The sequence below is a fragment of the Crassostrea angulata genome, chromosome 7 (genome assembly GCF_025612915.1).
Source record: "Crassostrea angulata isolate pt1a10 chromosome 7, ASM2561291v2, whole genome shotgun sequence".
Taxonomy (NCBI): Eukaryota; Metazoa; Mollusca; class Bivalvia; order Ostreida; family Ostreidae; genus Magallana; species Magallana angulata.
In genome coordinates, this window is record NC_069117.1 from 41662013 (window position 1) to 41734101 (window position 72089).

Below are 72089 nucleotides of genomic sequence, written 5' to 3' on the forward strand. Positions count from 1 at the left end.
ATAATCGCATTTTGCTGCTCCAGCCCTGAACAATGAATACACTGCAATAGTATTCTAATAAACGGCACATGTGATTTATGAAAAAAAAAATTAAATAAAATTGAAAAAAAAAAACAACTGTTTTTCATTATGAAGACGACGAACGCCGCTGCTCGTGACAATTTGTTGATTGATTATTATGATATTTTAAAAAACGAAATAACAGCAAAACAGATAGTATCGTGCATTAGCTCCCCCAATTAAATGTTCGGATTTTAGTCAACACCTGTCGTAGTCTTTTAAGCGCTTACTGTTACGTTATTATTAGTCTGGAAAGAACGATCTGAAACAAACACGATGCAATCCTCTGACACACTGTTTGGACTGAATCATGCATTTGTAAATTGTTTCTCGTGTTGATGATTTTCCGAGAATTTAATTTTCGATGTCGTGAATCAGTTCTCTAAACATCGCCAAATATAACTCATTTGCTGTAAGTATTTTGGATCTTTGGTATTGTAAATGTAAGACACCTGTGTGCTGCTGTGTACTGAATAATTTGCAAACTTTGCTTGAAGGATTGGAGAAACTTGGTTTCGTAGTTCATTCTCATAATATCATGGGTTCATCATCTTGATGGACAGAAAATCTCAGACACTATGAGTAATTCCGAAATATCTGTTGTTTACCTGGCCTTTTTGACGAAGTTGAAATTTACTTTCCAGGTATTCCTGACTATTGAAATAAAAAAGCCAGGAAAATGTAAGATATTTCGGACTAACTACTAGTATCTGACTATGGGTATGCTGTAGTTGAACATTGCATAATTGACCCAGTTTCTTTTAGGATTAAAAAAAAGTGTTTTCCTTTAGAAATATTGTCTTCTTTATTTAATTGCCAGCATACTTTTTTATTGCAACACTACAGACTACATTTAGACAAAAACTTCAATGAGATATATAAATTGTCCAATTTAGGACTAAGTCATGCTAAGGATGTATAAATTAACCATGTACATCGTTGGCTAGTATAATAATTCCTATAGGAATTTTTAATTTCCTAAGGGAGAATTTACTCCTACAGGATAATATTTTTCCTATGGGAGAAAAAAAATCCCTTAGGAGAAAATAAAATTCCTAGAGGAAATTATTTTCCTACAGGAATATTTTAATATCCTATAGGAAATTATTTTTTTTAAACTTCCTATAGGATTTAATATTTTCCTACAGGAGAAATATTTCCTACAGGATAACTTAAAAATCCTGTAGAAAATGTCTTTATCCTATAGGATTTTGTAAAATTCCCACAGGAACATGATTTCTCCTAGGGGAATTTTTTTTTTCCTATGGGATATTTATGTTTAAAGGTAAATATCTCACCTGTCAGGTGAGATATACCTGAGTCAAAGGTGGTTATTAACTCTCTAGGCTATGGTCTATCATATGACATAAATGAAATTTTAGAGAAATGCGCCTTAAGCGGGCGCAAAAATGCCACCTTGGCACTGGCATAATTATCCGGCACAGTGTTAATTATTCGAAAAGGTTCACGCCAATTTTATGTATATTCGCCGTTTAGACGCCCAACTTCAATAAAACGTCTCAGATTGATCTTTACCCGTGTTTGTGATAAATGTTCGCAACGATTTGGCTCTCGCGAACATCGCGAAAATCTATGGCACACGAATAAAAGTTGATTTACAGTGATTTGGAATTCAATCATTGCTGCTGTCGCAATGTGACTTGTTTCTTTATCAATAATATTGCTCAGAGATGCGTAGAAAACGTCTGTTTTATTAAATTAAGATTGGAAATGCTTATAATAAATACAAGATATAAGATTGTAAATAAGTTGTGAAAATCAGACCCCTGGGGTAGAGTTGGGCCGTAATAGGGGGTCGAATTTTTTACATAAAAATATATAGAGTAAATCTTTAAAAATCTTGTTCTCAGAAACTAATAAGCCAGGAAAGCTGAAACTAGTGTTGAAGCATCCTCAGGTAATGTAAATTTAGAGTTGTGAAAATCATGACCCCCAGGTGTAGGGTTGAGCCACAATGGGGTCAAATTTTTTACAAAGGATTAATATATAGATTAAATCTTTAAAAAATTTCTCAGAAAATTATCAGCCGGATGATTCTTTTAAATTGTGTAGAGACTTTGGCCCATGGACAATTCTTGGGCTTCACAAGGGGATCTGAGTTTGATAAAGGTTTACATCCCATATACAATGTACATGTACATAGACAATTGTTTAGATTCTTTTTGAGAACTGCAATGCTCAACATGTGTTATGATTATAAAATTATCCTATTAGAAAAGGCCTTTACATTCCAAAAAAACATTTGTCGAGATCATTGAATCTTAGGCTATTATGCATCGGATACCTTAAGATTGCTTTCCTCTATAATGTCGGAAGAAAATCATTATGCTCTTGAATCTGATTCTGCGATAGAGTTTCCCCTAAATATGCTCAAGTAGACTCTAACTCAGCTTTCAATCGCTTTGCTTTCAAATTCCCGACCTCTCTGCGACTTCATTCATATTTTTTTGAAATGGGATAAATATATTTTAATGACTATTTTTCAAGAAAACACAGTAGATATTATATGGATAAATAACCTTAAAAGTTACACATCAGATCAAACTATAACTGATGTTTTCAATACACAGGATATCCCTTAATTATGTTAAGTCTTGTGACCATCAGATTTGACGTGTGTTGATGAAATATAAACATAGCAGATTTAAAGCAAACAGAAAGGAAATGTACAATCATTTAATATTTATTCGTTTGATGAGATATTGGCGCTTCTGATTGGTCGAAAAATTTCTTTGATACCTGCATCATTAAACTTTTGCCGGATCTACTTTTCTCAACTGTTCTGATCTAACACTATTTATGGAACGGAAATTTCCAAAATAAACACTGTCAACTAAATGTAAAGTTGTGTCTGTTTAATTGTCAGCAAACGAAATACAACTTAATTAATCTGAACAAAAATGAAAGTTTTACCTTCTAAAATAAACAAAACACGTTTTTTAAAGCACGGAATAAAAAATTAGGCGTCTTTTTACGACTCCGTCTGCTTGGGATCAACGATCAACATTTACGGCAAGGTTGGCTGTTCCAATTCCAGGAATAATTATCATAACGAACATAGGCTGTAGGCCTATACACTTTCACGGTAACACTGCTGTTACCAAGCGGCATATCATTTCAGTACATCACTGGCTAACATTAGTTACCACAACATTTACAATAGTCGCACATGCATTGTACAATCATAATATCGTTTGTCGACACATCAACTATTTTCGTCCACGATTGTGTCCCCTTGCACGGTTATGCCAAGTTGCATATTCCAGCGATCTAACTTACATTAAAGCCATAATATCACAAGCCATCGCATGAATTCCCCTCCGTTTTCAATTCATCCGGTTCGGATTTCAACTCTCCATTTGTGTTTTATTTATTTATTTATTAAATTCTGCTCAATAGCTCTGCATCAGCTGAAGGCGCATCCATTTTGAATGTTGTTGCTGTTGTTGTTTGTATTCATACGTGCCGTTTTTACATGTTTGACCAATGACACTTCACATTTTATGATATGGGGATTTAATGATTAAAAATGCGCTACGCGCATTGATGAAGTTTTCCGGTCAATTTTTTTCTTTGATACGTCGATCAATAGAAAAATTACTAAATTCATTTCTTAATTCAATGTAAATAATTTAGCGTTATAAAGAGCGTGAACGAATCGAAAAAATCCGTCTCACAAATTTGAACTGAATCATTTTGAAAACTGAACAATTATCTACGAACAAAAAGAGCAAGCTACAATTTTTGATACGATATTTGTTGTCAGATATAATGAAACACTTGAGAATCATTGTTTGCGGTCACGAAAATAAGTCGCCAAGCGAAGTATTATGTGCATTTAAAATCGAGTCTAGTAATCGAACACTCTTTTTTAGTCCAAGAAATTTTTAATATGATATGCTAACAAGTTTATTTAGGCATATCTATTTTGTCTAAATTTTGCAAGGGTTGAAAATGCAAAACTGCACTGCATCAAAGTTGTGTAAAAATGTCCGTCTTTTAAACTCAATTACCTATTTTATTTTAATTGATGATTTCCACAGGGGCCAAGCCCGTTTTAACATTAATTTCAATGTAACCATAAATGGTTACATTGAAATTATTGTTAAACGGGCTTGGCCCCTGTGATGATTTCTAAGGTGAAAAATGATTCCTTAATTCTAAATTAGGACCTGTTTACTATGTATATTAGTAATCAATACTAACTATTTAAAACATGACTGCCCTCATCGATTCTCGATATTGCAACTCAAATTATCATTGATTATGTTGCAGCAAGGATTAAGATAACAATTGTATTGCGTAGTTGCAAAACTGATTTCATGATACTGATCTTTGATTTACAATAAATGATACCTCAACTTTAGCAGGTTAAACCCATGTTAAGAAGAAAAAAATCCATAAATCAATCTTGCATGTTTACAAACGATACTTTTGTTCAGAGAAGACAAACCGAGTCTTCAGTATATGGCTAACGATTTGATATAAGATTATTCGCTCTGAAATCAATACCTTATGTAGTCAAGCAGGCCTTAAAGAATTCAAGTCTTGATTGGAAAACGATTCTTTTACTAGTATTCTTAGCCATTTTTTAAAAAGTTATATGTTATAGATTCAATAATAATCGTTAACAATCAATTTCGTGGACCAATAAATTTCACAGTTTTGAAGACATCAGCACGTAAATTCTTGAACATTAAAAGTAATGTAAAGTCTTTCACTTCAGCAAAAATTTAAAGCAATATGAGCTAATGTTAATTTTTTTTATTTTAGAGTTGTAACCACTTATTTCAATGACCAACAAAATGAGAGTTGACAAACTTCTGCAAGTCATATTTTTTTGTTTTGAAAGCAATTTTGAGGCTCATTGAAGCAAAATCACATTATATTAATATCGTCCTGTACAAAAACTTATTTGTCATATATTCCAATGTACAGATATCTTGGTCACGATAAAATTCAAAGACTTTTTTTTCAACCTATTTATCAAACAGGTTTAAGTACACACAGAATTATCATATAAGCATGATTAGGTAGCAATATAACAGTATCAAAAATACAGGCAATATTGCTTTAAATTCGTAAATTGACTCATGATCAACAACAAAATTCTTTCACGAAAATTTGAGTGCAACGAATGATGATGTAATGACAGTCAATCGGTGTCATTGACTGGTTTGACCAATGAAATATATGTATTATTCAGTCTATCGTGTAAGTTTTATCAAATGCAAAACTTTCATTTTTGTTAATTTGAAATAAAAACGTTTCATTTTCACCTGTTTTAGAATTATGGATTTGATGGCTATTAAAGTAAACTTTATGAAATTATGTTTTATTATTTATATGTAAAACACATTGCTTAATGTTCATTCGAAGTTATGTAGAGATTTTTTTTCTTGGACCATGCCTTATCTTTTTGAAAATACCTAAAGAAAAAAAAATTGGAAAAATTGGTCAGACCAAGTTCTCTGGCAACCATGTTTACTGCTTTCGTGTGTATCTCGATGTATCATTTTCATCAATACCCAATGAGTTGATCAAAGTAACAAAATACTCAAAATCCAAAACAAAAAAGATAAATAAATATATAAAGACATGGATATACCCTCAAGGGTATTCGATCCTTTGTTATTCCTATTTCCCGAATCAGCTAGCCGAGTCTGCATGAAATTGGACTACATTAAAACAAAAAGACTTCGTATTTTAAGAAAGCTAATATCAAATTCAGTGGGTAATGTTGCACGCATCCACCTAAAATACAATTAAAGCTTCGGGTTCACGCCTCATTTAATTTACAAATAGGGTTTTAAAAGAATGTTTCTTGCTACCCTAAGTTTGTGTTTACTTCGTCAAGCACAACACAATTAAGTTTCATGCAATGTGAACCGATATATTTAAAACATTGCGTATAGAAAACTATCAAACCATGTCCAGAACTATAAATCCGGTTTCTCTACATCATCTCATTAAAATGTACATATTTTTATGCAACGCCTTTCTATTTTATTGAAAGCAACATGACGTTTAGTTTTGATATTAATTGCAACTCGTTTGAAATTGCTGTAATGAAAATCTAAAGGAATTCTGTAATGAAAGAAAGTCTCATAATTTACTATATAACAAATATGGTCAATGTAATACAACTGGTACCGTAGGAATTAAAAAAAACTACAACAAAAAACCTTGTGAATATAAAAGGAAACCCCAAAAAATTAACAATATTTTGTATGGAACAAATATGGTCGAAGTATCAATATAAATGATAAGAATAAAAAACAACATGTGTCAGTGTGGATTTTTAAGCATATGGAAAGCCCAAAGTGAACAATATGTTACATGGAACATAATAAAAATACAACCTCTGATCTAAATATATATATATCAAAGTGATCTATATATACATGTATATCATATAATTATCATAATTTTTAGGATGGCAAGTTATAAAATTTCTTTCTAGTCTATGCGAAAATTTAATGTGAATCCTACACGAAAAACAGACATGGAAAAAAGTTTAATTAGAACAATTTAAACAAGTTCTTGGTCTTTCGCAAGAGTCCATGGTCTTGTCAGAACCTCATAAATCAGTTTGGCCCAGTCTGCATTCACATACCATAAAGTCTACAAGGCTCGAAATTTCCACCATGAGGTCTGTTTTACCTCGATTGGAAGAATTCGAAACTTGATTATCACGAGTGCATAATAAACATAGTTATAATAGTTTATATATGGACTTACAAAAAGCATCACTTGAAATTTGCGAAATGAAAATCAATAGCCACATGAGATCAGGAGCCTAAAATGGCGGCAAGTTGTTGAGTATATGTACTATACTCTGCCCCGAGTTTTTGCTTCCACCACTTTTTGCTTGATATTTCAATAATAGTAAATACCTTTGTGTTCAAACTACGTTCACCCACTATTATGAAAAATGTCCAGATTATCTGTTTGAAACGCCCCATCTACCGCTTCAGGTTTCAATACACATCCCAAAACTGAAAGTCTACGAAGATTTTGAATTGCATCAGCCCGGATGATAACGTTAAAAAATTGCGCGAGGTATCCCGAATACTTCCGAATGGAGAAAAGATGTAAACATTTCCAATTATAAATCTCCGGAAGAAAATTGTTTTCGTTCCTGTGAAATTCTATGAGTGAAAAAAGATAATTGTTCAATGAAGATATCTTGGATATATTCCCTTTCATCGATTTCAATTGTATTTCTTTCACAGGTATGTGTATTTTTATTCAAAAATCATCGAAAATTGATGGAAGCAATAACTTGGGACAGACTATACATATTGTGCAAAGGAGTGCAAGATGTTTTTACAAAATTGATAATCTTATAGTCTCTCTCTCTCTCTCTCTCTCTTTCTCTCTCTCTCTCTCTCTCGTGAGACACTGGAATTCATAGAAGTTCCTGAGAAACAAACTTTTTAGCAATTGTGCGATACATTTTCAAGGCTGCAAACCACATTGACTCCATGTAGCCCTGTTTTTCGGCGTAGGAAGCCAGATATTTGCACGTTGTATTCCCCGTGTAACATTTCATGCCGGTCTCTTGATGCAAGGTCAAATTGGCTGTTATTGATGTGAATTCGACCTTCCCAATCTTTGCCGGAAGCAATCCATACAAGTAAACATCATCCACCCAGAAAAATGGTGTAAGATACGAAGCTTTGTACATTGGGCGAATAATGTCAGCAGATATCAGTACAAAATACCCATTGCAGTACGGCACTGGATAATGCGTCATGTTCTTAAACTGATTTGCATGAACCTTCCACTTGCTCTTTTCTCTCATTATAGGGCTTGTACCCTTAGGTCTTAAATGACACATGATTTTTCGCGATGCTTTCTGGTACAGCGGAAGGTAGTATTCCAATAAGTTGAACACATTCACAAACATGTCATCATCAACTTTCACAACCATCTCAACATTAGAGCAAAATTCACTTATCCAACGATATGTTAGAACTCCTTTATGGGTAAGATTGCGATAAGAATCTATAAATTGGCCTTGTATGATATCCCCATACACAGTGCTTTCGTTTTCGAGCATTATTTGGATTTTCTTGTCACTAGTCAGTCCAAAGAAGAAAGCAACTCGGAAACTTATATTGCGAAAAATGTTAGTATTGCCCCAGGTTTCACGTATAGCCCGCCTTCTCTTGAAATGATCCGTCGAAGTATGAACGATGAACAAGAAATTAAGTTTGGAGTCGGATTTACAGATGGAAGGATTGTTGATGAGATATGAAGACATGAGAGTTAATGGATAACTAGTCCTTTTCACAGGCCTTGTAGTTAATGTACTCGCAACAGTAGAGGGTTGGATCTCTCCAATTGTTTTGATATTCAAGTTTCTACTGTTTGTAGCATCCTCATTATACACTTGTCTTTCGTTCATTAAATTCTGTAATCGTGACATTTCTGACACTGGAGTACTGATGAACTGATTTATCATCACCAATGCGGTTATAAGGCCGCCGAGAAACAAGGCCAGACGCCGGCCGAACACCGCCATCAGGTCTTGGTTGTTCTTCCTGCAAATACAATGAAAGGAAATCAGTTACCAGATATTACCCCTCAAACACTACTGGTCTGTGACCAATTCTTGCCAAGTACCTATCCTCGACAGTGTTTGTTACGGAATTTTTCATACGTAATTTTAAGTGTTGATAATTATTTCCTTCTTTTTTTTCCTTTTTTTTTTGCTTGTCAAGTTTGTTTGGATGAGTCTGCCCCCCCCCCCCCACTTTCAAAAACGATGCTACGTGCCTGTATAGTGACGCAACACTGACCTGGTGAGAATTGGAAATTGGAGAGATGAGCAACTGTCGGCGTTTCAAATGTTAATAGAACTATCCTAAAATTATAAGTAGTTCCCGGTATTTGATAACTTGTGAGACAAAGCCTTGACCTTTATCATTAAAAACAACTGGTGAAAATGACTTTTTTATGTCCAGGCAACACTTGTATTCGTTTCTCTGGTCCTCACGCTAAATGAAGGACATTTGTACGTGTCTTACTCGCTCTGTTGAAATAAAGAGAAGGCTCTTCGATTTGTTTTGATATAAACTTAATCATGCCATGCCTGTGGAAAAAGTGCTGCTATAGATACCATAAATTGATATTTGAAACAACATTACACATATATTTTCGATAGTTCTAAACGAATTTTTCGATGAAAAGTGAAAATAAAATGGAAATATTTAGGATAAATGATGTCTTGTTTTGTTTGCCTATCCCGTCTCAATGACAAATAACGGTGTTTTAAATTCATTTCCCATTTGTTATAAATAAAATGTTGTTATTTTTCATAACATAGTCCAATACATATATAGTACATTTTAAAATGAGCACTAAATTCACGTTCGATTATATTGATCAAATGTACTTTACTTATTATTATTTACATGTTAATAAAATAATCTATAATAACTCCGTACAGAATATGAAAATTTAAATGTTGATAGCCTATATACTTTGTCGAATTCGATTTAAAACATTACAGTATCAGAAAAATTCTTTTAATTCTGAGCATTGCAGTCACAGATATATATTAATTGTAAAAGCAAAATCATTATAACAAAACAGACTTTTATTAAGTGATAACAAATGGTGACATTAGTATGATTCAGACAAAACCCAGTGATGAAAAATGAGTATTTTGTGATTGGTTCAGGAATATGAATGCAATTTAGAATCACTTTTTGTTTATTGTTCCGCCGCTCTTTTCATGACCTGTTGCACCATCGCAATGTTGGAGTGCCTTTGTGTCCACGGAGTCATTTTGGACAAGGCTGCCCGCCACAGTTTTTCCGTTCCCCCATCGTCCCAAGCAAGGATTCCAACATGAACGAGGGGCCCACTACCGTTATATTCCTCCAAACCGGACTTCAGATTCAAACTGAGCAAGCTGGATATGTCTTCATAGTGAACACCTTTGATTTGCCCTAGCACCATTCCAAAAAGATAAGCATCATCTACAGAGAAGTATGGGGACATAAACGAATATTTATATAGCTCGGGCACGAGATCCGATGAAAATAGAGCGGTGTAACCACTGCAGAATGTTGGGTAATGAGTTTGGTTCTTGAATATATATTCTGGAACGTACCATTTACTTTTGGGATTTCTAACAATAACACTAGTCCTATTTTCTTTTAATGAACACATTATAACTTTTTCCTTTCTATATATCTGAGGCAAAAGGTATTCAGTTAAAGCAAAAATGTTTACAAACATATCGTCGTCTGCTTTGACTATATATTTGGCCTGGAGACAATTATCGTTAATCCACTGCATTGCATGTATGCTTTTACGAGTAAGGTTTTGCTGAGTATCCATAAAGTTTCCTTGAATTATGTCTCGTGTTTTCAAATTTTCGTTGTTTATTTTCAACTGGTCCTCTCTTGTCGGCGGTTTGCCGAGAATGAATATAACTCGTACTTTTATGTCTGAGAACACATTTTTGTTTGCCCATGACTCTCGAAGTACTCTACGATGTTCAAAATGGCTCCATAAACTATGAAAGTAAATTAATAAATCTACTTCCGACGAGTTGCAAATTTGATTGTTGGATATAATAGGTACGGTTAGGTTTGGGTGTTGTTTACTTGGAACAAACTTTTGGACGGGGGGTCTTGAAAACCATTCCTTAGTATGATCAGGAGTAGATAACTCTTCCTCTTTCTTCGCGTAAGACTCTTCTACAACATCTGTTGGCTTTCCGTTTTTACTTCTAGTTAGAAAAGACAAAATAAACGACTGACGTGCTTGTTTGAGTGCATTATAGCTCGTTCCCGCGTGGGATGCCTGGCGTCTCGTTGATGACATCATGGTTGAGATTACGGTAAATACGCATGCGCCGATCACAAGACAGGCAAACGTAGTCTCTGAACATCGTGCAATGTTCCATGATCTTCCTCCTCTCATGCTGTCTAATGCATATTACCCTTCCAGGCGACTTCCTCTTCTTCCATATAACGAAATCACAAAAAGGACATCAAAACCACACGTGTCTCTTTAATCTGAAAATGGTAAAAAGAGGCTGCATGGTTGCTTCTCTAGTTTCAATCCTGGATGAGTTTTTTTATCTTTTAATTACCATAGTCTATACACACGGCGTCCGATAACCTATTTAATTTACACAGCCATTGTACAGAGTTGTGAATGTAAGGGCCCAATATCAGTGTACCTCTGAGGTTGACTACAATAATAAAATGGTGTTGTCGCGATCGTATTCGTCGATTTTTTTTTATTGTTTTATAGGTGTCTGGGTGATTTATGATATTTTTGTAACGGGGGGAGGGGGGGGGGGTCATTGCTTCTTTTCCATTTAGTGTTTTTTTTGAAACGCAATTAAATAACCGGCACGTAGAAACAGCAAAGCCCCCCCCCCCCCCCGACTTGTTTTTAAAACAGAGATTTTTAGTTAAAAGATAATTTGATGAATCCTTCCCCTACCCCACTTTTTTGGAAAGTATTCAAATTATAGGGAAATTAAAATTAACATATATAATATATATATATCAAATCAAATTGTAAGATCCCTCCAATGGATTAGGGATTTGAGGATGGGCGAAGTCCGTGACCTTTTTTTGTAACGTTTATTTTGAAGACATTTTGGTAGGTCTGCCCCTGTATTTAAAAAATGCTACGTGCTTGAAAACTACAGGAACACATAGATTGTCTTAACTTTAATTAAAATTAAAACAACATCAAGCTCATTTTCAACTTCAAAAATGAAAAGGTAAAATTGGGCGCAGACAAGTACAGTGATTGTAAATACCAGTATCGGTAACAGATTATCTGTCGTCTAAACTATGCAATAGTTAGAGGTGTAGCTCTAGCAGTGCAGAAAAAACTTGCCTTTTTAAAATTTATTTCCTTGGCTTTTAAATTAAATACCAAGGAAATAAAATAAAATGGCATGTTTTGTATACAGGTTTTTGCACGCTTTGTTTATTTCAAAAACATTTGTTTAAATGGCCCATGCAAGATCATAAATGGGAAATAAGGGCTTAAAGAAAATAAGATAATATTTCACGAATATGAAAGAAAATGCAATTCTTTGCTTTTAATTTGATTAAAACAGATAACTCGATGTCTTTCCTGATCATTGTTTGAAATAATTGTGGTCGAAAATGTCAGAACCTTGCAATATTATATGATTTTTGGCTCTATTTTACAAGTCTACTTTAAATATACAATTTATACTCGTAAGCTTTAACCATTATTTATTTTTTATATTCTTCGAATTTTTCTGATCTAAATTAACTTGAAGGTTCTTTTGACCGTACACTTTAAATTCTAATTCAACAGTACAGACAATTATTGTGATACCCTTTAAAGTCCATAAAAGTAGAATTACAGTTCCGAACAAATTAGTTATTCATCTCACTGTTCTCTCTTATACATACTATTTTGTTTAATCATACTTATGACATATTTGCAGATTAGTAGCTTTATTGGGAAATTCGGGTAGACATGCCGTTGATGCCCTCACATATAGGGAATTGACAAAACCTAAGCAAATACATACATGTACCACCTCCCTTTTTTAAGTTCATACTGTGTCTAAGCCCTGTGGTTCCTAATATTGAAAACAAACTTGCAATTTATCACAGATGCACACATCAACCTGGGCCAGTTTTGGTCTTTTTAACTGAATTTCCCTTGACATTATATAGAAATACTTAGAAGCAAATATTATTACGGCATTTAACCACTTATGTCGTCGCTTTACTGGCATCTGAATTTCTCTTAAACCGTTAAATGGCTTTGAAAAAAGAATAATCCACATGCAGAATAAAACTCATCATTTTATTTAAATTTAAACAAACCACTTTTCTTCACTTTACGGAGTTTGTGGAGGTGTTAGAAATCCGAGACAAGTCGTTCGTGAAATACCCAACGATTTTTCGGTATTGAATATTTTCATAATTTACGTTTGAAAATTGGGTACAAGGCGCCGAAACAAGCACAAGTTTTTGTATGTCGTAAAATTGCAAGATTTATGAATGTAAATAACTTTACATAGCTAAATCTGAATGTACAAGTGCATACCAACCTGAATAAAGCAGGGAGCTTATGTAAGAATTTAAATCGAAGTTATATTCATTGAAAAACTAATAAACATCAGCATGCATTTGAATGTTCGCAAGGTGCTCAGCACTGATTAGTTTCTGTACGTGCAACCAGGACATAGGGTTGCTCACAGAGAATTTCGGATTAACAGCTGTATCAAGTCAACGATCTGTGCAAGTCTAAAGAATCCAAAACAATGTAACAAAATAGTATTTACCTTAAACGTCAATTCCCAGCGGATACATGCACACCTGCAATGAGAGAGATACAAATGTCGTGCTGAATTTTGGTATAAGGAAATCTATACGTTGATGTTATGTTCAATTATGTGTAGCGAAGCGGCAAGGTTTTATTCATTTGGATGGAACTACATTGTATTGAACATAATGACACGGCCATTTCTTTAGAAATAACAACTTTAGTCACAATGTTTTGACAGACTCCACTTTCGCTGACCACTGATGCGACTAAAACTGTACTCTATGAGAGAGGAGGAGAGGGGAAATATTTTAAATAAACACTTTGAACATACACAGGTAGTCATTTATGAAACATGCATTTTCGTGAAAGTTATATTATGAAAAATACACAAAGCGTGTCAATTGGCTTGATCTAGCTTAATTCAGTCTCTGCCGTTGTCACTAATTGGCAATATGCTTAATAAAACTAAAATGGATACTACATTTTTAAATTGACCTATCAGAAATATCGCATAATATGTACGTATAAAGAAAGAAGTAACACACTTGTTATCATTCAATGGCATCGCTTTACACCCTCTCTCTCTCTCTCTCTCTCTCTCTCTCTCTCTCTCTCTCTCTCTCTCTCTCTCTCTCTCTCTCTCCCAAGCTTCAACAAAACCCATGTGTTGGTTGGCGATGGTGTAGGTGTTTCTGAATACTGTTCTAATAGGTGTGTCATTATGTATCAAGTGGTATTCAATATTTGTATAAAGACTACATGTATTTATTAAAAAACGTGTTACATGTTAGTATTTTAAAAGCTGGAATGAGCACATGTGCATGATAAATACGTAAGGTGTCGATTTGGTTAAGGTTGGGATAGTAATCGTGTTGATGAGGGTTTTTAAACATGTTTTCAAAAAATGGAACAGGTGGAATTCATGACACGATGTATAATTCGTAGAAAAAGGAAGATATGCCCGGCGACCATGTCAAATTAAATATAGCAAACATGCTATTGTTACGATATCATGCTTTGAGCAAACAGTGTAGGCTTGGTCAATATTTCGAAATGTCTATTGTATTGAATTATTATCATGTACATCGAGCATTTACAACACAGCGATTTAATATATTTCAGAGAGAAACAAAACAAGTTTCGAAAAAAATACTCCTATATAATTGTGTGCTTTCGTCTATAAAACTTTTACAAATCTTGCTGTCAACGCCTATCACGTATACCTATCAGGTATGGTTTTTTTGTGTTTTTTCTTTTTTTTTTTGGGGGGGGGGTATATATTTGATATATTGATATATCAGATTGACATGTCAACAAAATCCTATTTGTGTCCTTCTCTTTACAAAATATTGCATAACTGATATCGGTCCTTAGTTGTTCCTTGGCCGTACAACACGGTATCGCGTATTTTAAGAAATTGTACTGATCCTATTTAACTTACCCGCGGTCACGTTTGACCGACCAAACCTAAAGGAGATTAGAAATTTTTTAGCCCCAGATCTCTGTCAGTTTGTTTAAATATGGCTGGAATTCATTTCTACGTGCTCTTTGAGTGTACACAATCATAATCTTACAATAATCTCAATAAACTCGTATCAAGTATAATTATGTCCAGTAAAACTTTTGTTCAGTTACAATTATCCGATCTTATAAACAATGGTCTCTTAAATGAGTAATTGAGCAAATTGACTACCCACTTTTACAAAAGCCAGATGTTTAGAAATATAAGTACTTCACATGTATACAAATGAACAACGATATCTATGAAAAGTGAAATATATTACCGCAGCAAACATGGCGTGGCTGCTGTCCAATTGATCTTAACAATCCAAATCAAAGAAAAAAGGTCCCTCACACATAAGACTTTTCAGAAAATTCAAGAACCTATATCCACCACCAAACGCTGCGAAGAATGTCGTAACTATTATATACGTACATTCAAAAGAAAAAGAAAAATCCGAGGTAAACCGCGACTAAAAGACATGAAACCTGTGTTCTTACCTGTAGCTATTCATTAAATCCAGAATTCTCTCAGAAAAATCGATAGCTCTCCTGCATTAATTATCATCTTTCCAATGGAGTACCTACACCTTCAGTATCAGAGTATACATTCAAAAGGATTTCTCATGCCGAGACTTTCTCTACGGGCATTAACGATTATAAATATAAACCGGTGCCGCCTGTCGGGTACAACGTCGAGCGAGACCTTTTGTCCGAGAGTTTTTATAAATGTTTTTCTACATCATAAAACGCCTTGCCACGCAAGGTTGAACTCGAACGTAGTACATCCGGGAATAAACCCCGACTAATCCTTCAGTGAAATTAAATTCCGGGGTGTGGACTTATCAGTCGTTTGTTTAATTTCCACTGGTCATATCTTGGTGCATTTGAGTAAGCACTCGTGAAACTATCCTTTGACGCCGAGAGATTAGTATGTTACGAGAATACGTATTAGAGCTAGCGAAATTAGGTCGCTATGTCGATGCAATATCATTACCACATGGTAAAAAAAAAATATATTAATTGAAAAATAATGTAGACAAGTACCGCTTCAAAGTGGATGAATTATAAATAAGCCAAAATGCACTGAATATTAAAAATTTTTCACAACATTAACCGAAACTTAATCATTGAACAGGTAAAATTCAACAGGGTACAGCCTATAGACGCATATATGAAGCAATTTCGTTAATAGGTCGACACTTAACACCGCCTGAATAATGCGCTATTCTACATTTACGCTCAAGCACGTTAATTTGAATCCAGCCACAACATAACCCGGTTTTGTATCAAAAATATTTTTTTTATTATTTGCACACAGATACCACACAAAAGAGAAGAGATACGGCGCAGGCATAAGGACTAGGCATAGTTGATCGGAGTTGATTGAGGAGATGGGAGGGGGAAGGGCGTCTTTAAATAACTGTTACTCATTATGGTCTATAATATCACGATATGCACAGAGTTTTAAAAGACTGTCTCTTTAAATCCTACCCTGTGGATATTTAAAGGAAGAGATTATTCGTGTAGTTTAGTGGTGTTAAATTTTCCGTGACATGACTATTTTCTTACATATTCTATATAAGACGTCTTATGAAAGTCCAAGAAATGGCGAGCAGAATACACTGTACGTGGTTGATAACCAATTTCCCCGACATTATGAGAGAGAGAGAGAGAGAGAGAGAGAGAGAGAGAGAGAGAGAGAGAGAGAGAGAGAGAGAGAGAGAGAGATATTTATGGTTGAATTTGTCGTGGTCAAGGGCCGATAACCACCGATTGTACAGCTCTGAACAAGAGTTGCCAGTTCTTGCCGTTTTGAGGGGTTTTTTTGGTCTAAAGTATCAAATTAACAATACGTTATTTGTAATCATTGAACTCAAAACAATTTTTAAGGATTGTGACATTACTTACCCAATAAACAATATGATTTCAGCTCTTTCTTCCTTCAGCCGATGAGAATCAAAGTAGTGAAACTACTTACGGGGGTTGATGTTTATTAGATTATTGTTTGAACAATTACTGAACAATTCTGATTAAGCAAGCGGAAGTTGTTATTGTTGTTGCTGGGATAACCTGATAAGATTTTACCCGCTATTTTAGCTACAAGTAAGTTACTCTTTCAGCAAATGGAGAATAAGTTATAAGCAAATATTAAAGATAAACCATGTAAATAATAAAATGTATAACTATTGATTTATTGTTGTCGTCCGGGAAAAATATTGACCATAATAATTATTAGATAATACCTCTCGCCCTAGCTGCAGGTCTGTAGCTCCCGGTCTGAAAAAAAAATCGAATGGACGACCTTGGGGCTACAGTGCCTCCCATAGTAAATATGCGCTAGTTTTGCAAACAATATATACATGTATCTCTCTCTCTCTCTCTCTCTCTCTCTCTCTCTCTCTCTCTTTGTGTCACGTGTAATTACTTCTGTTGAGTTATGCTTCTCAAAGGTCGTTTTAATTAATTTTCCAAGTGCTGATGAGCCTTGTTGTGAATTTAAAAGGCTGTTAATTAACGTTTTATTTTCAATTATTTTATGTAGCTAATTTGTTTTGACAAATAATTTGAATACAGGTTTTGTTTTCAACGACTTAAATCGACAATCTTCTCCTTTTTCCAAAGACCTATACTGTGTTGCGGATTCGTTAATCTAATGATTGCTTACATAAAGAACTTGACTTAAAAATCGATTCCCAAAAATAAATAACATTTTAATATGTTTGTTCAAATATTTAAACCATAATATTATATCATAATTCAAAATACTGAATTTCATAAAGTCGGGATATGTGAGTGGGGGCAGTTGAGTATATTAACTTTCGTGTCACTGGTCGTAGATCAAAAAGGGGGATCTGAAATCATAGGGGCTTGGTTGTTGGAAAGTGAATTTCTTAATTATTTGTTCCCGAAGAAAAAAATGATTAAAATTGGTAATCTTATGTGTATATCTGTGTATTGCAATAAATAAATTCACTGAAACCCCCCGTTTCAGTCATGTTAAAAAAGTGTATTCAATGTACTTTAAAAAAAAGTAAAGGGACGACACTCGCCATCTTGGATTTATAGGGGGTCCTCGTTTCAAGCTATGTTTTAAACAAGTTCTTCCATTTCTCCAACGATTTTTGACGAGATCTAGGTTGTGAAATGTTAAAATGACTTATTCCTATCGTCTGACTACATCTGTACGCTGCATAATAAACACATCGTTCCGAAATGTACTAGATATTCGCCAAACTTATCGAAATTCACTATCCAACAACCAAGCCCCTATGTCTGAAATCGGTCGTTCTTTAAAAGATTATATGGTGATGTAAAATAAACAAGATAGAAGGAATGTTCCTTTTAAACTGTTGTCCAGACGATGATCTAATTTTCAAGAAAAGATGAATAATTATTTTAAAATATATATATAAAATGATTTTTTTTTATACTAGATCAAAAAGTCCTACCAATTTATGATCCATACAAAATAAGAAAAACCGAATCCAATATATTCGAAATATTGTGAGAAAATTCAGAAAGTTGTATGAAGTTACATAATGTATCCTTCCCAAATCCAAATGAAGGTTTATAAATGACGACAAATTACTGAATATGAAAGATTACTGAGGAATGAACAAAATGTGACGTGAGATTATTAATTTTATTTGCAGTCTAATGCAAAAAATGGTAACTTTTGGAACCCACTAGTATATACCACTGGAACACGAGAGTATCCCTAATAAGGATCAACATCCGACCCATGCGGCTTGTTGTACGTTTTACAGTTACCTATTCGCATAGATAGGCAATCAGACTATTCCCTCAAAATTTTAAAATGAATTCTATATTGACAAAATATCGTTCAGGTAAAAGTTGCTACAAACGGTAGCGCGTAGTTGCCAATAACTATCACAAATCACTTTACATGCTTAGGCAAGCAAATGTTGTCAGCCGTCCTTCTTTCCAAATCCACCAAAAGTACAATGTCGTCTAGTATATGTAAAAAAAACCAGTTTCGTATCCTGCTCTGCATGAAGTTGACAATCGCACCTGTTTGAAATTTGAAATGAAAGGATTCATTGTGAACACCTAGCAGGAAGTAAATATGTTGCACGACATTGTGAAATGCGCACGTGCGCTTGTGTTTAGTACTCCGCAGGCGGCCATTTGCTCCGAGACGTCGACACGCAAATATTTTGTTCATGAAAACTGCAGTAGATGCATTTCATGATGTTTTTGGAATATAATGTCATTGTGTGAATTACGTAACAAAATGCTACCTCAAGGCTAGAGTATTTTGAGAATTATGTGGAACGGGAATTTGTTTAATTAAGAAGATCATGCACACGGAACAGCTATATCTAGTAATGTTTAATGTACACTTGGTAGATGTAAAAACATGTGTGTTGATATGGTTTACAGCGGCATTACACAAATACTTCATACAAATTAACATCATAGGAAAATAAATATAAGCATTGAATGCTTGTTTTTGGATGTCGTCGGTCCTATAACACACCAAGCGGTGCAGACAATTTGAATACTGTGCGTTAGCGTGGTACGATAATTTGTCTGCAAAAAAAATACATAACCTAACGCGGGTTATGTATTTTTTTTCTGCAATGTCGCCACCCTCATATCACGAATAAATTCCCAAAGAAAGGATTTTTAGAGGGCGAAGCCCCCTCACGGGCCCAAAGGGCGAAGCTCTCCCTATCGTGTACATATGTCTAAAAATAGAAATTACATTCTATACCATATATGAAGTTGAAAAACTTTTCCAAGATGGAGGAAAAAAGAATAACTTCACGCGCAGTGACATCACCGGCATCCATGTTGAATTTGAATCTCGTACTAACTAAACTTGTAGACATCCTAATCTTTGACAGACACATTGTAAAATATTTCCCCATTCTAATTCACAACCCAACCCCCCCCCCAAAAAAAAAATGTGTAAATCATTCGTATATGATTAAAAATACAATAAATGTTCAAATTACTCCCAGTCTTCCATAAAAATAAAAGCAAATAGGGAGATTATTTGGAGCAATATGCTTTATAGATACTTAAAAATTATAAATCTATAATAGGAAGTACTGATCTGCATTCATAATCACAAATATGCATTGAACACTAAATGTAAGACATTTGTCAGACAAACTCAGATTAAATTATACACCCTGGTATGTACAATATACATGAAGGACATCATTTGCACATTATGATGTGAATTAGCTAGAGAACTATCTCAATTCTCTAGTTTTAATGCACAAATCAATCATTGAATGTTTAATAATTCAGTGTTTGGATGACAAATTTTCGTGAATTTAGGGACCAAAAATAATCTTAATATCTGTCCATACAAGTGAAATATTCTCAAGATAAATTGATTTTCTTATTTTAAAAAAATATACGTCATTACTCTTTAATTTATGTTTTATGAATACATTTAAAACAAGCATTCCGAGAGTATTGCATAAGCAATACACGCCCCTACCGGTTTGTGGAAATTGTGAAAACAATGCACTGTTATGCAGAATATCGAACCCAAACATTAAAAAAATGGAATATAAAAAATGAATTTTCTCGAAAATATGTCAACCAGACGCTACAAAAGTGTAAACTTGATCTGTAGTTTGACATTTTGAAGCTGTTCAGCAAAGTTCATATTATTCCTCAAACACATTAAGAAAAAAAGTGTAGAAAACTGAAGTGGGACAGACAGACGGACAGACTGACGGACAGACGGACTGACGGACGCAGAGGAAAGCTATAGTACCCTCCGGTGAAAACCGGTAGGGGACTAATAAGGGATTAAAAAGTTAAAATACTTCATGCTGAGAAATTATCCAGAAATCTGCGATGTAGATACTACATGTAGCTGCAGCCAGGTATTATCCAATATAATTATGTATAAATTACTTCAGACTAGACAATAAGACATCAAAATAATACACATGTATATTGATAGAATCAAAATAATTTTTAACTGTCCCAAGATTTTTTGCTTCATTATAAGTTATTCATAAATATCCCTACCTTTGCTAGCCAAGGGTTTGTGATCTCCATGCAGGAGCGGCGCGGATCAAAAAACCCTTGGCTTACGAAGGAGAAATATATCAAAATATCAGGGTTCAAACAATATTTATTTACATACCAGAATGAAAATTTGTTTACAGGTTTTTGTGTATTTGAATTTCCTCTCTCTCCCTCTCTCTCTCTCTCTCTCTCTCTCTCTCTCTCTCTCTCTCTCTCTCTCTCTCTCTCTCTCTGACTTGTTCGGCTAAAAATGCGGCTGTAAAATAAAAATCTATTGAAATTTGTACAGCAAATAATATAAAATAAGATCTGGATGATAGCATTTGAAAATTGTGTGATGTGTTCCAAGAGACTTCCAAATAAAAAAAAGATAAATCTGTTTTTCGTTCCTGTGAAAATCTCTGAGTAAAAAAAAAAGATAACGTTTTAATGAATAATTTCAATTGTATTTCTTTTAGATGTGTATGTTTCTATAAAAATCGTCAAAATGTGATGGAAACAGTAGCCTGGGACAGACTATAGTCTACAGCATATCAGGGCTTGAACAAATCTAACAAGCAATAAGATTAGAGTCCAAACAAAACAATATATGAAATGACAGGCCAAAGATGATGAAAGGCATCTACTGATCTAGCCCCATTTATATTGGCTTCGCCCTCCAAACGGTTACACCGTAATTAAGGTCTTCCGTTTCCAACGGAAGACCTTTCTATTATTGTGCGGGAAAAAATTAAGATTATTCTTATTTTTCTTTTTTTTTTTTTTGTTTCCTAGACGCGAACTTTGAGGCTTCATATCTTGCTCATTTCTAAACGGTTTTTGCTCAAATTTTCAGGGCTAATGTACTTTACAAAACACTATCTTAAGCAATTCATAAAATGTAGAATTCCCTTTCCGTTAAAGAGTTATTCCCCTTTTAAATTTTTTAGGGCCTTTTGTTTCCAGACAAAGGCTCCGAGACTATGATAGCAGGGAATGGGAATCCAACGAATTTGAATTACAGAGACATTGTAGTTGTGCACATCTGTTTATGTTTTTAGATTACGTTTTTTATTTAGGAAAAGGTAGGGGGTCAAAAAACAGGATTCAAAAAAGTGCAAAAATTTAGACATGTTTTCCTTTATATCTTTTGAACGAAAAAAATTTTGTAAAGACATGTAGAATAAAAGTTGTGCAAAATAACAAGGGCTTTCATTTGACACCAATAAAAAGGGGCTGGCTCCTTAAATTAAGGGCCAATGGCCCCTAAAAAATTTTGCTTAATAACTCAAAAACGGTTAGGATTTTGATATGGCTGTCGCTGGAAAAGTTGTTTGTTGGGATCTCATGAAGGTCGTTTCAATGTTATTTTGTAAGTGGTTTGTGTAGTATGAGTGTAAAAAGCTTTACATGTTAGCATGTACCGGTTTTTATTTGACAAGTTAACGAAAGACTTTGTGCGTACAACTGGCATGAAGTTACCGCAGAAAGTGTGCTGGTTTATACAGGAGGCATTAATTCATAAGAATTTTTTTTTTTAGAATACATGCTTTTTTTTAGGAGTTTAAGTCGTTGTTAAGTTCTTATAGTGCACAATCCTTAAAAACGGGAATTGGAAAACAAAACATTCTTTTTCTTTTCTAGTAAAACACAAAATATGGAATGAAAAAATATATGCATTACCTTTTTAATATAAACATCATGCATTCAAAATCTACCTTGAATCAGAGCTGTGTGTGTACCATTACGTAAGCTCTCCCTCGCCCGCGGCCGAGAAAGTCGGTCACCGTGGTCGCGGCTGGACTACCTTAGTAGCGGTCAGTGGTTATCTAATACACGAGAGTTGCGTCTCTCATATATGAATTTATTTAGCCGCGAACTCAAGAATTGTTTTAGTTTTGATTACACAAAATCTTTTGTGGATTAAACGATTGGATGTCAAGTAAGAAATACATGTAGTTCATTTAATTAATAAAAGCAATGTCATTCTCTAAAGCAATAATAGACATAGATCAATTGTGGGTTTTTAGTTTAAAATAAAGAACTTCTATTTGATAGAGTAAGGTCATTATACTGCAAACTTTTCAAATCTTCCTTGGTTCTGAGCTGTGCGTTTCTGTGCGTTGTACCTTTACGTAATCTATCCTTCGCCCACGGCCGAGGAGATCAGCCACGGCTGCATTACCTAGCGGTAAGCGGTTATTTAATACACAAGATTCGCACACCGCGACTTACACTTGCATGCATATGAACGTGTTTGAGTTAATATAGCCGTATATACAAGAACTAATTTAATTTTATGTTATAAAGGTTTGTCCTACTTGTATATATTTAATTAAATATTTGAGTGTAAATGAATGTTAATGAACGATGTTACTCCATATCGGAAAAATCGTTAGACATAAAGTAATGGTTGGTTGGTTTATGTAAACTACTTTAAAAACTGTACAATTAATGTATTAAATCAACACCCCCCACCCCACCCCCCTCAAATATTAAACCTTTAAATAATGATCATCCCTCGCACATGGCTGAGGAGATCCGGCGCGAGTGGTTAAGTGATCCGCGGTCGGTTCGTGTTCTTCTACATGTACCTTATGACGCGTTTATGTTTCATATTTTGCACGGACACAACTTTATTTTATTATGTTTTCAACTATTATATTGGTTTAAGATAAAGTTATTTTACTTTTACAGTTGATTAAGCATTGATTTATACGATAGCGTACAAGGTAGTTTAAAAATCAAATTAAATTATAACCAAAGTTCCATGTTACATGTTTGCGGTAGGTGCTAGCACGATAAAGGAATGCCCTGAATTGAGGCATTCGATGATTATTTTAGAAAATATTCACATGAGTTTAAACAACTTTAGATTAGATTCTATCGGTCACATATTAATCACTTCTGTAGTTTCATTGTGGAAGCGAACTCATTGCTCCCCCCCCCCCCCCACTCCTCCCGCCCCGCTGACAGGTGCTCGCGCTGGATTTTTTTTTAATTGGAGAAAAGATATCAAGATCTGTCGAAAAACATTTTTGGTGGTTTTTCTTATGTGTAACATTTTGTTTCACTTTCCCACCCCTTTGTTTATTCGGCCAGTCTGTGTTAATTCAATTGCCGCATGCGATCGAGAATCTTGTGCCGCTTCAGCGCACACAGCTCAGAACATTTATAGCCCCAGGTCATCAATTGTTATGTAGTTGAGTAACAGTTGGAAGGGTGATTTTACTACATAAAATAATAAAATCATAATATAATCTATTTTAATTGAGTACCATGCGTATAGATTCCCATAATAATTAATTTTTTTTATTTCCTTTCAATGTTTACATTTAATTTTGTTCAAATAATTAATAAATTTTCTATCATTTAAATTGTGTGCTTTATCAAATTCTGATTCCGATTACCTTGAATTCATTAATTTTCCATTGGCTTTTGACAAAAGAGAGACGCCTGACCATCCAATGAAAACAAATACACAGAGTTTGATTGACAGGTTCAGCCAGGTCTCGCCCGATGTCCGAGGTTATGTGTGCTGCTTGTACACAGCCGAATGGTCTCAGTAAGAGTTATCGATGTAAATAGATAATAATCAAAGTACTGAAAGTACTGACACGAGTTGATGCGTCAGAAATCAGACATTTAGTGCCCCTTTTCTGCTCTCAATAAGCAGAACTTGAAATAAATAATAAATAAAGTATATAGGTATCTTATTATACTAGGCCACAACATATCAAAGAGAAAAAATCACGAATAGTGAAAGATCATTTTTCAAATTATATAGAGGAGCATATCTAAATATTCTTTAAATTGACTTCGACAGAACATTTTAAATTTCATTTTTCCTTTTTCTTTATGATCAGAATGGTTAATTTGGGTATTTTTAATGTCTTGCCAAAATTCAAAAGTCATATATTGAGTTAGAAGCACGATAAAGAGTTTTTATTTCTTTGTTTTGTAAACAAAACCCGAGTCTTGTTATTGTTTACATATGTGTTTTGTTAGACGTATGAATTTCCATCAAATGTTGCTGTCTTCTGTTGATAATCTTAATATTATATAGAGGGATGTTCGGCCATCTTGTACATTTGAGGGTCAAAATGTAAACATATATTAAACTGGTTTGTTTTTGCCCAAAACTGACTAAAACAGTTGTCATAACATAAAAAGGCAATACATATGAGTTTTACTTATTGTTTAGTCTGCAAATTACGTATACAAAAACAGGAAAACAGTACAACACCTTTTTTAAAGCTGCATGATCCGATTATATTTACATTTCCCAGTGTCTTTGCCTATGATAACACTACGTATCGATTTTGTACTATAAAACCCATAATACAAATGACGCCAAATTGAGGCGCCATCGGGGTTTACTTATTTATATTTTTTATATTTAATCGTACGATGGCTTAAAATTATATAAATATAAGTAATAAGGAATCATTCTTTGAATATTATGAGGTGATAATTTCGGTCGGGGTGTGATCAAATCTATCATAAAGCCCTTCGGGCTTTATTGGATTTGATCACGCCCCGACCGAAATTATCACCTCATAATACTCAAAGAAGGATTCCTTATTCCTTATTTATATCAAATTTTGTGTACGCTTTTAAACGATGGTTATGCTAAGTATGTGTATAATAACAGACATTGCGGTAGTTTTCCCGGTCAATTAAGCCATATTTCAATGAAAAAAATTATAGTTTTTTTAACAAAACAAACGTCATAAAAAGGGTATCGCGTTATTTCGCCTCATATTTAAATTCGCCCCTGAAATCGAGGTGGGGATGATTGTATTACGACTTGACATACAGTGTTAATGTGAGTTTTGGCAAAACAAAAATAAGATAATTGGTTTGTATGGATATGAACAATTTTGAATTATTTTAAAATAATTAAATTTTCATTGCTAGATAACTATGAATGTGAAATGAAACAAATTCACATGACAGACAACATGTAATAAGCCGGTCATTTTGCACCATAATATTTTTTAAAAGCGTTATCTCCACTTGAAGGAAAAAGGAAAATTTAAATATTATCAAAATATCTGCGGTAAATGATTAATTTATTTCATATTTTAATGAAGAGAAAGTTAATGCATGACTGTATTAACCAAGAGAGTTTTATGAAATTTAAGTTACTTTTCACAATATTTTAATAAAACATACGTTGCCCATAGACTTCAATGCAAAATTCAAAGTGTAATTAGTTGTACCATAATTAAAATATTAAAAATTCCTTTGGTGGAGTATTTTTATTTGATAACACCTTCAAAATAATATTATGATTAAGAATATCGGACCATTCATTTATTAGGTACAAAATGTGGTCGTTATACATCGAATACCTTAAACAGGTGGTTTGTATTGTTATGTCGATCAACACAAATAATGTTAAGTTCATTCATTCGGCCACATTTAACTAATGTTATATATACATCTTTCTCATAATTATATTTATATAGTTACCTTCTATACTGGTACCTTATTATTAGGTAGAGGGTTGCTATATATTTTTTATTATGAAAAAATGTATAACGTATGTGCCTCTGATTTATCATATTTACTTCAATGAAAGCCAACCGTCAATATGATCAAATGATGGTCTCTTTTTCTGTCATTCCTTAAATTATTATACTTCTTTTCAGAACCTTGTTCCATTTTTACATTACATTTCAAACCATTTTTACAAAACTACATGGACACAAGATTTTAAAGGGTTTCATAAATCACATGCACGTGACGTTTAAAACTTTTCTCTTTAAAATTCTCTTTTTTTCATTTAGAGAAAAAAGTTTTTGAAAACGTCAGGTGCCTGTGTTATATCTAAACAATAAAATGCTTTCTTTGGCGATTCGATCATGGGGGATATGAAGGTGGCGACACGGCAGAAAAAATACATTATCCGCGTTAGCGGGTTATGTAAATTTTTTCTGCAATGATCGCCATCTTCATAACCCACATGAATCATCAAAGACGCATTTTATTGTTTTTATTTACATCTTTTTAACAAATTAATAAATTGATTGTAAAAAGTAAGTAAAATGCACAAAATTACTGTTAATGTACATCAGTACATTAGCTAAAAGAAACACCAAAATCGTCTCCATGGTTATATTCAGTGTAGTCCGTGATTATTCTTAGGTCGCTGCATAGTTTTTGACCAATCGATAAACGGGGCTTGTAGATTTCCGTCTTGTTGTTTTTATTATATAGCATTTAAAGTTATTCTACATTGATATATAAATATAATATACTAATATAAAATTCAAATCATAACACCAAAAGACAAAATTCTACTCATGTCCAAAATGCACACCATTAACTACAAACTACCATTCTATAGACTGAGTAAAATAGTTTGCCTCTGTTTATCAAACCGATTTGTGTAAAAAAATCATGTTTATGATACTATTTCTTAATCAACGCTGCTCAAAACACAGTAACTACCACGCTAATCTATTTATAATCTATGACGTATATAAACAGGCGTGCAGTTCCCGATGTGCATGTTGCAGGGCCACACTGACCTTGAACTCGACGAAAGATCAAACCACATAGACCCCCCCCCCCCCCCCCCAGCTCTTGATTATTTTCAACTCTTATGCTTCAACTCTTTGTTTTGTCACACTAAAATCATTTCACGTTTGTAAGCGTAAGTAATGAAACGCATTCATGATCTTGAATTTCAACTCTTGTGTGGGAAAACGTTAAACGTCCATCACTGAGCTGAGCTCATCTGCATAAATAGCGATTACAGCGCGGGTATCACTGAAGTTCCATATACATGCACATACGTCAAATTTAATTTTAGCGACATTTTTATCAGTCAATTAAAATGTTTTTAGTTATGAAGAAACATACTTGATATGTTTTATACAATTTATTGACGGCAACAATAATGTATCCTTAGTATATGAAATGTGTCAGAAGATTTTCCTTGAACCTATATTCTTGTGCGGATTGATATTAATTAACAAAAAGAAAATCATGATTTTTTGTTGATTAAAATACGATGATAACAAATTTTACCTCCGATAAAAGAAGTCATCCTTTCATGATTCATATCATTGCATTTTGATAATTGATGTATAAGTCTGACCATCAACACGAAAATGTGATTTAACCCAGTGATGGGAAACCCCTTTGCAGTGACTATACTGAGTTGATATACATCAACTCGTAAAAATACATGCTTATCAAAACATGATCGTGCAAGTTAAAGTTGATTTAGGTTTGTTCCAATAGAAATCATGTTTCGCTAACTGTATTTAATATTTTTTATGTATAACGAATTTTAATATTGTTTCAGTACTGAAACATCGCATGAAAACGTTAAATATACATGTACTCTGTAACTAGTCGTCTTTTAATACATATACCTTTCTTTTGTTTGTTAAAAATTCGTTCAATTTTGTTAAAGTAATGTAAAACACGCGCGCCATTTTGAAACAATTTAACTTGTCAGAGAGTTCCGAATGAAATCTGATGAATGTTTCAAACGGTTCTCGCACGCTTTGCTCGAAACGATTTACACGCTTTGCCCGAAACGCTAAAGGTTTACATGAAACTCTAAAAGGTTTACACGAAACGTTTCTCGCACGTTGGCCGCACGCTTTTTTGGTGTAGTAGTACGTTTTAGGGTCTGTAAATTTTGTCAGCACGCAATTCTAAACTTGCACATAGTCTTCTAAAATTTAGAAGTATTTTAATATAGAAGTTATCTTTGAGAAAAGTTTACGTGTTTTGTAGGCGAGTTCAGTTTAAAAAAGAAATACAATTCCTGACATGAATCATGAGTACATACTGTTTAATGTTTATAACAATGCTTGCTACCCTTTGAAAATTTAACTCGCCATTAAACATGATCTCATTTTTTAAACAATGTTTGAAACGATTACATAAACTCTGCTCGACAAATAGTTTTCCTAAAATATTTTCTTTCCTTCTTTTTTCAAAACACGTTTTATATACAGACTTTCAATTACAACACATTTTTATAACAAAAGCAGAACTGAAAGTATAGTCATTATAATCGTAACATATATTTTCAACTCGCAGCAACAACGGAAGACCTACTCGGGGCTTTGCCACGAGCTCTGCTCTAGTTAAAACATATTATTGTTCAAAATGAATAGTATTTAGTTCGCTTCCGCAACTACAAATAACACTGTGCCGGATAATTATGCCAGTGCCAAGGTGGCATTTTTGCACCCGCTTAAGAGGCAGTTTCGGAAAAATTCATACATACAATATGATAGACCATTGTCTAGAAAGTATATAATCACTTGTTTTTACTGTGTTTCACCTGAGAGATGAGATATTTACCTTACCTTTAAAAATTAATATCCCATAAGAAAATGATAATTCCCATAAGAGAAATGATTCTCCTACGGGAAATATTGACAATCTTACAGGATTTTCTAAAAATCCTAGAGGAATTATAGCGTAGCGAGCTCTGTAGACAACGTGTACGAACGGAGAAAATTATACTCTGTCCCGAGTTTTTGCTTCCACCACTTTTTGCTTGATATTTCAATAATAGTAAATACCTTTGTGCTCAAATTACGTTCATCCACTAATATAAAAAATGTCCAGATTATCTGTTTTGAAACGCCCCCTCTACCGCTTCTGGTTTCAATACACATCCCGAAATTGAAAGTCTACGGAGATTTTGCATTGCAACAGCCATTAATAAGCCCGGATGATAACGTTAAAAAATTGCGCGATGTATTCCGAGTGTATTCCGAATGGAGAAAAGATGTAAACATTCCCCATTATAAATCTCCGTAAGGAATCTGTTTTCGTCCCTGTGAATTTTTTTGAGTGGAAAGGGATAATTGTTCAATGAAGATATCTTGGATATATTCCCTTTTAACGATTTCAACTGTTTTTCTTTCACAGGTATGTGTAATTTTATTAAAAATCATAAAAAAGCGATGGAAGCAATAACTTGGGACAGACTATAGAGTTGAAATCTGCACATTGTTCAAAGAAATTTTTATGAGGCCACGTAAAGAAGTTCAACACATCCCAATAATCCTTTGCGGTGCATAGCAACATGGTGGAACAGGAAGCGTTTCTAAGGAAAATTCTGACCTCTTAATCGTATACATCTATTTCAGCAAAAATCTTTTAAAAACACTGAAGTAAACAACACATATGCTTACGTAAAAAACTGTACCTATCTGAACTTTTGCTGACATATGACGTCATTTCCTTTAATTTTTCCGACAATTTACGAGAATTGTCGAGCGCAAAAGAAAGTTAAGTATGACGTCACAGTAGGTGCGTTCAGAGTTGTACCGTTGGTGAAATTGAGATCTACCGCTGGCAGCATTTGGTTGCCATTAGTGAACTATGGTGGTCATTGGTCACCACTTGCTGCCATTTGTAGCAATTTGTATAGGTAGTACAATGAACGATTTTTTGTCAAATTCAAACAAATGGTAGCCTTTGGTTACATTTATTTACCAATTGCAACAATTTGAACATATTAAACAGTTGAAAACAAAACAAAATACCTTTCCTCTGTGAAGTGTGACTCTTTCCCTTTAAAACAGCTTCGTTGAGTGATTTATTATGCTTAAGAAGTCATTACACAACTTTGATGACAATTTTGTTGAATTCCCAATTATATAAAGAAGTCTACAAAAGGACTACCAATCCTTCATTAATACAAAGAAAGTAAAGATTAATTGCAAAATTGATAATAAATAATGCAAGAATGTATATAAATGGAATCAATTCTTTAACAAGAGCTTGGACTTTGGGTAGTTGTCCCAAACAGCAATGTGATATAGGCCTATCAATAATTTCTTTGTTGGCCATTTATCTTTGAAATCTAAAAAGCAATATCTACGCAATCTGTGCATATTTCACCGGCTTGATATCAACATCCTTTCTACGCAATCTGTGCATATTTCACTCGATATCAACATCCTTTTAATTTGATATGCATATATCTTATTCTAAAGTCTTCAGTTACATCAGTATCTATAGGCATCTTATATCCCGCCATGTTGAATTAGCATAATGGCGTCACCTACCTAACTTGCCCAAGCTCTATGCTGCCGGTAGATTTGGTGACCTCATTTGAAATTGAAAGTACACAAATGGTCAACATTGGTAACCAATTGTTACCACTGGTTACCAATTGTAGACATTGGTGACCGAACTTGCCGTTGGTAACAATCCGGTGAACTCTGAACGCACCTACTAGATTAAGAGGTGGATCAAGCATTATGTACTGGGTGTAACGTGTAGTAAGTACTCAGTATCAGTATTAATGGTAACTCTTCGGCTGATTAGTTTTGTTATCATATTTTTTGGCTAAGTAAATACACATGCAAGTTCCATACTTAATTTACTGTCATATTGATTCAATTGTAATATGCATGGCATGATGCATGAGGTAGGTGACAAAAAATTATTTTAAAAGTGTCTACAACGCATATATAGCATACAAAAATTAAGAAAATTATAAACAAATTGATGATACAGAGGAAAATAACAACAAGGAACAAAATGGGAAATAACACACTCAGACAAGCAGTTTATTATTTACTGATTTAAATGATCATTATTAAAAAGTTAAGGAATGATAAAACATGATTGTCCTTTTATGAAAAAAAAGAAAAAAAAGTCTTTGATTCAACATATTTTAATGTCTGTTTTACATTAAATTTATGCTCAGTGGTAGTTTGTTTAAGTGTATTAGCCTAAAATGGACAATTGGAATAAATGTTTGATAACTTTGGGTTCCTTGCGGTGATAAAAGTTTTCGTGACAAAGCCAAAGTTTTTAGGTTGGGGAAAGTCCACGGGTTAACGTTGCATTTAACAATGATGAGAGATGTTTGGTTCCTTCTGCGCTCGCCCCAACGGTTATACCGTAAAACATATTATTTCCTGTAGGAGAAAGGTATTTCCTGTGGGAATTTGATTCAGACAGGCTGTTTTCCTTTTGGAAACTAATATCTCCTATCGGATTTTATCAAATCCTGTCGGAATTGAAATTCCTATAGGAAGTTCTTGTATTCCGATAAGAAATTTCAAATTTCCTGTAGGAATATTGTTTTTCCTATGGGAAAAATCATTCTTCTATAGGAATTTATTTTTGAAAGGTAAATATCTCACCTGAAAGGTGAGTTACGATGATAACAAAGACGGTTGTAAACTTTTTAAGCAATGGTCTATCATGTGGCATATTTGAATTTTTCGATATATGCAGCTTAGACGGGTGCAAAAATGCCACCTTGGCACTGGCATAATTATCCGGCACAGTGTTAAATATAGTGCTAGAAACTCTGTAGAGGAAAATCTTTTTCATAGATAAGGATTAATGATTATTTTTCATAGGTACATATCAAATTGTTTATGAAAGTTTGAACGTTTCATTCAATCTTTATGCAATAATGCAAAACGCGTGATGACGTCGAATTCTATATTTGTGCTCATGAAGCCTGAATGAGTATATTCACATAAAATTGAACGTCGCAGATTATACACTGAATGTAAATATATAATTATGACGTGTTTCATGTACTTCGCTTATCAAGACATAAGATTGTTAGATAATATGTTTAACTTAACATTTAAGGTCAAGTAAACACTCTTTATCTCACAATCGCTTGACGTGCATTGAACAATTTTTCCAAGCTTATCTATGTTGTTGAATTTTAATAACACGCATTGAACATTCTCTTTTCATTCTTGTTAGCCTGAGAAATTTTCATCACACGCCACGTACGTCGTCCAGACTGCTTAGATCCGGTACTAGTACTCTAAAACAACTAAACGCTTTTGAAAAGAATTTCACAAATATGATCAAACTGTTTTTTCTTCTTTTTATTTTCAACGTTTATTCAACTATAAATAATAATAATTGTTTACATATGTTAGAATATCAGTTTTACTCTGTGTTTCGTTGACTATTTTCATGACACAAGGAAAGACTTTGCAAGCAGTTATTTACGGAATAACAGATTTCAGATAGCAAACATTGAAGTAACTTCCCAATTTATACTATGTAACTTCCTATGCACGCTACATATTTCGACAATAAGTTATTTAAGTTTACTCCGTTCATTTAATAAGAATATTTCAATACAAATATCACGTAATTACATAAATATGTAAACATTAATATAACAATGAAGAGTAACTTTAACCTACTATCTTTCTGAACCTCCATTGGGATAAAGCTTTCGCCATTGCCTATTGCTAAAGCAATTATACTTCTCAAAAATAACATCATGATATAAATTGACTTGTGACATACTTACATCTAATGTCAGATTATTAAAACTTTTGCCTTGCATCGTTGTCATTCACTGACATTTTATCAAACCACTATCTTACATTTTTTTTGTACAACAAAACACTACAGAGGAAGAAAAATTCTATAAATCCAGAGTTCTGGCTTAGTGTCTAAGTTCAAAACTAAATGAGGAAATGCTTTTTGTTACAGATCCCATCAACTATTACAACACATACAAATACAATAAAACACTCTTATAATGAACTGCCAAGGACGGGTGATTTTACTTCGTAATAAGCGTAATTCGTCATATCAGTCATGTTTACAACATGTACATGTAAGAAAGTCACAGGGAATATAAGTCACTTCGCTGTAAGCGTCATTTCATTATAAGCATGTTCGCTATAACCGTGTTTCACTTAACGTGTAGAAACTTAATACAGCATTATCCCATAATGCCTTTGGTTTCGAATTATGAAGAAAAGACCTCTATGATAAAAGACAATTCAGTGGCCGACAAATGCGTAAAAAATATTATCCCCCTTTTTAAAAAAAATATAAATATTCTGAACTGAGGAATATGAAATAACAATTGATCAATTTATATCGGCGGATCAATCACCTTTGTGATATAACCATAGTCTAATTCATTAAAATAAAACAATTACACTAAAAATAGTTTTGTTTTCGGATGATTAATTAACTTGTTTAAAATCTCCTTTTTTAAATGTCTGTTAATCTTTCTATAATACATATTTAAGTACATAGCCTGTATATCTGAAAACCAGAAAATTACCCAACCCTAAATATGATAGAAAAATGAGAGTAACCTTAACCTACCCTAATTTTCCATCAATCAATCTGGTATTACAATAGCGTTGACAATATTAAAGTGCATTACATGTATTCAGACAACTATTTCCGTTCTACCAGTTAACATTTCTTTACCAATGGTCAACTTGTTCACAATCAACCTGAAGACTTTTTCTTCTGGAAATATGAAATACAGTAGTCACTGGTTGTTGATACCGGAAGATGAATGCTGCCGGATACGGAGTCCGACTCACTTCCGGTTACATCCCGGAAAATGTTACACTCGCCAAAGATGCACTTCAGTCCAAGAAACGCAAATACCAGAGCTTCTTTAAAATTGATTGTGTATTTGTCCGGTGACTCTAGATGCATTCCAAGTTTGTCTATTTTGTTCCGGAATGCCTCTACCAAAGTTACGTTGAAGGCTCCTCCCCCTGTTACTAATATAGACATCATACGGCTTGACTTCTGATCGTCTGGTGGGGCTTGAGCCGATGCGCATGCGTCTGCCAGCTTACAGGCCACGTGCTCCACAAACGTTCTCATCAGGTCTGTGATTTTATAAGAGGTCGTCTGCAAAAAAAAAAAAAAAAAATTAAATTTAACCAGGCTAGTATTCACAATATTATACATTTAATGCAATGATAGGATTTATACATCATACTCTGTGAGTTTTATTTAATAAAGAGAGTTTATTTCCTTTTCTCGTTCTTTGATAAAAAATAGTTTTTCCCAGTCTTGGTGATAGAATAGAAAGCATAAAGTTAAATCATCATGGAAGATTCTTTTGTCTGATTGTTTAACCCTGGTTTATTACGTACGTCAATCAAGCAGTATACGTAGTGTTAGGTTTAAATATTTTTTTGACGTCATTGCAGAGTGAATATATATATAAAAAAATATCTCTATCATACAGTAAAATCAAAATTTCGAGAGGGTGTCATCTTTCATTCGATAAAAATTTACTCAAGAAAAAACCATTAACTCACATCTAGAATTGGAAAAATATTCTCTTCAATCCATTCTGCGCCGAGTGACTTTGGAGGCGATGTAGAATAATACGGCAAAGAGTCCAGTTTCTCCAATACGTTATACAGAACTTGACCTTGACCTGCTATTCTTCCATCCGTGTCAAAGGTCAGAGACGAATCGAACAATGCGGCTAATTTGTTCATGACATAGTTACATGGAGAAATGTCGTAGCCTTTTTTGCCATTAATCCCTATGTTAGCTATCCCGCCTAAATTTATACAAATGTCATACGCTTGAAACAAATATTTCTCGCCACATGGAACAAACGGAGCTCCCTGGCCGCCATAGGCTACGTCCTTATTCCGGAAGTTACAAACAAACGGACAATTTAAATACCGAGACACCGTTTCTCCGTCACCCAGCTGGAACGTATAGTTGAGGGTAGGATTGTGAAAAATCGTGTGTCCATGGGATGCAACAAACTCTACATCGAGCTGATTTTCGTCGACAAACTTCTTAATTAATTTCCCGAGTAGGTGGCCATACTCAACATGGAGTCGTATCAAAGCCTCTCCGCTTAGGTCCCTCGCTCCGGCTAATCGAGAGGTCCAGTGCGCATCGTATGGAAGGGTCACTGCTTTAAGAATACGGTACCCCCAAACATCTGTGTCCCGGTCCCCTGTAAACTCTACACAACACAGATCGAGACCATCAAGTGAAGATCCCGACATACAGCCGATTCCAACGTAACTCGTCATCTCGAACCAAAATAAAAAAAAACTAGGTCAAAGTTAAAAAGAAAATGCCAGCTGGTTTACGGCTAAAAATAGATTAAGAATTGTTATCTATCTAATGACTCTGATAAGGAATTTGCTTTTAGGGAACTAATGTTTATTTCTTTTATATAATTAATACTCGAATTATCGAAGATTATAAAATTTACCTCAATAATAATGCTGATAATAAAGGTGACAATGGACACAAAAGCAGCAACAACAAAAATGGTCACATTATATGGCCAAGAAAACAGAGGCCCCTGGGCCTTATCGCTTGCCTGACCAGCACATTTTTTTTTAAAAATTTTATCCCATTACTGAACCACTGGTGTCGGAAGCAAACTGAAAGTGTGTGTGTGTGTGTGGGGGGGGGGGGGGGGGGGGGGTTAGACTGATCCTCAGAAATACTGAGAGAAAAAAACCTAATTCCCAAAATCATAAAAATCCTAATCCGTGCGGGGGTGGGGGGGGGGGGGGTGAACTTATACTTCCAAAACAAAAATCTTTCCGGCCATAACATTTTTTTCCACAAATCATGAAAATCCTAATCATTTGCTTAGTGTGCCACTGTACATGTCCAAAAAATGATGTTTTAATGCATTCTTGAAAGTGTTGATGTAATATGTACATCAATCTCCATTATTTATCAGTAAAATCAGGAGTTCAATTGTCTTAACAAACATTCTTCAGTTCTGCCAGCCTAACAATAGAAAATCAGTCGAAATATTGATACACATGAACGAAGACCTCAGATGTATTGATATTGTAATCCCTGGTCCCCAAGAACACCAGTCCTTGGTCATCATCTTAATTAGACATACCTTGAATTTCAAAGCATCAAAAATCAATGATTGGAAAAGTTTTACATTTTCTCCTTTGAAGTACATGTAGTTTCAATAAAAAACAAAATCTTACCAACCAAATTTTCTCTTTTTCACACATTACGAAATTACTAATCCGTGGGGGGGGGGGGGGGGGGGGGGGGGCTAGTATGCCTTTGACTCCAACTTCTCAATCTTTCAAACGTACATTACGGAACAATAATGTTTCCTGCGAAAAAAAAATGGAGGGGCCCTATTTTGCTATAAGCCCCCCCCTACCCCCCCCCCCCGGTTCCGACGCCTTTGTTAACTATAGTTTTGATAGAAATCCATGCGATATCCATGCGAAATTACTAATCCGTGGGAGGGGGGGGGGGGGGGGCTAGTATGCCTTTGACTCCAACTTCTCAATCTTTCAAACGTACATTACGGAACAATTATGTTCCTGCGAAAAAAAAAATGGAGGGGCCCTATTTTGCTATAAGCCCCCCCCCCCCCCCTACCCCCCCCCCCCGGTTCCGACGCCTTTGTTAACTATAGGTTTGCTAGAAATCCATGCGATAGCTTGTCATCTTCTTAACTGAGAAAGAAAGATAGTTAAAACTGGTTCAATTATTGGTAAATTGGACCAAATGAAGATATGCATAAACGTGATGCAAAGGGAAGTGATCGTGGACGAAAATATTTGATATGTCTACAAAGAATTAGTATGACATTGTATATGGCGACGTTTGCAAATTTTACGATAACCAGGTGGTACTATCATGCCAGTAATTGTGTTCACTATTATGATATATAACACTATAGATGGGAAAAAAATTCTTTAAAATCAGTTTGTATTTCTCTTGACAAAATATTCGAAGGAAATGTTATTTGCTACACACAGTCATGTACATGTACTTAATATCTCATAAACCAGCAGCAAAAAAGGGCACACGATATCATCATAATGGCATTTTCTTAAAATATCTAGCTCTAAACAGGTCTACCCACAAAACCCCGTATTTTCCATTTGTATGTAGACTTACTGCACAGTTCCCATGAAGCTGCTGTATGTGCCTTGAAAGAAGTAGTCTCTATGATAGATCCAGGTCTGTAGCTCCCGGTCTGAAAAAAATCGGATGGACGACCTGGGACGTCCATCCGATTTTTTTCAGAACGTTCGGGAGATACAAATCTGCAGCTATCTCTATGAAAAATGATCATCTTTAACAAAACACAAAAACACATGAAATATTAATCTCGGTCGTACAAAAGTTTAAAACGGAGTAAAGGAAAATGTAAAAAATTCAGTCAAGGTTTGGTCAATTACCGGTGTGATACCTTAAATGGTATATCTACCGCATGAAACTCACTGAAGGAGAGTTGCACTAGCTATATACAAAGCTTAATTTTGATGACTTATTTTGTACGTGTTTTCCTCACCGTAAGAATGTAAACACCATTGTGATCTTGACGGAGTATAAATGTTTATTAACAATTGAAATTCCTGAAACAGTCAGACTAGCTGTAAATATGTTGATCGTATACTAAACCAGACAAAATCGCGTGAAGGCACTTAATTTACCTTTTCCAAAATTAATGTGATTTTTTCTTTCAAGGTAGCATTTTTTATTTATTTATTTATTTTTTGCATATACTAAGATTATGTTCGCTTGCAACAAAATTCATATAACACCCCAATCGGTTGATACATGCGCACTATGATACATGAAGCTTTACATTCTGTACAGAACACATGCAGCCAGTTTGCTTCCTGTCCTGGTAATAATCTCAATATAAGATATAACATTTTTTTCATTTTTGTCCATTATTTGTTTTCTACATTATTATCAAAAACATAATTTTTCTATAACATATTTAATATGTAAAATGTCGATCCCTATATTATTTCCTTCCTGGTTATGGATATCATAGAAGAACAAACCTGAAAAACATGATCATTTATAATGTTTTAATATAACTTTCACTAATGATAGACCCCGTGATCTTTGTTTTCTTTTTCGTAGCCCCATCCAAAGAATAAATGGGTTTTTTTCTATATCAATTCCATAAATCATAGCTTGCAATTTCATGTATTCAAAGGAATTCTACAAGTATATATTTCCATCCACTAAGTATGATTACCTCATTTTCTTACGGGGATTGATTATAATTGACAACTTCATAGAAACTGACATGAATGAAATCTACACAATCCAGTTCTAACCAATTTATTGATCGGCCGAATCCTTCAGCAACCTATGGAAAATCACGGACTGCACGAAATAATCATAATGCTGTCAGCCTTGAATATCCATTTGTTTGTTTTATCATGCACAAATTCCAAAGCGAAAAAAGGCAGAGGAGTTCTGCAAGGGGTATGATACGGATCCGTATCAGCCCTAGGGCTGATAATTATAACCTGTATCAGCCCCGGAGGCCGATACGAATTTTGTGATGTCATCTGTATCACATGTGAAAAAACGTGTATTTATTACTAAGTATATAAAAAAATTTCCTGTATGATTCAGCAATTTTCAGGGCACAGTAATAAAATTATCTCATTAATGACAGAACGAGAAAACTTATTCAAAAATGTTTTATAGAGAGAATAATACATTTGTACATTCTCTTTTCCATATCACAGCCAGTATCAGCCCGAGACTCCAATTTCAGCCAGAGGGCCGAAGGCCGAGGGATGATATTGGTCGAGGGCTGATACAGGCTGTGATATAGAAAAAAGGGTATCTATTATCATATTTATTACATACTTAGTAATAAATTTAAAAAGAAACCCACCATCTTGAACAAATTGATTTTAAGTATTATTTAAAAGTAGTCTGTACATGTATTAAATAAAAATATGAGATTTTATTGTTTTACCTGTAGCTACAGAACCGGAATTTCTTTTGTTTTTAAAATTAACTTCTCTAAAACATTTACTAGCATTTAAAGTTTTCAACTGCACTTAAAAATGTCGACTGTAACAAATGTTTTATTTTTTCGTCTGTAAACATGCACAAATGCTGAAACGAGAAAAAAAGGCTGAGGAGTTCCGCAAGGGGTGTGATACGGATCCGTATCAGCCCTAGGGCTGATAACCTGTATCAGCCCCGGAAGCCGATACGAGTTTTGTGATGTCATCTGTATCACATGCAAAACACCTTTATTTATTACTAAGTATGTATTAAAACTATTTCCTGGATCATAATGATTCAGCACTTTTCAGGGCATAGTAATAAAATTATCTCATTAACGACAGAACGAAAAAACTTATTCAAAAATGTTATATAATGTTATATACTACGCTACTCAGTACGACTTATCTCTAACCCAGGGGTGTGGTATGGCTGGAAAAATATTCATTCTAGCTTGCTTTTACTATAGCGTGTATTTCTTGAAAAATTTAAGATTAAATTCCACATACATTCCGGTGTAAGAAGCTTCCTTTGCGAATATCCTCTCTCTCTCTCTCTCTCTCTCTCTCTCTCTCTCTCTCTCTCTCTCTCTCTCTCTCACCATAAGTACAAATATACCTTTCATCATTTATATAAGGCAAATCAACGATCGTTCGAGTTTGAAAAGTAACAATTTAACAAAATCATTAAGTAAAGAATCTATACTCATAAATTAAGGCATTTTGTAAATAAAATACAAAATGCTTGCACCAGAGTACTTGCTTACACTTTTGGTATTTCAACACATGTTAGATGATGTCCGTAAGGTACATTTGAATTTTAATTGATAAGTTATAATTGTGAAATTAATCAAAAACCTACTTTCATTTTAGATAAACAAGCCCAAAATAGCAAAAATGAGAGTAAGGTGGTGGACACGCTTTGGTGGATCAAAGTCAGGGGAAGTTTGCATCAAAATATATGCTTGCAATGAAATAATATTGAATGATTACATAAACAGTATATATAATAATTAGGAACTTACCTGAATTACACATAGAAGTTAAGATTTGACAAAGGTTGAATAAATGAAATAAGGCAATTCGTTTCTTGAGTGAGCGATTTTAGTTTTAATGGATAGAGGCTAGCGAAGCGCGACCTCTTGCGAAAGAATTGAATAGAACTTTTCAGAACGGGGTAACCAAGAACACGGTTTGACTTTAGTAATTAACGTCTTGGCGAAAAGTGTAGGACGGGTTCATATTGCATTGATGGGACATCTTTGGTTAATACAAAAAAGTTAAAAAATAAAATGGAAAAATTTGATGTGATTTTAATTTTGATCGGGATAATTTATTTTTCAGAGCGGGGTGCGCAGGAACGCGGTTTGACTATTTTACACAATTTGGCGGAAAGTGTAGAGCGAGATATTTTGAAAATGACAACAATTTTGGTTTTATAAAAAAAATGCAAATAAATATGCATACACTAGCGGTTTCTTTTTTTTTAAATTTCAAACATTTCAATACTACGACAGATTGGTAGTAAACTTTATAGAGATCGCAGAGGCTCTCGAGGAAAATGCAAAATCCCGCTTCAAAAGGCGACATCAGAAAATACATTGTGTTATCAAACGGGGAAGTTAAATTTGGAGGGGGGGGGGGGGTACTCTCCCCAATATTCTTTTCAAAACAGTCTTTTATCTGAACTTCACATTTTGGACAGGGATAAAAATATTGGTGAAATTTGACCTTAACAACAAAATTTAGACATATGACGTCCTAAATACCCACTCACTGGTTAAAAAAAATCATTGTAATCATTTTCCACTCAGCTGCAACAAAAAGAATTAAGGCCATGTTCATGTATACATGTATATCATCTAATGCAGTTTAAATTTTTCATCCCTTTTCTAAGTATCCAGCTATGCAGTGTGTTTTTTTTTTAATTTCAATCTTAAAGAATAGGTTAATAAAACTAAATGTATAAAGAAAAAATTCAGACACAATATATACGAAAAAAGATGATTCAACATTATTGCACTACGTCATTCATTTGTTAAGTGTTTTAATTCCCGCGCTCGCGCGGGTTTTCATCTAGTGGTACATAATTTAAACGGTGGGGAAATACTTCGACCTACAAAGGTAGTAAACACTTTTGTAAACAGTGATAGGCTATAAATAACCAGCGGCTACTTTCGTTTTGTTGGACATTATAAAGGAATACACAGAAGGGTGTATCCACCGATTACAGGTAAAGTCTAACAATATTAATATGATGGATAAACACAATAAATTAATTACGTATATTGTGATATAGTATGATAGTGTATAAAAATGAAAATTGAATTACAATCAGTAATAGTTATAGGTCTGATCGACGTGGTCATTTAAATATTTACTAACTCAGTATCTATGGAAGTATTTAACTCGATTATATAAAGGTTAGTACATTCAAACTGCAGTGAAATATATTGCGCATTATTTCTTTAAAGAATGAACTTGATTTGAAATAGCTTCGTTTGATATCTCTTCAAATTTTGTTTCACTTTCCGTTTGATTTCAGAGAAATGGCTAGCGGTAACTTAGTGATAATAAGCAGTGATGAAGAAGATGATGATAGCCAAAGTTCTAGTGTAACAACAGGAAGTCAAAGCTCCACTATAACAGCAGAAACACAACAGTACGCCAGGAGGGACAATGAAAAGCCGATAGTGTACAAACATGAGAAAACAAAAGTACAAGAAACAATATATAGAATCGTCATTAAAAATGAACCAGAAGATGTTCATTACACCGATGAAAAAGTTATCAATTGTAGAACAAAGATCAAATTCCTGTTGCTGAAAAGTTTTTCTGATGGTTTAAAGGATTCCAGACTGGTCATCAAAAGCAATGAAGAATCCAAGACAATCACGCTTCGTGGCCCATCAAAAATCGTCCTAGAAAGTAGTGCTTTGTTCTTGGAACGTTTGACCTCTGTTTGTGTTTCTTGGCAACCAATTAGTGAACGTAAGTATGCTATCTTTCAACGACAGGGCTGCATAGAAGAGTTTAATACAAGAACAAAAGATACATATATGGACAGAACATTCCATTTATATCTTGAAGAAGTCGAATTTTCGATAGATCAAAAGTTACATTGTGCGGCATTCTCCGACGAAGACGCCAAGAAAGCACTCCAGAAAGCTTTGGCCTTTTTCAAGAAGGAGGAAATTCCGTTTTCGGACCATCACATGGAATTATTTTCTAGTAGGACATGGAGCAACATCACCCATGGCCTCCAGGGTTCGCTGATGGTTGCTATAGAGATCGTTCATTCGCAAACGGTGGTGGAGGTAGAGGGACTCGATAAACACGTGACAGTAGCCGCCAACAAAGTCAGAGAGGTGGTCAATGACCACAAACCCTTTCTGAAGCAGACGATAGAAGGTGCTAAAGGGAGGTTATTCGGGAAAAGTGATTCTCTGCAAATGGAGCTCAAAAGGCTAAAAGAGGAAGCATTGTGAGTAATTATAATGTTTGTGTAATATATATAACTCACACACACTAAACGAAAAACAAAACACAAAATGTGACTATTACCAGGGTTTTTTTTCAACTCCAGTTAACTTAAAAAAAGACTTGAATTTTAAAATTGCCCAGATCTTTTTGGAAGTAATGCCAAAAAAATAGTTTGCAAGAAACCAGTCAAATTTAAATAACATATACTATAATATCTAAAGTGAAAATACAATACAATTGTTTATTGACTGTTCTAAACTAAAGAGACAACGATGGAACATTGGAAGTGGAGCAGAGCGGGGAAACCATAACAATCAGGTTTCTGGAGTATGGCTCTCTTGGTAATCGTATTAAAGATGTCATAGGCCAGGTGAAAGAAATGAAACTGATCGCCAGTGACGTCAGCAAAAACGGTAAGATTGACCACAGCAAAAATCAAAGAAAAACTATTGAAAAAAATTAAATTTTACTATCTGAATTTGATACAAATATTCTAAATTAAAGAGTTACACTTTCACTATGCTATTAACATTTTTTTTTCATTTCAATAGTTTAATATCCTTTCACAGAAAATGAAGTAAACATATACATGTTTATGTACACACTAATTTAATCTTCCTTATTGGCTCAAAATGTGACTTCAACGCACATGCATCTGAGTTAAAAATCTTTTTATTGTAAGATAATTTCCTTAATCATCGTAACAGATGAGAAAACTATCTTACTTTTAAAAAAATATGATTAACCTGCCAAAACGGTGTAAAGAAGATAATACAATAAAAGTCAGATCAACTTAACTTATTGTTGCTTTAAGTTGCATACATTAGTTTTGATGACATCGACATTTTTTGCACAGTTTTTATACATGGAAGTCCTATAGATATAAAATACCGGTAGATATAGAATGGAGAAATCTAATTTTACTAGCGGTAAAATTTTCACTCTCTGTTCAAAGTTTCAGAAATAAATGCGTTTGCCAATAGGAAAAAAATTTTGCTACATGGAATTCATTTTTTTTTATTAAAAAAAAGATAATTAAACTTTAAATCAAATTGATATACTCCTTGTCCTCAGCTGGTGAACAAGAAGTCATTGCAAGGTGCTTAAATACCGAAAAAGGAAAACGTGAACTTCGAACTTTGGAAGAGAAACACAGAGTAACCATTGACGTCATTCCTTGTAAAGAGATAAAGGTCAAGGTCATAGAGGACGTGTCCACAAGGTAACTTTCTGTCCAAGTTTGTTATCTATTTAATAATCTTATGTCATATTTCATCAGTGTATTTGCTAGCTGCAATAATGTAGCCCTCTCCGATTTTTTATATCTGATGTTTACTGGAGAGCACGGGCCCTGGAAGTTATTGTAAATATGATGCATGTGCATGTATAAAAAAGTAAGGGTAGGACACTCTTTTTGGGGCGAAATCGGATTTGACGAAGTATGGGCGTTCCTCAAACGAAATTTCGCGATAAATCGTTCAAGTATACTTTACTTACGACATATGTATACATTCGTTCCGCTCTAATGCTGTTACGTCGAAGAAAAAGGTGTTTTTATACATCCAAGTGCCTAAGAATTTTGCAAGACTGGTTTACATCCGGTTTAATCGCAGTGAATCGAAAGATAAGTTCTGATTGGTCAATAATAAAATAAATCTGCTCGTCAATAAGGTGGCGAAACTGATAACAATTTATGGTGAGTATGTATCAGATGTTTGAAAGGAGTTATGTATATAGATACTGGGTAGTTTGGCCTTTCAACAATGAAATGCGAGAATAATGAAGATGATTGACAAATATCGATAAGAAATTAAAGAATTTATTTCATTATTGACCAATCAGAACTTACCTTTCAATTTACCTTTCGATTCACTGCGATTAAACCGGATGTAAAGAAGTCTAAACCCGATTTCGCCCCAAAAAGAGTGTCCTACCCTTACTTTTTTATACATGCACATGCAATATATTTACAATAACTTCCAGGACCCGTGCTGGAGAGGGCTACAATTCCACAGGATCTCCGTAATGGTGCAAAATTAATTTTTTAATGCGGCTGACTTCGGTCTTAAAAGATCGATTTTATATTTGACTTCTTTTAGATAAAATGATTTTTTAATTCAGGTTGAACAAATTAACCGTATATAAATCAAAACCAGATAAAACACATCAGCATGTTTACCAGTCGTCTTTTTCAGCAGCCATGACAGTTCTCGCGTGATTTTATGGGATGTACGCTTGGAGTTTTGATGGGCTTGATAATGTGAATGTCAGTGTAAATAATCGATCTTACCTCGTTATATAACTAAAACACCATTTAAGGAAATGGTATATAATGGAAAATTCATATTTACCGCGTTAATTATGTTTAAAATAGGGGAATTCCTATATTCAGTTCAAGATCCGCTCCTGAATTCTCATTGGCTGTCCCAAAATAAAACCGGTCAAGTAAACATGGCGGACAAATTCAACTTTCGTTGTTGACATACACGAAAAATAACCGATATATGCCAAATATGGACTATACTTGATATTTTTGGATTAATTTATGCCATAGACATCTACAACGTTAGAGTTCAGGTAAGAAATGCAAATGTTATTGTCATCTATAAACGATTTGAGACGAAATCGTTGCGGGAGTGAATCACTCCCGCACTTGCACCATTACGGAGATTCTATGGAGTTGTAGCCCTCTCCCCCCCCAAAAAAAAAATCGGGAGAGGGCTACATTATTGCAGCTATGTATTTGCTAGCATATGTCGTTTGATGCTAATTCAGCTTAAGTTCTCTACTTTTACTTTCAGTTCTTCAAAGTCTGACGTACAACAGGAACCGGATGTCGAGCCGCTGGTCGTCGGTCACACTGAGTTAATTGTAAAGAAAGGGAGTGTGGTCAAGGAACGGGTTAGTGTTACAAGAATAGTCTCATGACCTTGACATTTAACCTACAAATTTTGTTGATAGATTGCTAGCGCTCTAAATGTATGGATGATTTTCTTGCTCCAATTTCAGGCTTCAACCCTCGTGAATGTTCTTCCAAAGTCTTCATTGTGGAAAAAAGCAAAGCTTCCTCGTTCGTTTTCATCTGCTTCAAGACAAATAAAAGAGGTAATTCTCTGGTAGTCTTATTTTGTTTGTTCTGTGAAATAAAATAATTAAACAAACAAAAAAATTAACAATATTCTGAGTGACTAACAAATGAAAAAATACCATTTCTTCTTCTTATAGGAATTTGAAGGAAAGTATGATGATGAAGAAACAGTGGTCGTGACTGGAAAATCAGGTCACCTGCCCAGTACCTGTCAGTTTGTGTGTAATATTGTGCTCAATGATTTGGACAGAGGGAGGGAGAGGAACAAGGAACAGGTGTGAAGATTTGAAACCCCCCCCCCCCCCCCCCCCGCCAAAAATTAGAGACTTGCATATATTATATTTTGTTTGACTCAATCGAAACAAAAACCTCACATCTGTTTAGGAAAACACAAATACATTGTTATCTCCATAGAAACCAAATTTAATGGAATTTTGTTGATTATTGATATTTCTATCCAACATTTTTTTCCATGAAAAGGTTTTGTTCTCTGTACATTATGTAAATTTCTTTTTTGCTGGACAACCACTAGTTGTACATATATCATAGTGATGATATTGTACTCATTTATTTTAAGGAATTGCGGGAAGCAATCAGGGCATGCCTGGTTCATTGTGAATCCATGCGACAGCCAAGTATTGCTTTCCCACCAGTAGGAACTGGGAAAATCCTAAAGTTCCCCGATATTTTAGTGGCCAGAGTTATGCTGGAGGAGTGTATCGCCTGGTCCAAGAAGACAAACACTCTAAAGGTAAATGTTATTGTGAGTGACGCGGAGTCAATCATAATTCAAAGACTGTAGCAAAACATTTTAAGTGTTAAAAAAATTATACTTGTATATATTATTATAATTTGAAGACTTATGCATTTACATTAAGCGTTATATATGTTATATATGTACATGTACAAGCGATCATTGCATGGGGTCGCCGCGCCACCTCCTGGCATCGATTTCCGGTCTTGAAAGCGTCCTGCGCTTGTAACATTGATTTGTTTTATTTTCCAACGCAATACTTAATCATAAAGAAAAAAAAAGATACTAAATTATTGTTAACACCAGTACTTGAGATAGAAGAAGTAATAAATTCTTATACGGGAATTTAATTTTCATCAACATGATTATTTCATGCAGTTCGTGATTAAAAAAAAAAAATAAGAGGTTGCTGGATGTTTCGACCGATCGATACACTGGTTAGAACTGAATCGTTTAGATTTCAGCTCTGTCCGTTTCTAAACCTATAAATTACAATCCGATGCAAAATACTCATTGGATGTAAATTTTTCTTTTTAACATTACAGAAAATCTTATTCGTGATCTACGACAAAGACGAATTTCAGGCGTTTGACAGGGAATTGAATCGTCATCGCGAGACTTTGTCGAAGGGGGCGGGATTTCGTAGAATGTTCACAATGTTTCGTAAGTTTTTTTTCTTAATTGAAGCTTGTATTAACAAACACATTAATTTTTATTTTCATTAAGCTTTGTTAGGAAATCATTTAAAATTCATTAAACAATTCAGAAAGTAAATAAAAAAGATTAATAATTATATATAATATGTACAAAGAGATGTAAAACAGAAGACAAACAGTTAGACCTATTGCTGTTAAATTATAAATCGAAAATAATTTTATTTTATTTAGTGGCTTTTGATGACATATACTAGTACTAGTACTGTAAATCTGATATTATAAATTCAGCTGCTTTGGCCGTATAACCGGACGTTTATATGAATTTGACCGACACATATATCCTACATGTGTGTACATGCACGACAAGTGTTCTTATCCTCTTACATAGACATCATTAAAATACATCTATTAAGAACTCTTTAAACTTAATTTAATGAATATCAATTAATCTTAAATTTTACACATAATTTCACATGGTGAATTTCAATGATTATAGTTCAATACACATTGCAACAAGAACAAGTTCTCAAATCAGCAGAAAAATTACTTATTTATATTGTAATATTGTATTTTATCTAAATTAATAAAAAAAAAATGATGAAAAGAAGTAATAGTCAAATACCCAAAACATTAACTCAGAAAATAAGAACAAAAGCCCCAAGGCGGATTCGAACTCATGACCTGCGGTTCACAAACCAAATATGATAACCACTGAGCTAGTACATCTTGTACAAATGACCTATTGAATACTTCCAATTTACATTTAGGAATATCATAAATGACTTTAGTTACGGGTATTGTATTTTGAAATGTTTTCTTGTCTACTAGGAACAAGTAGACATAAAGGTACGACGCCTGTGTAAATTTTAACATGGCTACCATTTTTGCTTCGTAGCGTTGCTTTTTAAAGATTCCCAGCCTGTTTTGAAACAATGTGATTCTCTAGGGGCTAGATTTTCTTTCTTTTGGTGAATTGATTTGAAACTTGGTGTGCAGCTTTATAATGAGAAACTTTAGATCAAGTTTGAGTTTTATCACGACTGACTAATAACTGATGAACTTTTGATATGTTCGCTTTTTGGTACTTATCGGATTCGTCCTGTTTCTCAAGATCTTGTCTCATGTAGACATGTATATAGTACATATTAGTCTGAAAATTCTGCATCACATATTGATTATAGTAGGATATTTATATTTTACAATGCCAAATAAATTATATTGAATAAAATGGTTTTTAAAAAATTACATTTTTACAGATTTAGGTAAGGGACTATATTTTGTCGCGGAAGGTATTCAAGAAGGAAATGAACAATTTTCATAACTCACTAGTTTTAGAGTACTGTTACTTTAGATTCCTAATTTTAAGCGCAGACCAGATTTCTAGATAGTTTGTGTATTACGATATATTCATGATATTCTGAAAAACATATTTAGACAATATTTTGATATTTCTATCAATATATTTTGGCATATTTAGCTTAAATTTCATAAATGTTAAGAAAAAAATGAATAACAATTTTGGCCTAAAAATAGCTTTTTTCATGCTATATCTCAATTTTTTGAAATGTGACCCCTACTTACTTTACTTTTAAATGGGACATTTAATGTATGTCTATTTGTATGCAAAGTTTTGGAAAGATGACGTTACTATCATTTGTTTTATTTGCGTTATAATTTTATTACTCCAAAATTTTGTAACATCTGGTGTTGTGTTCATTGTGTACTGGCCTTTGAAGCCATTACTAAAGCAAGAATTTTGAAATTTGACTTAGATTTTACTTTTATAGTCATTACATGTGTTCAACTTCATACTGTATTAAAATCATACATGTAACTAAATAATTGTTCTACTATTAATATTTGTTTGAGTTCTTCAAATTACCAATTTCTATGTCAAATTTTAGCAAAAACAGGAAAATTATCATTTCTGTTTGAGGCCCTATATTTCCAAAAAATGGCATGTGACATAGGTCACAAATAAAATAAATGAACATTTTAGGTCCCCATCTTTATACATGTATCCAAGTGGTTTTCAGATGATTGACATTACTATTATTTCAGGAGCCAACCTCCTTTTAAAAAGACAAATCTTAAAATTGGGGGTACCGATAGGGCATATGCAATGCTTATCGGTACTCTTAGAATGCTAGTTTATCATATACAATGTAATTATGCGAAAAATATAATTACGTCAGTTGCCTGTGCTTTTAAGGCTATTATAAAAATTATTTTTCTCAAGATATATTTAAAATCCAGTAGAATTTTCTAAAAATCACACAGGAATTATATTTCCTATAGGATGAAAGTATTTCCGACAGGAATTTAAAAGATTTTCCATCGGATTTTGAAATCGTATTGGAGTTTGTTAAAATTCTATAGAAATTTAAATTCGTATAGAATGTTTGTCTCTTATTTCTGTAGGAAATTCTAAAAGATCCCAAAGGAAAATAACAAAAGTGATCATACACTCTTGAAGCAAAGGTCTATCTTATGACATTCTTGAATTTTTGAAACCTGTACCTTAGACGAGTACAAAAATGCCACTGGCATGGTGACAGTGTTGTTATTTTTATACATCAAAACTGATGAATGTTATTATTTTCAAATATTTTTAAGATTATAAACTGAGGATAGACATGTAAATCTTGGTTTTAACTCGCAATAACTTTTGACCCAAAAAAATTCAATAAATGTTTGGATGTAGGTTTGTATCTCAAAAAACTCTACTCTATGTCACTTGAAATTTGAGACTTAGGACTACGTTGATCAAAAGAAATCAAAAATACACATTTAAAAAAAATCCAAATCCATATTCAGATTATTGGCTGGGGACCAGATCCTTACCCACTGTGTGTACTAGTATTGTTTTTGTACTACACATAGGTTCTGTTCCACGCCTCACAAAACCCACAGAACCTGAACCCAGCTGTGTGAAGTTGGAAGTCGCATATGCATCAGATCTGCTGATCTATGGAGAGAGCAATGAGGTTCTCAAAGACTCTCACAGGAGAATATCCAAAGAACTGGAGGAATTGTTTCTTGGCAAAGAAATAATTGAGCTCAGCAGAGTAGGACAGTTAACCGACAGAGAAAAGAACGAGATTTATGAGGCAACAAAGCAGATGAGTGTGATACTCAAAATGAACAATGGTAACTGTTTGAAATATTGTAAACCAGCTTGTGAGAAAATTTCGCAAGCTTCGCGATAAATCTTCTAGTGTAGTTTTAATTTGTTGAATTAGTATAGAAAGGCTATGTCGCGAAAGAAATTGCTGCAAATTAAACACATTTATCACCGGTAAATCATGCAATGGATAAGGAGTGCATTTTACGAAGATATTTCGATTTCGTTATGTTTCTGGAAATTGTGGCCCTTTTAATTTGAATATATAGAATTTTGTTGTTGTTAGATATGTGCATATTTGCACGAAGTTTTGATGTGATGATTTTTCAGGAGTTATGCTCCATCATTCAATTTTTTTCATGGGTTGTTTTAGTTTGCTCACTTTTTCTGAATTTTGGTAGATCACTGTGTGATAATGGGTCACAAAGATGACGTCCAATCTCTAGCAAACAAAATACGAACCATGCTGCTGAGCAGTATGTCGGAGACATCGCACGGGTCCCAGAGAAGCGGAAGGCGGTGGATGGGGCCTCGATCTCGAAAAGGAACGGAAGACTACTGGAAGGAGGTACTGCGCAACAGCACAACCCCTCTATACTGGCGAGAATTCCGCGGGGGACATGAGATTCAGCACTTCCTGCAAACGGAAGAGAACCATTGCCGGGTGAACCCGGTGGATAAAGAGACATTTAAAGCCATCAGCGAGTTGGTGGAGCAAACGTGGACAGGAGACATGGTGGGAAAAGGAGCAGACGCCAGACACTTGTCTCACCAGCGAATCAGAATCAAGAAAATCGAGAGAGTCGAAAGCATAGAACTGTTCTCACACTACTCCAACGAGAGGGACGGAATAATACGGAAAATGTTAAGGAGTGGTTTGACCAGTTATCCTCGGTTGGATACCATAACAACAAAAGGAGGCTTGTTGACTACTTTGAAAATGCCGAAGCTTTTGAACACCAGTCTTTATCTGGACGTCAATGAGCATTATGCTTTTCACGGTACTAAGTCGTCCTATGTAGAAAACATCGTCAGGAAAGGGATAGATCCACGCAAGGCAACAGAGAGGCTGCTGTTCGGACAGGGGATCTATTGTGCCGAGAGCTCTACGAAGGCTGACCAATACACAGGTATCGTATTTTAACAAACGAATATAGTACCATTTTATCTGATAAAAATCTGATGAAATTAAGATTCAATATGCAACTCGATTTTCATTACTGTGCACATTTTTCGGATATGTATTCCTGTGTATTATTTAGTCTAGCAATATTGATCATATAGGCAGTAAATGGTTAATAAAGTTTGCACTGTAACAAACTTAGTCATTCATTCATTTAGCTTGACTACAACTTTCAGACTATTTGCAATTTCGAAGGCATTGAGCTAAATCACAAATATTGGTGTGTTTCTTAGATACTTACTAGTACTTTAATACTAAGTTTGAGTTTTGCATATATTGTCAATATTTAGAGAGTAGATTCATGTTCATTTGAATTTGAAAAATATTCATTAAAGTTATTCAAATCTGTTTTCAATCTCATGACGACAAAACCTTTGCCATGGAGTACTTTATTAAGCCCGTTTCTTGATCGGGAATATCTTTGCACCGACGATACATATACATGTATTTATATTTTGCAGACGACAAATCCAAACGCGAGAACACAGACTTAAAGATTCTGTTGGTGCGGTTGTTGATTGGAAATCCGTTTGTCTCAGGGCAGAGTAAAAACTACAAACACCCGCCATGTTCCACCTGCAAAACCACGGACTGTATCAATGCCGAACACGTTAATTACGACTCCATCATCGTCGAAGGTACATGGATGTTCCGAGAGTTTGTTGTGTATGACTCCAACCATTGCTATCCGGAATATATAATCACATACGATAGGGTTTAACTACCAGATACTTAAATGTGATTCCTATGTAACTTAGAATAAAATAATATTACGTTCAATGGTTTCTTGTTCAGTAGATTCTTCCTTGCCTGTGCCGTAGAAATGTTCCTACATTTCATGTCCGGTGTTGTAATGAATACAACATGCACGTTAAAAAGGTGCTTCATACCATATAACATTTTTTTTACTGTGTTCTTCAAAACGCGACTTAAAGTCCTCAGATATATTATTAATTTATCCTGTTAACTAGTTAATGTTCCCGCCATTCTTTGGAATGTAAAATTAATGTAATGTGTGTAATGTTTGTTTTTTAGTTTTTTTTTCAATGTGATGATTTGTATTGAATTACTGAAAAATATTGTGCATAAAAATTGTAAAAATATGTCATTGTACAAAATATATCAATTAAAGACAGTTCATTATACGTGTACATGCACGGGCAATTAAATAGTCTGGTTACTACATGTAGAGTACATTTTAATAATGCAATAGGTAATTGACAGGTTGATAATTTATTAATGTTGTACTTTGACGTTGCCATCCACTGCAGTAAATAAATGCATTAAATGATGATACTTCACTATCTTGTACCGTCATTATTCGTCATGTCAATCATTCTGTAGAGCATTATGACTTCAGTAAACATCTATTTTAATCAATGTTTACGTTAACAATTCAGTTAGTAATTTTAGGGCTACACATAATGCTATACATGACTTGCTCTTACAATGTAGAAGGACAACGAGATGGTTGAAGAGTTCTGATTCAAAAATTCGATCATTTTATTCTATGTTGTACATTCATTATGCCAAAAATTAATGTATTTGTTACATGGCAAATATACTAATTTACTCAACAAATCAAGAAAATGATAAATGGTATATATTTCTCAATGTTGTTAATGTAAGATGACGTGTTCAGTTATTACATTAATTTTTGCAGCAAGGCATTATTTGTGATTTACGGCGAGCTCTTTGTCAATTTTTTCATTACAGAAGTTTTTGTTGTGTGATGATGATGGTTATATCAACCAATGCATTAAGACAATAAATTTTTACATGTACCAATATGTTTTGTCTGTGTTTGTCGGCGACTGAGTTAACTCCGGAAGTCCGACATTTAGTGAGTAATTTATCTCCATTTATGGCAACTTTACTGTAAACGCAATACATTTGGCTGTGTATTCTATTTAGTTCTTCTGGCGGAGTGCGGCTTCCGCTAGACCAAGTATATCGCTAAATGTTATGCATATGTTTAAGAATAGTCACATTCAGGAATAAGCTAATTCAAATCCAAGCCAACTTGTTCTTAAAATAACTTCCGCCAAATATCGTACATAATACGTTTAATCACAGTACTTAGAATTATTTTAACAGGAGCTTGGACTTTGGGTAGTTGTGTCAAACAGCAATGTGACGTGGCCCTGTCTATTTCATTGCTGGCCACTCGGCCATAGCTCATTAAAATCAACAAGATTTGTCTGGCCTTTTGAGCGAAGACAACGCAATCGGTGTATTTCACTTGTTTTGACATAAGAAATAGATACATGTAGTTGTGTACTACCGAAAGTCCAAAGTCTTGGTAAAATGGTTCTATTATATGTACATGTAGAAACTATCGACTGTCATACGAAAATTGATATTGGCGAGATCAGTGTGGTGCGGATTTCCTTTGCATTAATTGGCTTAATGATCCAACAGTAAATTAATCCAATCATTGCCATGAACATGCCGGCTGTTGGCAATCAAACGGGAAATATTGCATTAACAAGAGCTGGTAGTACTGAACATAAGTGTTTTCAGTAATGAATAACTATTCATGTATCCTCACATTTCCTCAAAGAACTATTTTTATATATGCGCATTCCATGATGGTGGGGTGCAGTGATTCTTATATATGTAACTCCGCATCGATGAAAATTCATTGCCTGTTGCCTGGACCATATATCGATGATATGATACGGAAGGTGCATTATGTAGACTAGATTAAAAAGAATAAAATTAGATCTAAGATCAAATAAAACATTTTGATAGTCCAGACAACAGTGTTAATTAAACAACCGACACTTTAAAAAATGTTATTTAAAAAAAAAATAGACAAATTACAATATAACCACTTGGCAATGCGTGAAGGATATTAAGAGAGGAGCAGGAAACGAGAATGGAAAAGTTTCTTTAAAAAGACCACTTTAGAAATCCGGTAAATACTTAAATAAATGAACATAAAATAGTAATTTCGTTCTGGAAGAATAAAGAATAGATTTCCATGGTGGGTCGAGGTTAACTTTCATTGGTTCATGAAAGGTTATAGGGATTTTTTTTCCGCAGTTACTTCTAGAATACGTTAATACAACTGTATAATATGTCCTGGGAACAGACACATCGTTCAAGAAATCTACAAATACATACTCGTATATATGCAATAACAATTTTGTAAATACACTGCAAGAAGGTAAAAGTAAATTCCAATGTTTTAGCTGAATTCTTCCGGTTCGATAGTTTTTCTATCAATTCTCATATCAAAATGGGAACTGGTGGGCATTTTCACGTTTCCTTCCCATAGTTACTATATGCATTGATCATTTTTTTTTTAAATGTGATTTTAATGAATTATAGTTTTTTATGGGGGGGGGGAGGGTTGGTTGGTTGGTTAGCATCTTACTCTAGATACGTGCATGAATGTACTTCAAATATTTGCCTACAAGTGCACGTGCTTGGAAGAAACCTATAAATTGACAACCACGCCGATTTCAAACAGCGTCACACGTGCAGAAATAGCAATGGGTTGAAAATAAACATCGGATAGGCGTGATTAAAATGAGGAAATATATACAAATATCAACAACCACATGTTCCCAATACACAATAATAACGTTTTGTCGACTCTTTGAGAGAGGAAGTTACAATGATTGTGTCATGGTTACTAAATATAAGTCATACTAGTACAATCAATGCCTTCGATACGGACGGATGTTTCTGACTTTTTTATTTTTTGGAATTTTTGATTGATGAAACTAGCCTTTCGAGGTAATTTTCTTTTCTTTATGAAGCTTAACAACTACGTTTCTATTTTTTCGTTTAAAATCTTTAACAATTTGGTAATTGAATTTTAAGATGGGTTGTATTTGATTTTTCGTTCATTGACCTATCGGCAGGATTACCCACAAGATGGCGGAGTGGCGTGCTAGTGAAGAAAGCAGTAACGGATATTCTTCACGAGCCGAGGGACAGTGGATGAATAATGGCCATTCTGGCTCGTCCAGGCAGACTAGGTCCAGTGACGGGGATGGTTCACAGAGCTTGGATCTGTCAAAAATCTGCAGAGACGGTAGGAGAACCATTTTAAAAAGACTGGATGGTCAACAAGTTACTAACAGATCTACCTAAAATTTAAGATATGATTTGTTAAAGTAAAAAATTCATATGTATATATGATATTTTAACTTACGTTTTCGTATTTTTTTTTATATCGGGCCCTTCTTCTAAGGGAGATCATTACAGTCTAAAAATGTACATGCGTCGGAACGGGGGGGGGGGGGGGGGTGGTCAAGATTCAATTTGCCTCCGACGTCACTGAAATGGCAACGGCCATTGAGCTCTCATAATTAGACATAACTCAGATGATGTTCAGTCGAATAATTATATACCGTTTTATAAATTGTTTTTGCAATGTGATGTAAACTGTTGGATCTGTAAACTAGTGACAAACAATAGCCTGCAAGGTTTCACATTTTTAGGAGGAGCAATTAAATTAAATGACATGGTACTAATTTTTTTCAAATATGACATGTTGGTGCATGTTTTTCTACGAAACTTCGAAATTAAACGAAACAAGGTACATGTAAATAAGCGTATGAATTTCCTTCACAACAACAGAGGAAGACATGCAGCTACTGGCACGTTTGCTGAAATGCGGAAAAGGAAAGAAAGTGGTATCCGAACTGGAAGAGAGATACGACTGTAAAATCCACATCAAGTTCAGGACGACTCCCAAGAGGCGCTTTGGGCGGAGGCGTTCCCAAACCCCCCGACAGGACCAGAGTCAGACTCAGGTGTATGTATCACACCCCAAGGACTAGTACATGTGTATATACTGTTAATTTGAAATCACCGTATCTATTCTTTTTCATATTTAAAAAATTACATCTGAGAGTTGTCTTTCTTATTTAAACAAGTTTTAATTCTTTTAAAAAAAACCCCACACTTTTATTTTAACAAAATAAATTCATTGGAATAAGAAGTTTAAAGGTCATACTTATAGCAATTTCATGAAATTAAAAAGATGGTAACAACGTATAAGAGAAGAAACTCAAATCTACATGCTCTATGCCAATGTATTACGTATTTTCCTTATCAACGACAAAATACAGTATTCGCCGTTTGCCGTATTCTTATTCATTACAAAATGCCATGTTTTTTACGCTTCACGCAGGGTTCCTATGTCGGCATCTCCATTTCCATTGAGACTTCTGAAAAGAATGTCCGAACCGTCTGCCCCAGCGTATAAGTCGACGTCATCCACTATTCAGAACACAGAGGTCACGGTCAAACAGGGTGACATCACCAAGGAAACGGTCAGTGACTCTATCACTCAGACGCTTTTATATTTCATCTGCTTTGAATTTCTGTACTTAATCATAAAAAGCTTTATCTATGCTTTACTGGGATTACAATTTAAATTGTTTCCTTTTAAATTTAAGTATACTTTCTTAAATAACGGGTACATATTTAAGTTTGTGTTGTACGTTTTTTTATATTTTATTGAACGACTGTTAATTGTATACTTAATTTTCTAAGCTTTGTTGAATTACTAGTAATTGTATACCGAATTGAATCACTTGTAACTAAATACCCTTTTAAGGCGGATGTTATAGTGAATGTAGTGGGGCCAGATCTGGATTTTCAGAAAAGTGTCATTTCCAAATTTATCTGCAAGGCTGGGGGAAGTGCTCTAGTAAAGGTATGTATTCTGTACAATTAGACGGGTGTGTACTAATACGAATGAACATAATATCTGTGGTGTTCTATTTAAAAATGATGTGTACACTGTACCATAATTCGTAATGAACTTGTTTGAAATCAACAAATTTATATATCAATGTAACATAAAACACAAATAAGAAATATATGAGTGCGACGCCCAGTAGAGTAAGTCGGTTTGATGGTCAGAGAGTTTGATTACAGGTTTTTTTACTTTGATTCCAAGGATTGCAGAAGCATGATTCCTTCGCAATTGCTAATTCCTCTAAATGTCCTTCCTAGAGCCCTAGAGTTTTACACGTCCTAGATCATCCTTCCTTATAAGACACGTCCTAGATCATCCTTCCTTATTGGACACGTCCTAGATCATCCTTCCTTATAGGACACGTCCTAGATCATCCTTCCTTATAGGACACGTCCTAGATCATCCTTCCTTACAGGACACGTCCTAGATCATGTTGATTGTGCTTTGCAACACGGCAGTGGATGTCTTCATTTTAACTCAAATAACTTAGTCCCTGCTAAGCCCTGCTTCCTTCCCCATTTCTTAGAGACATATATAATGATCTTCTTGCTGGTGCTTATACTGGTATTTCCAGATTTCCCTCTGCTGCTGTTATCAAGTAGATTTCCATCTTTACTCTAGACGTTTGTTCACCTGCTAGCTTCTACGTGACCGTGTAGAGATTTCGAGCTCCAGGGTTTTCCTTGCCTAAAGAATATTCTGCCTGTTTGGCATTTCGGTCTTTCTTATCCTTCCCTATGCCGACTTTCATTTCCTTGCCAGACGCACATATGTAGTATATTCCTCCTTGTTTTCGCTGCTTATAACAAATGTTTTTCCTTGCTTCTCATCCGTATACAACATGATTGCCTGAATGTCTGTCTGATGCTTATATGGCTGTAGGCGGATTTGGTTCTCTGCGACATGGTATTGGGATATCTATGAAGCCTTGTGAATCATTTCACTTATCAAAAAGTTGTCTTTGGTCCTTATTTGCACAAAGCAGATTCAATACGATGAATGTGACCCATAAGGACACACAATGGCCACTTCCTATCTAAATTTTATTCTGTATTTCCCTAGTATATCTAAAGCAAAACAAGCGAAACCTAGATATGTACATGTTGAAAAACAAACCTTGTTACCGATATTTTAATGTAGGACCTGTACCACTAATGGCATTGATATTTGCGTTTCCTCTTCATGTTATTTAGGATAGTGTGTGCACTTTTAATTTTATGAATGTATTACATGTACTTTATTACCGCAAGATCGATTCAAAAAAATATTAATAAGCTACAAAGATAATTGTTATTCTGAATAATTATATATGGGCATTTGAGAGCCTTACATTTTTTTGTCATATAAATGCATTTTACGTATACTATATAAAGTGAAAAGAAATAGTCATCTTCATTAGCCAATAGTGATTATTCGCCTCTTAAAACGCCACCCCTCGCTAACGGAGAGGAGTTATATTTCGAACACGTGTTATTTACTATATATGTCAAATTATTTGTAATTTGGCGTAAAGTTATGCGATGGAAAATGTGTTTTAAAAGAAAACATCTCTTTATAATTTCCTTTTTTCTACAGGCTCTTAAGGGCGTAAAATCACGACAGAAAGGTGTCAGCGTCATCACAACAGTTGGCGGAAACCTTAAATGCAAGTTCGTGTACACGGTCGTACTCCAACCCTGGACAGACATGATGGCACAAAAGGTAAAAAGATCCCACATCCGTGCAATGCGTGTTTTTTGGATAACATATGCATGTTTCGAATAGAATTAAGAGGGCTGGATGGTTGTGGTCATTTTTAGACGTATATGTTTCTCCTTGAGAAGAAGAGTCATGTATAAGTATACAGGGAAATATTCGAACTGTTGGAATATTACTTCACTTAAGACTAGTTTATTGCTTTAAATATCGTATCTAAAAAAATATAATGTTAGATCTGGGAAATAATTGATAGGCCCTCAAACCTCCATATAAATCAGTAATTATATATCTCACCGATAAATAATAATGGTAAACCTAATCAACACTTTGTATAATTTGTCTTCCTTCATAGGGATTTCCACAGATAGTGGAAGAGTGCTTCCAGATGTGTATTCAGGGTGGAATGACGTCTATATCTCTACCCATGTTAGGATGTGGGAGAATGTTACAATATCCAGTCAAAACCACAGCTGAAACAATGATGCAGACGGCTTGCAAAGCCATTTCAACAGGTCAACTCAAAGTAAGGTTCCGATACAAGCAAATACATGTATGTTTCTGCCTATGTATATTTTCATAAAGCGGAAACATATATTTATACTATATACAGGTATTCTCAGGTGTTGCGTTGATTTCCGATTCTTGCATTGGTTTCCGGTTCAGCGCCATCTATATGTAAAACACGACCTAGGCAATATCCGGCTCGGTAATTCTGTGATATTTACTACCAAAGGCTGAGAAAACCACATAACTGATAACAATGTTATCATAACTACTTCCACTACTACATTGTTTTCCTTTTTTTTCTCTTCAACAGCAGGTAACCTTTGTTGCGTACAGTCCTTCCGAATACGATGCTTTGACGCATGTGCTTCGTCAAACAAACAGCGGTGCCTCTTGTGGCTCAGCAGCCTCATCTAATGCTGGTACGCTACCTAATTTACCACTAAAAAATCATTGGGTTTGTAAGAGAAGCTTCCAAGTTTCTTCCATCTAGGAAATCGGTTGTTTTGGGTTAGACAAAGTCATCCATTTCACTCGCAACTTTTTGCTAAAATCTATGAGATTAAGTGCATAGAAAATTACAGTAACTACAATTATATATAGTACAGCAAGATACCCAAACTTGCTGCATGAATACCTTTGATATTAATGTTAATATTAAAGAATGTGATAATCCCCCATTAAAAGTGAGAACTTGCAATTGTGTTCTACTGTTTTATAATTTTTCCTATCAAGATGATTCCGATGATGACGGCGATGCGATAAGTTGTTCTATATCTGTGTCACTACTCACCAAAACGAGGCAAGACGTTGTCGGCAAGGTTCTCTCCGGACTCGACGACAGACTCCTATGCACAGAACACATAACAAATCCAGAAAACAAGTGTCTGCCTCTAAGAATGAAGGGACGCATTCACGAAACGGCGTCCAAAAGAGGCCAAAGACACATACGCCTGGAAATCGGTGAGAATTCAGTGTACTAAAACAAATACAAGCATGCAAGATTTACGAGTCTGGGTTTGATTCTCTTCATATTTCTTTCTATATATTATAATTCTAGATCAAAAGTCGGGTAACATCGACTTAAAAGGGGAAAGAGACCACGTCAAGGCCTGCAAGAGAGAAATCATCACCATGCTGATTGGCACGGTAAATACCTCGGACAAACTGAAGTGCTCGCCGGAGTTCTGGGCCAGCCTTGCTCACGAATTCACGCAGTCGCCTCCATATTGGACTCACTTTCCGAAGTGCCGCCCTTTGCCCGAGGTGTTCCGACTATATCAGGTCAATCGTAAACCTGTAGTGGTGCCCGTGGACAGCATCACTGACGCGGCCGTACGGAGCCTCGTTTACGGCACCTGGGACAAGCAAGCCGTCGGTCAGGGTCGCGACGCGGTGGGACTGAGCCATTCCTCTATCAAAATTTACAGTGTAGAACGGATCGAAAACCTGGAACTATTCGCTAAATATGCCATCAAACGGCAGGAGTTCTTCCGCGCTTTGGCAGACGACGGAACATACGAATTCCCGCGCCTTGAGGATCTTCCATTCCCAAATAAAGGGCCAATTCAGACGCACGCCAAATTAACAACCCCGCTCAAGGAAGAAATTTTCCCGGAAATTAACGAACATTACATGTTTCATGGTACTAAGCCAGATGTTTTACAAACCATCATTCATCAAGGACTAGACTTTAGAATGAGTAGTGCAAATGCCATGTTCGGAATGGGGATTTACGGGGCCGAGAGTTCGACGAAAGCCGATCAGTATGTGGGTAGGTATAATTCATTTACTTTTTACATCTTTTGACTTACGTACCGTACAGTTAAATAACCTTGAATATAGAACAATATTTGAGATTTGACTGAATTGTATAAGCGAAGTTATTGCTAGCGCTCTCGAGCGCTAGCAACTACGTTAGTCTTTTTCACTGGAATACGCATGTTCGACTCCATAGTGGGGGATTCTGGGAATACTGCACTATTTTAGATAAACTGTACCATTTGAATTTCGTTTTATCATCTTCACATGAAGTTTTGTGTTTTATTGTAAATGTCAAAAAGTAACAGTAGCTTAGGTCTTATAAAGCAAAGTGTAATTTTAAATATTATAATAAATAGTTAGCTTTAACTTAAATTCCTTCAAGCTCGGAAAACATTTCCGAGAAGATACGATTGCTACAAAACAGTACCAATAGTTCTGAAAATTTTCACCTCGAAATTGAAATTAAAGTATAACAGATACTTAATGATTAAGGCAGTCAATGAGCTATGACATTGCCGATTTTAAGCCCACTCTAAAAAAAATTAACAATTCTAAATTGAGACCCCACTCCAGCATAATTGCAATACACCACTGTGCCTTCCTATTGTTAATCAATCGATTCAGAAATTTAAACCAATGTTTTAGAAATCTTCTTCTGTGTTTTATGATGGCTACAGCGCTAGCTCGCCAATCTTTTTAAAAGATAACCTTGTTGGCATTTAAGGTGTCAAACTCTCTATAGAATGCTGAATTGTTCAATTTTTCTTAAATCTACTAAAATATTTTAATTATCTTTAAAATGTGTCATAAATTTATGATCAACAAATACCACTTAAACTTCGTAATATAGCATTATAGATAAGTACACATTTTAATCCTTTCTTTTCCAATTAAAACTTCAGATTCTAAAACCGACCGAACTCCTGGCAAGAAAAGAATGCTTTTGATGCGGATGCTCATTGGCAAATCATACCTATGCTTGGACTCGAACCCCAAGAAGTACAGAAGACCCCCCTGTACCAGTTCCGGTTGCATGCGCGACAACTGTGTCGATATGCACGACCGATTCGACAGCGTTGTTGGTGACGGACCGTGGCTGTTCCGGGAATTCGTCGTGTATGCCGTGGACCAATGTTACCCCGAGTATATTATCACGTATGAGCGAGTGTAATTTGTGCGTTCCCTCCCTACCAAAAACTTTATAAAATCCCTTATGTGAATGACATAAATCTATACCTCCATATCGTGATAAACTTTCTTTCGAAATACATGTGATATAAAAGTATAACATGTAAATACATGTACATATAATTGATATATTCCTTTAAGGTCAGACGACACGTTCCTCAATTTTATATAACCTTTTTCAGGAATTTTTTGCTATTAACTACTATTTTGACAAACTTTCTTGCAAATAATTAGGGTGCATTATTAGGCATTGGTGCAAAATACTAGAGTATGAAATGTCCTATTTAATCTTATTGAAAATGCACTTGAACTGCTGATATAATTTTTTTGGCATAAATATGTATATTTTAATATTTTAAAAGTGATGATAAATAACAATTATTTTATTTGGTATATTATCAGGCGTTGAAATTTGAAAAATAATTATCATTTTTCGAGGAACGTGTCATCCGACCTTAACAATTTAGATGACAAACGCTATAATGTTTAGCATACTATTTATTAGGTAACTGAAATGCAAGTCCCGATTTCAAAACTGCTTAGAATTCTACATTCTTTTCCTTTTTAAAGATTTTTAAAATGCATTTTACGGAGAATATTGTTCAATTTGAAAATTTTAAAACGGTGACGAAATTTTCATTATGATGTACATGTACTTCCAGCCACATTTCTTTGTATAAGTCTCAATGTAGCCCATTAACCCATTAATCTGGTTACTGAAAACCTGTACGTTTTATCATCCAATGGGTGCAAGAACAAAACGTGACGTCAGGTACTTAAAATTTAATCAGCAACATCAGGAAGAGAAACGTTTCCTTATAACATACAAGAACTCAATATATTATATCATGAACCCAACATCAATTACAAAGATGGTGTAATCTGGAATTTAAAAAAAAAAGTACACTTAATTGTAAAAATAGTACTTTCCTGCAAAATGGAAAATAAAAACAACTTTTGCATTTAAATTAATTGACATAGGATATCACTCATGACAGCAAAACTTCCACACATAAATTTGTGGGTTTTGTTGCCAAGTTAACGGATTCATATATATGGGATTTCAGCAAGCTTTGGAGTATTATAAATAATAATAAATACTAGACAAGACATTTAGTAATTTTTCTTATGACAGCACATTTACTAAAATATTTCCTCTTGCTTATATCTATCAAATATCACTAGAGGTATGCTGAAATAATTTACACTGGTGTATATGATAAATGGAACATTCACATCATAATCATGGATTTTTGCAATGCAATATTCATGTACATCATCTTTTTGTTGTAAAATAAAAAAAAATCTTGACAATTTCGTACACGTATAAAAGCCTTCAAGAAGATCTCTCCGACTTAATGGCTGAGTATTAAATATTCTAGAAATATAGAAGCCTGCAGATCTAATTTTTTTCTTGGATAGCCTGTCCTGCCACTTACATCTCACGCACACCAACTGACTTGTACAAAGCCAGGGACTATACATATAGGTAATGGAGGGTGCATGACTTCATCATGAAAAAAAAAATTCTTGAACTTTTGGTAAAGAGATTTCTGGTGTAAATGTTTTCTCCATAAACAAACATATCACTGCTTTTACAGAGTGCAAAATAACGATTATAACAAAACACACAACAAAAACCATAAATTAAAGGGATTAAAATAATAAAAAAAACATCGGATAAAAATTCAAGGTTAAAATAGGTGGTGGTTAATTGACACTGTAAATTCAGCACAGGACACATTTACTCTCATTGACATAATACTGCACAAATATTCAAAAATGCCCTAACTCCATTATCTAGTAATCATTTATGATGGTTTGCGTAGCTTGAATTTATAGTCTCCCTTCATTTCTTTTGTTGCATAACAGTCAAAACAAACAAAATAAATTATCAGGCATGGTAATGTCTGAAAATAGAATTGCTAGACATCTGTCAAAATATCTGGCACAAGTTACTCTGGATTTGATAAAAATAGAAAACATGCAGTGTAAAACATCGAAGAATAAGTTAGGATAACAAAATATAAATATAGTGCTCTCTAAAAAAAACAGCTAACAAAAACAATTTGAATGGTTTCAGGAAACAGAATTGTATCATCTTGTATTGATAAATAAGTATTAATTGTGCCATTTTACAGCATTGGCTGTGAGCTAGAAATATGATTTACTGTTATTTGGTATTGAACTAGAGAGAGAGAGAGAGAGAGAGAGAGAGAGAGAGAGAGAGAAGAATAAGCTAATCATTGATATGGTTATCTCTGGGATTCAGCTGTGGGACAACTGACGACTGTCGGCTTGATATGTTCGACTTATCACGTTCTACATTTGACAGTACCAGTAAAATAAACAACACATACTTTCTAAATGAACAGAGAGCTCGCTGCATTTAATCCACATTGGAATTGCTATCTGGGAATTGTCTTTGGTGGTCTGGGGCAATATATTCTGCAGACAAATGCATGCACATAATTTGCCCATGCTCACGGACAAAAAAAGCTTCAACACATGATAAAAATTACCCAAGTGTCTCTTCTCTTTCATCCTGCTAATATCACAACAGTAGTTAGTTGTGCCCTCTCATAGCTAGAAGCCTGAGGACAGCTACTTATCAGTATGAAATATTCATTACATGTATGGTGCACTATCTCTCTCTTTCTGTGAAGATTTAGCTGATATTTTGGGTCAGTACAGATGTCACCGCCCGTTCTGTTTCTGGTTTTGTAAGTTGTAGTTTTCAATCTCTGCGTTGGCCTCTTCCTCCTCCATGGCTAAGATCTGGTCGTAACTCATCTGTTCACAGCTGCCGCCTCGCCGGATCTTGATCAGGGCACAAATCTTCTCCCAGTGTCGGCGGTTATCTACCACAGTGTCTCTCACTATGCCTGATGCAGGAAACAAGTCCGCCAGTACTCTGTAATACCAAAAGGATATGATTTCAACTTGACCACTCATGATTTGTGGAACATACATGTAATATATATACATTATATAGATATACACAATTTGTAAATTCATGTTTATCCACTTTAAAGTGGTGGACAAACTATTTATTGTAAAGAATTGAACTGCATTGTATTTTTAAAATCACATTTCCTAAAATCTTCTAAATGTCTTTGATGTCAAGCAACTATATAATTATATACAGAATAAATTAACTGAATTCATTGCTTTGCAGCCTAATCCCTTTCCTACGAGTTTAAAGTTTAGCACATTAACATTCTGGCTTTGACTGACTTGTAAACTGGGAGAGCGATGTGGTCCAGGAATCCAATCTGAAGGTCCGGAATTCTGGCCCGCTCCCGGTCCATCATCTCTGCTGGCTTTTGTCCCAGCGACTTCTCCATGTCACCCTGTGAGAAGAACTCCCTGTAGATCAGCGCCTGTCACAGAAAGGGGAACATTCTTTACAACATGTACCATGAGCAATTCTCCAAATAAAAATAAATCTGTATTAAAGGTACATTCCACCCAATCAATAGACACAAAATAAGAGATTTCCTCCTCACCGCTACATGTTTTGTGTTGTCCCATGGCTTCGTTTGGTCAGATAAATCAGACGCAGTCATCAGCAGACAAAGCAATAAGGAGTGGTGCCTCTCGTTTTTGGTGTCAAAACCAACTACAATCAAATAAACAAAAATTTAATAAAGATGCATATTTGTTAAAACTGAAACTGTCCATAAGAACCAGCAGAAGTCTCTTTTACCTTTAGCCATCTCTTTGAGACTGTTCATGATTTTGAGGTGATGAGCGAGGTCTGTGGCCAGTATGATGTCTCTGACCAGGTCCAGCACCGTGGTGTAATCCTTGCTAGACAGGTTCTCAAAAATATTGCAGCCGTCAGTGTTCACTATACACATTGTCTGGGCAAAATGATGTCTCTGAAATTGCAGAAATATTCAGCAAGTTAAAAAAAAAAGAAATATTCAGCAAGTTAAAAAAAAAAGAAGAATCTTCAACAAAATTGAAAACTTTTATGGAAAGAAAAGTTTAGTATACTCTCTTACCTCCATTACAGAGCCCTCTGAGCTATACAAAGCAGCCAGAACAGATTTCTGAAAATGAATGATAAATGAGCTGCCATTTTCCATGTGTATCAAATTAACATGTTAATACAGTGTTTTCATTCGTGATATTTTTTTCAGTACATAAACACCACTAACGTTTCATGATTACCTATATTGAATTCCTTAGTAAGCAATTACAAGAAATTGTGGAAACATACATCAATGTTCAGAAATACAGTTCATGCAAGTTTTCAGTGAATTCTTCAGGTTATGAAAATAAGAAAAATCTTTTTGAAACCAAGGTAAAAAATCTAAAAGGAGAAATTCTAGGATTGATAGTCAATTGCCACGGACAGTATATTACTTACATTTAGTACATGCTTTTAAAATACATCAGTATGATTGTGGACAGTACCGAATACAGTGTTACTTACTGAGGCCACTTGATACTGATTATTTGTACCCCGATGATCCAAATCATGACACAAGCACGACACAAATAATGCAAACAGCTCTATATCACTGAAAGAGTAGGTAAAACAATTGATTACAACACAAAACCCCACAGCTACTGAAACCATTACACTCCACAATGTCTACCCACAGCAAATGATACCGTCTATATACAGATCGCAACAAAAGTCTTCCCTGTTTTATCTATATTTCCCCCAAAATATACCCATCAGTATACATGTAGTTAAAATGCACATTATACACATGTACAAACTGTCTACAGGGACATTTTGGTGGCCGATTCAATTTTGCCAAAATCCTCTCTCGTTGTCAGTGAACAAATTTAAAATGGCTATGTAGTTTAATCATTAGAAAAGCCATCTGAAATGGGTCAGAGTCTTGTAAAAGTCTTGAGAGGACAAAAATATTCCTGCAGACAGAACTTTTCTTAAACTGGTACATGTATATATAGGGCACTGTATATGAGACGTGTATCATGAGCATGTAAAACATACAAGATAATCCATGCTAGTTGGAGGTCTAGCTTTACTTACGGAGGACATTTGGTACTGATTATTAGTACCCCTGTGGTCTAAATCATGTCCCAGACTGGACACAAATAGAGCTAGCAATTCCATATCACTGAAAGATCAACTCGGCAAGCTAATTCAGATGTAACATACACATGTATACCCCCTTCCATTAAAATATCTATGATTTAAATTCAAAATCATGTAACTGTGTTTTTTGCTTGCTTTTTACACGTATGTCCATTCTTATTTCAAATATCTAAAACAAAAATAATTCTTTGCTTAATGTTGTCTGTCCCTAGGGTATATATATCTGATAAGCTTGCATGGCTATTTGTTCCAAAATTATCAATATCTACTAGTATTTAATACAAATAATTATTATTTACTTTTGAATTCTTATTCACAACAGCATTAGCATGACAGTACATCACATGCAGACTTGTAGAGGATTGTTCTTTATTATCTTTAATACAAATAAACTTTCCCCAGAATTTTCTCAATTTGCTCAGAGACAAAGTTAATAAAAGTATAAACGTATACATGTATATGTACAATGCCATGTTAAAATTCGTTGTATGATTCTAGTAAAAAGGAAATGTAGGGAGAATGTGTGGGAAAAATTACCTAAACATTTCATTTTGTAACTATATTGCATACATCTGATTTTTAAAAATCTTTCCTTTCACAATAATTAAATAGATCTGAAGCTTTCATTCTCTCCTTCTGTACTGGCAAATTACTGTACATAAATTTTCAAAGAAACTTAGGTCAGCCCAAATGGCAAAAATAAAATGTTCAGTTTATAGTGGGTTCTTACTCTAGACTCTGTTGAAGATTTAAATTTTTGATGCACAGGAAACAAAAATGTGCCACAGCAAATGCGTGGGTCCAGTTATGATAAGGTGGATTTCTGTAGCCTTTCTTCACCATCAAAACAAACCTATGAAAAAATTGATGACAAATGCATGTACATGTACTTTCACTGAAAATTATTAGACTATCGTTAAACTTATTGGAATAAAAGAAAAAAATATGAATATCAAAATGATTTCTCAGTATCTTTAATATCCTAATCAAAAAATGTACAATTACCGAACAAGAGTATCCTTTCTTATTCTCCATCTAGACAGAAAACCCAGATCTTCAAACATGGCCAACACGCACTAAAAGGAAACAATCCAAAATATAAGTACATTTACCTCAAATATCTATGCATAATTTCAAATTTAATCCAGTAAAATTCAATTTTGAATTATTTTTTAAATTTTAAATGCAGATTTAAATAATTTCTCCATGCATCACAATGACATATAGTGCATTGTATCAATATGTATGATACTTATAAGTATATTGTATTCAGGGTAATAGTCGCCCTCATTTTATTTTCGCCTCTTTTGCCCTCGTTGTCAGCGGGCAAATTTAAGACTGGGTGAATTTAAATGTCTAAAATTATCTCTCGTTAAACTTAACAGTGTCTGGGTAAGTTCAAGACGGGGCAAAACGGTTTGCAAGTGTAGAAGGGCAAAACTTACCTGAGGCTAAAATAATCCTGTATACACTAATCTTTTTTTTATTTAGGGGCAGAATATTATATTGATAGAAACAATAAATTTTGCAGCTACTAACTCAATGAATACAAAATTATAAATATTTATAAAAATTATATATATTATAAAAATACAATTTTGTTACAACCTTCAAAGTTCCAAAATTTACAATTTATTAGTTTTTTCCTGAAATAAATATTAATATGAAAAGAATCTATGACAAATAGGACACATTAAAATAAAAATTGAAAAACTAACCAAAGGTGTTTCTGGCTCGGGAATTTCCCTGGGAGGGAAGGGGAATTTATCAAACTCCACTCCCCACAGTGCCACGGAAGGAATGTCTCTTGAAAGCAACCCTTCTACATCATCTGGAGAAATCTAAATTTTAAAATTTATTTTTCAAAAATCATATCTTTATGATAAGCATAGTCAAAATTTAAATAATCATTCCATTCAAATTCATAAAGTGGAGTTAGGTATTGTTGTAAAAGAATGTTTCACTTTGATTATTTTTGGCTCATGTTCCATTCAATAGAAAGTGGAGCACTGAATTCAGGAAAAATCATGGACTGCATGAAATAATCATGATGATGTCAGACTCGATCTCTAAGTCTCACGGGAGACAATTTGGCTGTTTCTTTTAGTTGATGTTTAACATACTGATATACATTAACAGTACTTAAGGAATTTTACTTACTTTTTTACAATCAATCTATTATTTTGTTAAAAGAAAGATGTAAATATAAACAACCAAAAATGTTTTCTTAGATGATTCATGCTGGTTATGAAGGTAGCAATCATTGCAGAAAAAAATTTACATAACTCACATTAACAGATTATGTATTTTTTCTGCAATATTGCCACCTTCAGATCTAGTATAAATCACCAAAGAAAGCATTTCATTGTTTAATTTTTAATTTTTTTTAAGTAAAAAGTGAAATATGAAAATGAAATATCACTTTGAAATACATGAAATTAAAAGAGATAAGTGATTAAATATTCAGTATTTGAGATACAATAATAGATAAAGCTTATTAATAAATAAAAATACCAGCAAGAAATTAGTATTATAAATTCATTACTAGAAGATAATACATGTATTACTATCTTAGAAAGTCTGATGCAGTAAAGAGAATCTTTGTAAACACACTGGTTATTTAATGATTAGTGTTAATTAAGGCAGAAAAAACTTAAGTACCATTATTTATTTATTCACATGTAAATGTACATGTAGAAGCCTCAATATTTCCCATGATAATTAAATCAAAAATATTCTCATTTGCTCTCAAATTCTTTCCATTTAATCAATTTTTATTTTGACTTAAACACATGCAAGTGTAGCAAAATTGCAATTATACTGATTTAGGTGCAAAGAAAGTGTGTAATGTAAACTCAAAAGACATATAAGGTTCAGGGGAAAAACACATTCCAGATCAAGATGACTATAATAAAAATTTCAAAAATACATGGAAGACGAACAATCAAAGATGGAAGTTGAAGTCAAACTGAGGTACACTTTGTTCATGCTGCATTTATGCATACCATCGTTTATGGTATAAAAAAGAAAACTGTTCACTTGATATATTTATGGTATCAGAAAATATTTGTTTACTCTTTTTTAAACATCTTTCTTAATATTTGGTTGATAGAAAAGAAAGACCAACCTGCATATGAAATATCATTAGTTCATTTGCTAATCTATTTCTGTGTTGTGAGTCTTGAAGCTTCTTGTACATAAGACACTGCAAAAAGGAAAACAGTCATCCCCATCATTGTACAAAAAGCCCGTCTCTGAGAGAGTCTTTACCCTCTAATTCTACAACCTAACAGCCGTAACGGTTTCCTAAATCAGCAGCCACCCTTTAAAATATCCCAGTTTTAGTAGGAGCAGCCAGCAAGCCTGAAAAACAATGTCAGTGAAGAAGCTACAAGGATGATACAGTCAGGGTTACCACATGTTAACAGAAGCTGAAGCAAACCAAAATAAAAGGGCTGAAAAAGTAAACTAAAAAAAAAATAAAAACCCAGAAGGTGTGTTGTAGAAAAATAAATACTGGAGGGTAGATTGTTTAGTGCTACAATATTGATACGACACGGCAATCTACCTAGTTACCTTCATATGGTACATCATTAATTCATTGGCTAAACTGTTACGATACTGTGCAGCTAATACATTCTGGTACATCAGCGACTGGAATTTAGTTTGAAAAAAAAAGTGTATTAAAGTTACTGAAAGCGTAAATACATGTAGCAGCAGCTGGGACTGGAATGCATCTGAAGTAAATATCAAAAAGTAATGAATATACATGTACCATAGTCTTGGTTAGTAAGGGGGCATAAAGTAAACAAAACTGCATATAAATACTATTTACATGTAGGTCATTGTACTGAATTGCCTCTAAATCATTGCCAGTTTTAAAGCAACTGAAGCAGTACACATAATGGATGTCAAAATGTTAGCCTAATAGAATGTTAATCACATAAAATCACAACCGATTTTTAACACATCACTGATAAAAGAAATAAAAATGCAAATAGAAAAACATTTGGCAAATACAGATGCTCAAATGTAGACAATTATAAAGGTATAATCTGCATGTCCTGTAAGCCTGTAGAGTAGATATAAAGACATCAGACACTGAATTGTGCTCTTTTACATAAAATACAATACAATAAGCATTATAATCAAATGTATTAGATTAAATATTAATAAATCAAACAATAAATTATATCCAAATTTATATCATCTTCTTTGTATGCTTAAAAGTAAAATGTGAACTTATACATATAACCTCCTTTTTTAAAACTTTTGAAATGGATCAAATTGAATGGGATTATCAGCAAGGCACTTACATGACTAATACTAATACAGCAGTAGACTGCGAACGCCGAGGCTAAGTCCTCGTCAAACTCGGTGAAGTGTTGTCCCGTCTTCTTGTTAC

The 72089-nt window shown here is 34.3% G+C and overlaps 5 protein-coding genes across 19 annotated transcripts in view; 2 read left to right on the forward strand and 3 right to left on the reverse strand.

Annotated features, from left to right (window-relative positions):
* Positions 1–4830: 4830 nt before the first annotated feature.
* Positions 4831–30521, reverse strand: LOC128192716 (beta-1,3-galactosyltransferase 1-like). 10 transcript variants are annotated; one of them, XM_052865621.1, is made up of 4 exons: positions 15382–15901; positions 13397–13430; positions 9798–11120; positions 8493–8630 (listed from the first exon to the last, which is right to left on the reverse strand). In XM_052865621.1, exon 3 carries the CDS (start codon positions 11023–11025, stop codon positions 9805–9807), a length of 1221 nt encoding a protein of 406 aa, XP_052721581.1. In that variant the 5' UTR covers positions 11026–11120; positions 13397–13430; positions 15382–15901; the 3' UTR covers positions 8493–8630; positions 9798–9804. The 10 variants fall into 10 exon arrangements, with proteins under 10 accessions (XP_052721586.1, XP_052721584.1, XP_052721585.1 ...); XM_052865626.1 differs by lacking the exons at positions 9798–11120; positions 15382–15901 and adding an exon at positions 30417–30521 and having other exon boundaries at positions 4831–8630; XM_052865624.1 differs by lacking the exon at positions 9798–11120 and having other exon boundaries at positions 4831–8630; positions 15382–15909.
* Positions 30522–32728: 2207 nt separating this feature from the next.
* Positions 32729–35942, reverse strand: LOC128157082 (anhydro-N-acetylmuramic acid kinase-like). The gene is made up of 3 exons (XM_052819446.1): positions 35882–35942; positions 34956–35696; positions 32729–34539 (listed from the first exon to the last, which is right to left on the reverse strand). Exons 2-3 carry the CDS (start codon positions 35694–35696, stop codon positions 34123–34125), a joined length of 1158 nt encoding a protein of 385 aa, XP_052675406.1. The 5' UTR covers positions 35882–35942; the 3' UTR covers positions 32729–34122.
* Positions 35943–41129: 5187 nt separating this feature from the next.
* On the forward strand, positions 41130–52916 carry LOC128156428 (uncharacterized). Its single transcript, XM_052818578.1, has 12 exons — positions 41130–41667; positions 41980–42918; positions 43182–43330; positions 43992–44139; positions 45719–45818; positions 45927–46022; positions 46143–46280; positions 46583–46756; positions 47305–47422; positions 50299–50565; positions 50941–51669; positions 52184–52916. The coding sequence occupies exons 2-12, from the start codon at positions 41984–41986 to the stop codon at positions 52441–52443; spliced, it is 3114 nt and encodes a 1037-aa protein (XP_052674538.1). The 5' UTR covers positions 41130–41667; positions 41980–41983; the 3' UTR covers positions 52444–52916.
* Positions 52917–55335: 2419 nt separating this feature from the next.
* Positions 55336–64275, forward strand: LOC128191723 (uncharacterized). Its single transcript, XM_052863945.1, has 11 exons — positions 55336–55469; positions 55598–55770; positions 56319–56496; positions 56875–57016; positions 57304–57402; positions 59023–59148; positions 59498–59668; positions 59963–60071; positions 60385–60612; positions 60710–61423; positions 62316–64275. Exons 2-11 carry the CDS (start codon positions 55611–55613, stop codon positions 62582–62584), a joined length of 2196 nt encoding a protein of 731 aa, XP_052719905.1. The 5' UTR covers positions 55336–55469; positions 55598–55610; the 3' UTR covers positions 62585–64275.
* Positions 63370–72089, reverse strand: part of LOC128191722 (cGMP-dependent 3',5'-cyclic phosphodiesterase-like) — a 52576-nt gene continuing 43856 nt past the window's right edge. For 4 of the 6 annotated variants that reach the window (XM_052863942.1, XM_052863944.1, XM_052863943.1 and 1 more), the window contains exons 20-30: positions 72001–72089; positions 71261–71338; positions 69403–69525; positions 68690–68760; positions 68415–68537; positions 67046–67133; positions 66612–66659; positions 66311–66485; positions 66111–66223; positions 65839–65984; positions 63370–65515 (exon numbers count right to left, since the gene is read on the reverse strand). The exon at positions 72001–72089 is cut by the window's right edge and continues 27 nt beyond it. In XM_052863942.1, the coding sequence (XP_052719902.1) occupies positions 65299–65515; positions 65839–65984; positions 66111–66223; positions 66311–66485; positions 66612–66659; positions 67046–67133; positions 68415–68537; positions 68690–68760; positions 69403–69525; positions 71261–71338; positions 72001–72089 (1271 nt within the window). In that variant the 3' untranslated portion in view covers positions 63370–65298. Of the gene's footprint in view, positions 65516–65838; positions 65985–66110; positions 66224–66310; positions 66486–66611; positions 66660–67045; positions 67134–67618; positions 67707–68414; positions 68538–68689; positions 68761–69402; positions 69526–70811; positions 70890–71260; positions 71339–72000 lie in introns of all 6 variants that reach the window. The other 2 variants (XM_052863941.1, XM_052863940.1) reach the window with 2 other exon arrangements.

Excerpts from the sequence above, each read along its gene's own strand:
- LOC128156428 (XM_052818578.1), top strand. The coding sequence starts at position 41,984 with ATGGCTAGCGGTAACTTAGTGATAATAAGCAGTGATGAAGAAGATGAT. Across the intron at positions 47,423-50,298 it reads TAGAATGTTCACAATGTTTC|GTTCTGTTCCACGCCTCACA; the intron begins GTAAGTTTTTTT and ends TACTACACATAG. Across the intron at positions 51,670-52,183 it reads GAAGGCTGACCAATACACAG|ACGACAAATCCAAACGCGAG; the intron begins GTATCGTATTTT and ends TATATTTTGCAG.
- LOC128157082 (XM_052819446.1), bottom strand. The coding sequence starts at position 35,696 with ATGACGAGTTACGTTGGAATCGGCTGTATGTCGGGATCTTCACTTGAT. Across the intron at positions 34,540-34,955 it reads ATATTTTTCCAATTCTAGAT|ACGACCTCTTATAAAATCAC; the intron begins GTGAGTTAATGG and ends TTTTTTTTGCAG.
- LOC128191723 (XM_052863945.1), top strand. The coding sequence starts at position 55,611 with ATGGCGGAGTGGCGTGCTAGTGAAGAAAGCAGTAACGGATATTCTTCA. Across the intron at positions 59,149-59,497 it reads CAGACATGATGGCACAAAAG|GGATTTCCACAGATAGTGGA; the intron begins GTAAAAAGATCC and ends CTTCCTTCATAG. Across the intron at positions 60,072-60,384 it reads AGCAGCCTCATCTAATGCTG|ATGATTCCGATGATGACGGC; the intron begins GTACGCTACCTA and ends TTTCCTATCAAG.
- LOC128192716 (XM_052865621.1), bottom strand. The coding sequence starts at position 11,025 with ATGAGAGGAGGAAGATCATGGAACATTGCACGATGTTCAGAGACTACG.